The sequence below is a fragment of the Wolffia australiana genome, chromosome 7 (assembly GCF_029677425.1).
Source record: "Wolffia australiana isolate 7733 chromosome 7, ASM2967742v1".
In the NCBI taxonomy this organism is placed as follows: Eukaryota; Viridiplantae; Streptophyta; class Magnoliopsida; order Alismatales; family Araceae; genus Wolffia; species Wolffia australiana.
Window position 1 is genome coordinate 9221306 of NC_135841.1, and position 70209 is coordinate 9291514.

At 42.4% G+C, this 70209-nt stretch overlaps 6 protein-coding genes and 1 long non-coding RNA gene across 9 annotated transcripts; 3 read left to right on the forward strand and 4 right to left on the reverse strand.

The window, feature by feature from the left end:
* Positions 1-691: 691 nt before the first annotated feature.
* LOC144705129 (uncharacterized) lies at positions 692-3005 on the reverse strand. Its single transcript, XR_013581981.1, has 3 exons — positions 2873-3005; positions 794-846; positions 692-713 (listed from the first exon to the last, which is right to left on the reverse strand). It is a non-coding gene; the product is annotated as an uncharacterized LOC144705129 (long non-coding RNA).
* A 2649-nt stretch (positions 3006-5654) lies between these two features.
* Positions 5655-8028, forward strand: SDHAF2 (succinate dehydrogenase assembly factor). Its single transcript, XM_078578839.1, has 5 exons — positions 5655-5764; positions 5848-5943; positions 6020-6146; positions 7520-7588; positions 7676-8028. The coding sequence occupies exons 1-5, from the start codon at positions 5682-5684 to the stop codon at positions 7817-7819; spliced, it is 519 nt and encodes a 172-aa protein (XP_078434965.1). The 5' UTR covers positions 5655-5681; the 3' UTR covers positions 7820-8028.
* Positions 8029-20505: 12477 nt separating this feature from the next.
* On the reverse strand, positions 20506-25820 carry LOC144705263 (aminopeptidase (DUF3754)). The gene is made up of 16 exons (XM_078577852.1): positions 25412-25820; positions 24846-24940; positions 24638-24751; positions 23235-23339; positions 23087-23158; positions 22755-22867; positions 22547-22675; positions 22398-22466; positions 21930-22017; positions 21774-21845; positions 21603-21703; positions 21377-21494; positions 21113-21172; positions 20918-21028; positions 20719-20835; positions 20506-20615 (listed from the first exon to the last, which is right to left on the reverse strand). Exons 1-15 carry the CDS (start codon positions 25503-25505, stop codon positions 20725-20727), a joined length of 1452 nt encoding a protein of 483 aa, XP_078433978.1. The 5' UTR covers positions 25506-25820; the 3' UTR covers positions 20506-20615; positions 20719-20724.
* A 2170-nt stretch (positions 25821-27990) lies between these two features.
* LOC144705261 (uncharacterized) lies at positions 27991-32851 on the forward strand. 3 transcript variants are annotated; one of them, XM_078577850.1, is made up of 4 exons: positions 27991-28256; positions 29014-29232; positions 29648-30220; positions 30335-32851. In XM_078577850.1, exons 3-4 carry the CDS (start codon positions 29683-29685, stop codon positions 32587-32589), a joined length of 2793 nt encoding a protein of 930 aa, XP_078433976.1. In that variant the 5' UTR covers positions 27991-28256; positions 29014-29232; positions 29648-29682; the 3' UTR covers positions 32590-32851. The 3 variants fall into 3 exon arrangements, with proteins under 3 accessions (XP_078433976.1, XP_078433974.1, XP_078433975.1); XM_078577848.1 differs by having other exon boundaries at positions 29648-32851; XM_078577849.1 differs by having other exon boundaries at positions 27991-28150; positions 29648-32851.
* Positions 32852-34370: 1519 nt separating this feature from the next.
* Positions 34371-39247, reverse strand: LOC144705262 (Major facilitator superfamily protein). Its single transcript, XM_078577851.1, has 4 exons — positions 38502-39247; positions 38202-38419; positions 36558-37138; positions 34371-35465 (listed from the first exon to the last, which is right to left on the reverse strand). Exons 1-4 carry the CDS (start codon positions 38689-38691, stop codon positions 34631-34633), a joined length of 1824 nt encoding a protein of 607 aa, XP_078433977.1. The 5' UTR covers positions 38692-39247; the 3' UTR covers positions 34371-34630.
* A 6262-nt stretch (positions 39248-45509) lies between these two features.
* On the forward strand, positions 45510-48857 carry CRL (crumpled leaf). Its single transcript, XM_078577810.1, has 10 exons — positions 45510-45812; positions 46404-46579; positions 46663-46712; positions 47135-47195; positions 47275-47310; positions 47533-47583; positions 47746-47838; positions 48163-48267; positions 48397-48489; positions 48581-48857. The coding sequence occupies exons 2-10, from the start codon at positions 46412-46414 to the stop codon at positions 48728-48730; spliced, it is 807 nt and encodes a 268-aa protein (XP_078433936.1). The 5' UTR covers positions 45510-45812; positions 46404-46411; the 3' UTR covers positions 48731-48857.
* A 15183-nt stretch (positions 48858-64040) lies between these two features.
* Positions 64041-66934, reverse strand: LOC144705229 (Rubredoxin-like superfamily protein). Its single transcript, XM_078577811.1, has 4 exons — positions 66554-66934; positions 66416-66474; positions 64358-64475; positions 64041-64277 (listed from the first exon to the last, which is right to left on the reverse strand). Exons 1-4 carry the CDS (start codon positions 66772-66774, stop codon positions 64199-64201), a joined length of 477 nt encoding a protein of 158 aa, XP_078433937.1. The 5' UTR covers positions 66775-66934; the 3' UTR covers positions 64041-64198.
* Between the last annotated feature and the right edge of the window lie 3275 nt (positions 66935-70209).

The following is a 70209-nucleotide window of genomic DNA, read 5'->3' on the forward strand; positions in this document are numbered from 1 at the left end:
CAGGGATAAATGTAGACCCATCGGGCAGGGATAATTGTTCTATACAATGTGATTGTTCTGTCGATCTTCAAATGTATCTCCCTTTGGTTTTCCTTCTATGACCACAGTTTACTACTAGTTCATTTAATTTTATTAGAGAATTTAATTATTATATAATCAATGCCATTATTCCAATGCAACTCATTCCAAAAAGTCTAGAATTTTATGAAACTAGGATTGAAATTGTATTCTATGTATAACTCATATAAATAATCCTATAAATTACTAACCTTTTATGTTGAAGATTTTATTTAAGCAGGTATGCATGGTATATACAGGTATAAAATTATATTTCTTACTCGCACTTCTTAAATATGATCCCATGGACACGAAAAGATGGAATTCCCGCAAAAAATTGCTCCCTGACTGGATTTTTTGTGCCACATTTAATGCATTTATAATATTCTGAATGCCTAAAAAGTCTTCTATTTGGGATAAAGATGTTGCTAAATCCTAGAGATTGCTTTGATATGCCCTTCGGCCATTGAACATCAAGACATTGGTATTCGAATGATAGGGCGATCATGTTTTGAGTCTTGTGATGTTTGAAAGATTAACAGATAGCGCAATTTTGTATCTTGTGAAATTCTCTGTGTAGCTTGCATCATAAAACCACTGGGTAAAAATAAATCATAGTGATTGAAGCGTGTGTGTAGACCCCCAAAACATGGTATCTGTGTCAGAGTAAAGTTTTATTTAATCAATATGTGCTTGGGAATAGAAAAAAGCTGGTTTAACTTGAAGGAAAATGAACCTTTTGAAACTTTAACTCTAATGGCAGAAATTAGGAAATAATCACGATCATTCCTATAAGATTTGTGAAAAAAAAAGAACCATCAATGTGGTATCACATAACAACAAGTACGTTAACAGTGAACTGGAGAAAACAACAACCAATCAGGTTTTCTATCCACGGTATCTATTATGTGGATATCAGTATATATAACAAAAGTTAATTTTTCAGAATCTAGATGGACAGCATACAACAGTTTCAAAGAAAACCAGCATGACATAGAGTTACATGCTAAAACCATAGTGAAGAGAACTTCCTATGTGTTCTTGAAAAAGGCAGGTTTGGAAGGATTAGGAGATCAAGGCCTATATTCTAAATTTAATATGAAGGTGCTTTGAAAATCGTGGCAAGAGAGCCGAATATTTTAAGTCAATAAAATTACTAGGGAAATGACTACATTTGGAACCGGAGTAGAAATATATCATTGAATCAATTACACATTTTTATAAATTTTGAGCCACGGGAATTTGAAAAGAAGGGAAACAAGGTGAATTTAATGGATTTGTGTTTGGAATAAAAGGGAAGATAAAATGTTCAAATAAAAAACTTAGAAAAATAAATAGTTTTAACTATTTTTTTAATTTTTTTGCACATAACATAGAATTTTGTCAAATGGTAGCTAATAAAGCCCATTTATCTGATCACTATTATAGGTATTGGATGATGCATAAAAATGATATAAATTATTTAGCCATAATAAAATAATGCAGCAGCAATACCCTAAATAATGAACCCAAATATAAAGAAGGCTAGGGTAGAGAACTTGGTAGGAATTATAACACGGCTATGACATGTACAGGTTTTGGGAAGAAAGAGGACATCTAATTCAGTAATAAGAAAGTTAAATTGATTCATTAATGGTTAAGAGTAAATGATTGTGGACGATGTCAATAAAATTTATAAATTTAAAGTTGAATCGTAGTAGTCATGACATAAAAAATCTCTATGATAAAGAAATAACTATTTTGATACCCTTTTATTATTAAAATACTCTGAATAAAAAAATGGCTTTGGTTTTTGTAACCAATTTTTTTGTATTCTTTACCCGAATTTTATGTTTAAACATACCTAAATGTAAGGAAAGATATAATGTTGAAATTGCTAGGAATCATAATAGATCTATGACCTATAATATTTTTGGGAAGAAAGATGATATTAAATGGAGTAATAATAAAGTTAAATTTATGTGTATATGAGTAAAATAAATATCATCAGTGATATAAATAGCGTTTAGGCATTTAAAAAATATCATTGTGGACCGCCACCTACCCTCTCACCCCATCACTGATCCCCCCACACCCATTACCATTGCACCCACACCCATGAGCAATTCCCCAAAACCCATCACTGACCCTTACATCGTCCTCAATCCCCACTCCCTGAAAGTCAGTGATACCTCCACGCCCCATCTCACAATGTCATCAACATCCTCCCCCTCAAATGTCTCTCACACCCCTCTGCTTCATTGGACAGACTGCATCAATTCATAAATATTATTACAGTTTAAAAAACAAATACAGATATTAATTCATGGTTACATGTATTTACACAGAAATAATCACCCAAGTATTTACATGGTACCACATACTTAGTGCCAGAAAATATTTCCAGTACCACACATCTTTGGCTTCCTCAAAAGTATTAACGGTAAAATATGTTAAACCATACTTAAAAATATGTAGTTAGTGATGAGTACGGATCTGCTCCACATGTAACGATGATTAAGAAATTACTTTCTTAGACTAGTGGTGATCAACGAGAGGATCAACGGAAACAAGATTCAAGGACTGAGCTAGTGATTGTGATTAAACATACGTAAGTTATAAGTTAATATTAACTAAAATAAAAGAGTAAATGTGTGGGATGGATATGATGATGGACGATGGTATGAACGATGATAATGAGTGAATTTGGAGTGGTACGGTGGCGAGGATGAAGGACAAAAAAATAGAGTAAAATGAGAGTGCAAGTAAGATTATAAATCCTAATTATGTTAACTATAGTGACGGGAAAGAGACAACATAAGCCGAAGACACTTACCTTAGATCCTTACATTCCACCAGGATCACCATCATTTATGAGTGCCGGTAAGCTCCCCCCTACACACACTTAGGACACACACTTAGGACACCAAGAACACTCTTGATGGATCTCAAAACTCACTATCTTTCAATCAGCCCACAAAAGTAGGAAGCAAGTTCAAGATGAATTTTACAATGATCCAGGCCTCTATTTATAGATCAGAGGGTATGGATAGAAATAGGAGGGGGAGACGAAGCAACACTAAAAATTTCAGCTAAATCGGAGTTGTAGATCAAAAGTTATGGCCGTTCGAAGTTGGAGCAATCCTAGCCATTGATATTTTCTCTCTCCTCATCATCATCCTTGTTTTCCACGCCCGGTAAAAAGTCAAAACGCCTCATCTTCCGTGCTTTTTGGTCTTCCGCGCGCGTTTGTCTTTTTCCATGCACGTGCTCCTAGGAGGAAGAAAAGGACAAAGAAAGAGGAAAGAAAGAGGAAGAAAAGCATTTTTAAAAAAATTACTTTTTGAGGTTGACGTGGTGGCGCGTTAGCGCGCGCCACGTCATTCTCTCTTTCTCTCCTTTCTTCTTCTTTAGTTTTTTTATTATTATTATTTTGTATTAATCACGTGGATGCAATCGCGCCATGTCACCCTTGCACTAACTAAAATAAGAAAATCTTTTAATAATGACAGCAATCATCGCTTCACGAATCACAAAGTGATGATTGCCTCGCTAATGATTGGCTGCCACCAATCATTAACTAAACTAATGATTGGCCGGTGCCAATCATCATAAAACAACCTGATTAGCCGCCGTTCGACAAATTGAACGGCGACACGTGGCAAGGCGAAATAAAAAAAAACTAAAAACTTTAAAAATTCATATAAAATAAAATAAGCATCCAAAAAATACATATAAATATATATATTTCAACTCAAAAAAATCATATCTTTCCAGATTTAATGTCAAAAAATTCCATAAATTTTCATATTCTGTCTCAAAAATTCTATTCTTTTAGAATATATTGTTAGAAAAATCCCAAAAAATATAGAAAATTCAGAAATTTGTTCTAAAAATAGATTTAATCTTAAGCTAGATAACATGCAAATATGAGTAATTTAATGCATAAAAACATGTGAATAGAATCAGATAAGGCACTAGAAATGCATGTTATCACTTACCACCATCCAATGTCGGTGCTGAGATGTGCAAACCCTGCAAGATTGAGAAAAGGAGGGAAACAGAGAGACAGTGATAGATAGAGAGATAAATAGATAAAGAGAGAGAGAGAGAGAGAGAGAGAGAGAGAGATAGTAGGAGTGAGAAACAGAGAGGACTAGAGAGAGAGGGAGAGAGAAAGCCCATGAGGGAGAGAGAGAACACAAGAGAGAGAGAGAGAGACAAGTAAAGAAAGAAAGATAGATATTGTGACAGGTAGCGAGAGAGTGAAAGATAGAGAAAGAGAGAGATAGAGAGAAAAAAGAGAGTACAATAGATAGAGATAGAGATAGAAAGAAAGAGAGAAAAACAGAGATAGAGAGAAAAAAGAGAGTACAATAGATAGAGATAGAAAGAAAGAGAACAATAATTAGAGATAGAGAGAAAGAAAGAGAGTACAAGAGAGAGAGGGAGTACAGTAGATAGTGAGGGATAGAGAGAAAGATGATATATATAGAGAGAGAGAAATAAATAAAGAGAGTACAAGAGATAGAGGAAGAGTTTCGAACGAACAATTTGGTTCGTTTGTGTTCGATTGGCCATTTGTTCGAACTTGTTCGAACAAGTTCAAACAAATTCGAACAAATGGCCAGCGGCCGCCAGCGACTTTCTCTATGGCGGCCGCTGGCGGTCGCTGGTGCCGCTGGCATTCGCTGGCAGTCATTGCCCAGCAGCCGCTGGTGCTGCTGGCGGTCATTGGCCGGCGATCGCTGGTGTTGCTGGCAGTCATTGCTAAGCTGGCGGTCGCTGGCATCCGCTGGCCGCCGCTTGTGTCCGCTGGCACCGGTGGCAGTCGCTGGTTGGCTGCTGCTGGCGGTGGCTGGCCGCCGCTGGCGGCCGCTGGCTAACCCAGTATTGTAGGAGCTGAATCGAATGTTCGAATCCAGATTCGAACATTCGATTCGATCTGATTCGAACAACATGTTCAAATCGGATCAAATTCGAACATGCGATCCGAACAGCCATCTTGTTCGAACAATCCGATCCGAACACGATGCGCAGATTGTGTTCAGATCGGATCTGAACTGGACAGATTGGTGTTTGGATTCGATCGTTCGAATGCCTGATCTGATCGAACATTCGAACGATATCTGTCCGAATCCCCGATCCCAAAAAGACAGAGATTAAGAGAGTGACAAAGAAAGAAAGAGAGAAAGTTCTACAAAAAGAGAGATTTAGAGAGAGAGAGAGAGAGAAAGAAAGAGGGTACAAGAGACAGAGGGAGGGAGAAAGATATACAGAGAGAGAGATTAAGAGAGAGAGAGAGAGAAAGAAAGAAAGAGGGTACATGAAATAGAGGGAAAGAGAAAGATATACAGAGAGAGATTAAGAGAGTGAGAGAGAAAGAAAGAAAGAGTACGAGAGATAGAGAGAGAAAAATTAAGAGAGACTGAGAGAGAGACTAAGAAAAAATGTATTAAAAAAATATAGTGCCTTAATCAAAATCTTGGGACCCAAACCGATATATATTTCTTTCATGTGCCACCCATTGACAACTCGCCAGATGTTAACTCCACACAATGACACGACATCTGTACTACCTCTATAAATATATCCTAAATCAATCCATTAAACTTCTCTCTCTACCTCTCTCTCTTTCTCTCTCTATGGCGACCATGAGAGGAGCTCTGCAGAGGCTTCGCCAAAGCGGATTGATGGGGGCTCCCATGTTCTTGCGATCGCGACGAAGGTGAAGCACTGTCCTCGCATCCTTTGATTCATTCTAATTTGTTTACTTACTCTGATTCGTTCTTATCCCTCTATTTTCGCCAGTAATTTCAACCCGGGGGTCTCTTTCTTCTCTACCGAACCGGAATCCGACGTCGTCGACCTTTCCAATGAGGAGAGTAAACGTCGTGTTTTCAACAGGTGTGGTCTGGGATTTCATTTTTTTGCGATTTGCTCGCGAACGCGGCCTCCTAATTCGTGTGATTTGGTTTGGTAGGTTGCTGTATCGGAGCAGGCAACGTGGGTTTCTTGAGTTAGATCTTGTCTTGGGAAACTGGGTGGAGGAGAACATCCGTTCGATGGATGAACTTCGGATTAAAGCCCTCATAGAAGTCCTAAACCTGGTAACTTGCATTTTAATGTATCAATTTTTCATTTTGTTGTATCAAATTTTCATTTAGATTATGAAATGGTGGTTTCATCATTGTAAGTTGATCTTAAAGCTTGGAAATCAATTTGCTGATCTTTGATTCTATCAAGGAGTACTATTCCGTTTTAATTTGGATGAATTTTTGGTATCGTCATACTTACCCACGTTTAAAATTTTAGTTAATGCTGATAAAAACAAACCAGTTTCCCCTCTAGAATAGATACATCCATTTGAGAGATCCGTTATTTTCTGTTATCGTCATACACTCTAATTTAAAAAGCCACCGGGTGCCATGAAGGATACATCACTTTATTTTTCCTTGGGAACTCTGAACTGACTTCTATAGCTCGCTATACATATTTTAATGATCATTTTATCTTGAATTATTATTTTTGACTTATGACTAAAAGGTGATGGGCTGAGAATTGATAGGAATGAACATACTGAGAAGGGAAAGTACTGAGAATTTAGATAAACGCACAGAAAATATGAATATGTGATAACCATGTTAATTGGCTAATGGTTTCAGACGGAATGCCCTTGTCAGGCTAGGCTTTTGTTGGCCTTCCTCAAAATTCATTTTTTTTTAAATGTTACTCATGGCTCATATGCATAACAGATGCGTGTGATGATTAATATGAGCCAATTTTTTTGGGATTAGATATTTGAGACTTGGAATGGCTGTTATTATGTTGAAAATGTGAACGCAGGGCATTATAAGATGTTACGTGATGTATGGATTGTGTTGAGAACGATGAGATGGGTTATTATTCTGTTTTGGAGAGGATGAGTGTTAGCATTTTTGACCCCTGTCAAAGCTATTTTAGATTAGATTCCTTTTAAATACATGTAGCCCTTCGTAGGAATTGTGGACAGGGAGCCGTTGGGTTGGCTAGGAGATTCTTTCGGCAGTCACCAATCTGGTATCCATTTTTCATCTTTGTTTCTTTCTATCCATATGTATATCTACCCTCCAAGAGCATTCCCCAACGGAAACCTATACCAGGTCACTATCAGAAAGAAAGTAAGAGAGAAAAATTTTGAATACTCAAACGACAGTTTTTGTTCTCGTCATCTCGGTGAAGTAAATTATATGGCATCAAGGTCAAACTTATTTGGAATTCATCTCATCTATCTATTTAAATTTCAACCAGTGGATAACGTCGTTGACTTTTCCTGAAATTTCAGATTTGAGCAATTTCTCAAACTTTCTTCTAATTCTTGCAAAACTATGGAATTATTCAGTTTATTGTACCTCTGATTATTAACGCAGTAACTTTTATGGAATTTTCAGATGCCTGTGTTTGACACAATACCCTTGCAGTAATTCTGACTTTATGTTTTCAGGAAAATCCAGACCTGTGGAAGTGGCTCACTGGGCAGGAGCAGCCACCAGACTTGGTGAACACGAATCCTGTGCGTATCAAGTCATTGTGAAAACCCTAAGATTCATATTTTTTAGTTCAATGGCCATAACCTTTTCATCCCCCATTGTTTGCCCAGGTATTCCATGCGGTGCAAACCAAAGTAATGAAGAACTTGGACAGGCATGCGTCTGCCGCCACTCGAGCTGCTCCGGGCCAGCCGTGGGTGAGAGGATGGGACGACAAGAGGGGGCTGGACGGCCCAAAGTATGGAAATCAGTGATCAAACATCTGGTCAATGCATTCTTATAAAGAAAGGGTAACTATTTTTATAAGAGATCGATATGCTCTTTACTATTTCTGCTGAAATAAAATGCAGAAAGAAATAAGGTGAAATCACAATTCTTATGGCCATTATAAACATCTGGTTCATTGTGCAAACATTTATAAGGAGTTCTGGTGAAATCACAATTCTTATGGCCATTATAAACATCTGGTACATCGTGCAAACATTTATAAGGAGTTCTCCAACGGTTGATTCATTCTTTGATCCTCGATTAATCTGTTTCCATTGATTCCAAACTATACCCTTGTTCACCTTATATGTAGTTTTACAATGTGGCCCACTCTTATTGAGTGGTCCTTACTGGTCCTATTAACTGGAACCCTCTCATGATCTTTCACCAAAAAAGGGACACTTTCATTAGGCTAAGTACACATTTATAAGATACAAGGTGCAAGGCAGAGAAAACGAAGGACTAGAATTAGACTCTGGACCTTCTCCATTTATGTGGAAGTCTTATTTCCTGAATAATTCTCACCTCTACTCTTAGATGTTCTCTGGTTGTCTGCAAGGATCTTCCCCTGATTCCTGAATTCCTGTGGGGGTTAGTCAATGTTTCTAAATATTTTCTGCAATAAGTTGTAATCTTTGTTTTCTAAATATTATATATTATGTTTTCTAAATATAATTTGTGTATCAACAATCTTAAAAAATTATGTTTAATTTTTGTGGTTGATTCATTCAATTTCATATTACGCAATTAAGCTTTAACTGTAGCATATGTTTTATTAAGAAGACAAAAATGCTCGATGGTTTCTGGAAAATTGGTGAATAGAGGATGTTTATCTTCCTAGTATATTTTCTATTGCCTGCATTGAATACAATCTCTTGTCAGTTTTTTAATAATTATGAATGGCATATCTTTCTATTGGTAATAAATTTTCTATTGGCACTTTTAGGGAGTTGCATTTTGAAATTGTTCCTAAAGCAGCATCGGTCAATGGTCATACACCTTCAAATCAATTTTTAGTATTAATTTTAGATCGTTAAATGATAGATTCAGTTTTCTTTACAGGTTTATATTGGTTGGCACTCCATTAATAATTGACGGATACATTCATACATGGGAATTCTGATTGTGTGCGACTAATTGAATCAAGAAAAAATACATCGCAAAATATATTTTTTATTTATCAAACCTTGTTAATATTTTTTGCACACTTTATTAATTTGAGTAATGAATGTCTAATTCTCATTGAATTCAAATTCAAAGAAAATACAATGAATTTAGGTAACAAATTTAAGTTAAACTTTATAAGGTGTGACACATTGACCATGGTGTCAAAGATCAACGCTCTTCTCAAAAATGAAGTTCCAAAGTACTAACCTCATCCAATTTAATGATTTTCTTTACTTATTAAATAACAAGACATTATGGACTTATTCCGACGGTTTATTGTGAGTTTATCCATTCAAAATTTGGAACACTAAATTGTTGTGATATGAATTTATGTATGTTTTTATTAATTTTTACTTATTGTCAGTTGTAACAGATTTCTGCTCACAAATGAAATGGTCAATGATCTAATGAAATATTAGTCCATACTGATCGAGTTGTTTAAGAAATGAGATAATATTTATTAAAGAGTTATTTCTGGACATGATATCGAAGGTAGTCATCTCCCGTTCAGTATAATTATCTGATTGTGAAGTTTTTAAAATTAAGGTACATAAATCATGTGTATAAATTTATTTAACAAAAAATGCATCTCGAGCACTAAACACATTAGAATTTATTAAAGATATTGGTCATATAAATTTGAGTACAAATTTTAATAAAGGTCATTCATTCAATGATTAATATTCAATTCAAATAAAACAGGATCTGAATATAATGATCAGGAAGTTAGACCATTCTAATTTGTCACAGGTAAATATAAAAGGGACTGTATGAGAGAGATATATCTAATTTTTCCAAATACCCTCTTTCTAACTGGATTTGATGAGCTGGTATTGATAACACCCTAATTTCGGTCTTTATTTCATGTTATTAGCATGATTTATGCATTTAAAAGGCTTAAATTTGGGTTGTTATCATATATTTACACAAAAATAATGCTTCCAAGTAATTTCTGATTTTTCCCTAATTTTATGTTAATTATATGAATTTTTAAGGATTTATTGAAGCTCGAAATAATTATTTTTGGATGAAAATGGCACATTAAAAAGTTTATTTCGACATTTATCAACATGGGAATTAATCAGGGAATTTTCTAGAATTTTCTAGAATTTTTTACGAATTTTTAGGAATTTTCTGGGATTTATTTCAAGAAGAAATGCATTTATTCTACGAAAAAGGGCATATTTATAAGACACAAAAATGTATTTATGCAATTGCTAGACTTTTTGGGGCCTTTTTGCAACGCTTCGTTGCAAAAAGACCCTGAAAACAGCTCTCGTTCGCCACGGCAGGCGTAAAGATCCTATTTAAAATCATTCAGGGTTTTATTGCAATTTTTAATATATATTTTTAATGTTTTAGGAGAAATCGGAGGAGAGAGAGTGCGCCAGGGGCTTATACGCAATTACTTTTGGGCGGCGTCCAAAAGCAATTCCAGGCTTTTTAAGGACTTTTCTGCAAAAAGGAGGATTCAAAATGCGCCAGCCAATGAGAGAGTGACACGTCATTGCGTGTTTAAAAACGAAACTAATAAATAAATCAATTTTAAATCCAATGGATTAAATTGGTTTAAAATTGATTTATTAATAACTTTTGATCCTGAAGTCCGATTGAGATGATTTTTTTATGGATTTGTTCGTCTTGATCCCCTCTTTCTATCTGTATGGTTAGATCATTCAGATCTAGCCTACATTGATAGATAAATATTAAGTACTAAACGGGGGTAAAATCGTGATTTTTACCCTATAACCTAAGTATAAAAGCTAAATTTCGAGAGGGGGAGCTCATTCTGGATGGTGCTCTATCACAGCTGCAAGACAGGGAGGAGCTCTAGCTTGGATCAAGTTATCTGGTACTTTTTTTCCTTTATTGTATTTGAACTTTTATGCATTTTGAATGAATTAGGTTAAGTTGTTTGTTTCTTCATCTCTATTCTGATCTGAACTTCTAAATCGCTTGGCTTGAGCGGCATGTACAAGCCCTGATTAGGATTGAGAGGAGAAATTGAGGGATTTACCTTGGCATTCAATTGCATTCCAAAAGAAAACTCTAAAAAATTTAGTTTTAATTCTTAGGAGATTAAGATTTCCCTTTTTATTTCTGATTTAGCAAATTCTCAAAACCAACCAAAACTTAAATCAAAATTTTCTTCCAACCTCTCTAATTGAATTCTTTGATCCATCCAATTGGATCAATTAATTCAATCTAGAGCCCACATTTCTTCTTTTCATCTCATCTCTTCTACCCCCCTCTCTAAATTCTCACCTAATTAGGGTGACTTGATCCTCATTGAAGATCAAATTCACTCTAATTAGGATCTAAAACACCAAAAATAAAATCAAATTGAAATTCCTACTTGCCTCCCTTGGACGACACTCATACTTATCACTATACATATTAAGTAGAGTTTTATAAATTTTATTGCATAAGCTAAAAATTCACAACGACAAGGGCTAAAAAATTTGCGTAATTTTCACCCCTATTTTTGGCTTATCAGGTATCTTATGGTATAATGTAATATATCGAAATTTTGGATTCATCTGTTTTAAACACAATACGATATTTTGTTAAAACAGCTGAGTGAGTTATACGTCCCTTGTTACCATTTTTTGTCTTGATATAGAAAGGAGTGGGCTACTCCTTGAATGAGACCCACTAATGAGATCACTAAAGTTAACTTATAAACTCTTCTTATTTTCTATATAAAAGAAATATTTATTTTTAAAATTTTGATGACTTTAGATAAATTTATTTGCATACAGCCCAAACTTTAGGTGACGTGTCATTATATGAATATAAAAGAGAGCAATAAAGAGAAAGAGAACTAGAGAGCTAAATTTCGAACTAGAAGTATAACAAGTAATTTCGAGATTATTTACCTTTCAATGAATTGTATGATTTATATATAAAGTTGTCTGTTACCTTCCAGCTCATGATAGATAATAATAAACTATAGAAATTATTTAAGAATTCAGAGATAAATAAGCATCTTTAAGTATTCCTTTCGTATTTACTTTAGTTGGTTATATTTTCATATTAGGTTTATGCTATATTTTAATTAGATATATTTTAAAATATAATTACATAGTCGAGTAAATAAAGCTAGATAAGATACATAAACAGTAATGAATTGAATTGAGAATATTGAACTTTAAATTTTTATCTAGATAACTGTATAAATTTTAGGGCAAATATTCCCATATATCCCGGGTTTTTAAAAAGGTCCGCGATCTATCCTGGGTTTTTAAAAAGTTCCGCCATCTATCCCAGGTTTATTTTATTCCGCGATCTATCCCAGGTTTTCTAAAAGTTCCGCGATCTATCCCAGGTTTTCCTGACGATGACGCGGCGTCCGACGCGGACGCCCAAGTGGGCAATTGGGCTGACCGTAATAGACGTGACATCCAAGTCGGGCGCCACGTCATTGTCGGGAAAAAACCCCACTCTCTCTCTCTCCCGCCGCGATATCTCTCTCTCTCTTCCACGATCTCTCTCTCTCTCTTCCGCGATCACCTTCTCACTCTCTCTCCCGCGATCTCTCTCTAATTCTCTCCGGGTCTCCCTCTCTCTCTCTCTCTCTCCTCCCCCCTCTCTCTCTGCGATCAATCTCTCTCTCCCCTTCTCTCTCTCCCTCCCTCTCTCTCTCTCCGCGATCAGTCTCTCTCTCTCTCTTCCGCGATCTCTCTTCCCCTCTTTCTCTCTCTTCCGTGATCTCTCTCTCTCCCCTTCTCTCTCTCTGTGGTCTCTCTCTCTCCCCTTCTCTCTCTCCCTCCCTCTCTCTCTCTCCGCGATCAGTCTCTCTCTCTCTCTTCCGCGATCTCTCTTCCCCTCTTTCTCTCTCTTCTGTGATCTCTCTCTCTCTCCACTTCTCTCTCTCTCTGCGGTCTCTCTCTCTCCCTCCCTCTCTCTCCGCGATCAGTCTCTCTCTCTCTCTCGGCGGTCTCTCTTCCCCTGTTTCTCTCTCTCTTTCCGCGAGACTTGGAGAGAGAATGAGAGAAAAATGAGGAGAGAGAAACTGCGTGTCTGAAAATTTCCTCCAGGAACCTAGAGAAAGAGAGGCACCAAAAAACCCATATGCGGAAGAAGAGGAAAATCGCAGAAGACAAATACCGGTTTTGCAGAGACGCTTCTTCGGGATCGATCCTTTCGCCCTTGAATGGATCGCTCGTCGAAATCGCCAGAGAGATGAAAAGGGTTTTTTCCCCGACGATTTCCGATCGAAGATGATGACTTATTGGGTTTTTTCAGACGCTGACTTGGCGTCTGACTTGGATGCCACATCTATTACGGTCAGCCCAGCTGCCCACTTCGCCCTCCACGTCTGACGCCACATCAGCGTCAGAAAAAACCTGGGATCAATCACGGAACTTTTAAAAAATTGGGGATAGATTGCGGAACTTTTGAAAAACTGGGGATAGATCGTGTGAAAAAAAAAACCTTGGATAGATCGCGGACAATTTAAAAAACCTGGGATATATGGGACTATTTGCCCTAAATTTTAGGATCATACTAAGATTAAGGGTCTGGGGGAGTTATATCTCCCACTAGTAGTATAGGGGAGACCTTAAACTTGTATAAACACATGTATAGTTTTTCTTATTCTTTATCTCGTTAGATGATATTATCATATGAAATATTCAATTATTATTACTTTTTTATAACCTAAAGTTTTACAGAATTTTTATTTGCCCCTCTTTGTATGGTATTTATCAAGTATTAAAAAGACTTCAAAAAACGCATGATGTATACCGATGGGGATTGTTCAACTTAGTTGGACATCCACTTTATTTTAATAGTTATTTCTGCCAAGTCAGTCCCCATAGAAATTGAACTTGTATTTTTATGAAGATAAAACTTAAATTCATGTTTAAAGTTTATCAAAATACCCAAATAAACCTTAAAAGATGCTAAATTTTGACTTAAAATAAGTTTATATTTTACCTTGGTCTTTATCCCCAACTTTTTGGAAACAAATATGAATGTGTCAAATGATTTTATAAATATGAATTTTAAAATGAATGGAAAATATGAAAAATCCATCACGAAATGGAAAAAAATGGGGAAAAAGAGTAACAGAAGGTTTCACTCAAAATTATGGACAAAGGCTGGTCAAGGAATGCATTAGGTCAGTGTCATGTGGATATTAAGTATCTGAAATTTAAGAGAGATTAAACATTAAGATCTACAAGCTTGGGCAGTGGATATCCACTCTTCAGTAATAACCTCCAATTTCTGCTAGCATATAAACTTTTGGCATCAGAACAAGCATTGAAGAGAGGCTTCCACTGGTAATGTTGGTATAAGAGGACAAGTTTGGGAGATATAGAAAAAAATGTTGGAGCAAAAATACAAAGGAGATGACGTCAAGATAATGGAGTTATAACCAATCGAGGGGGCAGTGGTGGTGGAAAGTTTCCCTAGTAAGATAAATGTAGATTCAGTTTATACTTAAAAGGATTAGAAAACCGCCCCCCTGTATTTTTCAGAGTTCTCATGCAGTTCCACTTCCTCCTGGTTTTTTTCAGAGTTCTCATGCAGTTCCACTTCCTCTTGCACCGACTCTAGCACAATTTTAAACTCCAGGTTTAGGTACTGGAGGTGGTAACTGGAAGGAAAGATAAAAACAAAAAATGGTAAAAGTTTGAGATGTGATTCACAGAATTATTTTGCAGCCTTATTTTCTTGTGTTGGATATGGCTGTCTTTATAAATGTCTCAACCTAGTAAACAAAAACAATTTTCTATCTTGCTAGGAACATGTGATGAGTTACTATTGGTCTGATGTACTGTTTTGTGGATATCAATTGATGATATAGTGCATTGGCACTTCGTTATTACACATATTTGAGGCATAATAATATATATTTGAGGTAGATGATGATTTAAATATCTCTGAACATATCCTTTGAATATCATGTCCGTTTGATGCACCCATGTGGCGAGCTAGATCAATCATTACGTAATAGTTGCTAAAAAATACCATAAATATCCCTATTTATCTTTTTTGACTCATGTCTTTGTCTTTTTTTTTAGGTTATCATCACCGATAGTCAAGGTTTTCACCATAATGTATGCTACCACCAACTCAGTTGCTTGTTGATGCGTATCTGCCTCTATCTCTGTCACCACTGATGATGGAAAAAATCACATCACTCATCCCATTACACTGGTTTCCGATGCACATTCATCTACGCTTCAATCCATGATAGTCAAACTCATCCACCCACTCCATTTACATGGCTACCATCAAACCATCACCCTGCATTGTGGAAATGTTGGGTAAACTCATCCATTCACTCCATGATAGTCAAAATCAGTTGTTGACTGGAAAATCCAAAGAAAATAAGATTTCAAAATCTTAATCGAGGTAGCAATGATGTTGACTAAGGAGAGATAAATAAATTACCTACATTATACAAATTTCAAACCTTAATATCTGACGATAAAAAATGCTGATTGAGCTGAAATTTTTTAGGCAGCTTTGTCTTTGTCCCTTCCATCCATCTACCCATGCCCTTGGATCTATAGCTAAAAAATATAATAATTTTCTTTGAACTTGATTCCAAAATTTATAGGCTAGGGGAAAGAGAGTGAGTTGGAGATCCATCAAGGCATTCATATTATTCTTAGATGATTGAAGAGCAGAAAAGAAACCAAACTCAACTCTATCTCCAATTCACCATGGTCCTGACAAAGCATAACAACCTTAGGTTTTACCCTTGCCTAAATTTATTTCCTTTTTCATCACCACCTATCTAGCTTAGATCCATTCATTTCTACTAACGGAACTATATCCAAAATAGTTTACACACCGTCAGCCTCTCCTTATAACCTCTGCCTATCATCCTACCAATCCCAAACCCACACACCTATTTATATATATATATATGCATATTCATAAACTATTTATCCCCCTTATCCTTTCTTCACCATTCTTACACCATCTTCACATCTTTCTTTATCCTTCTCTCTGGGGCCATTATTGACATAAAACTAAGACCATTAATGCAGAGAAAGAAGTATTAAACAATCCATATAGACTTTAAACCCCAATGATCTCACCTTAACACATATCAGATTTGTGATTACTCGGTTGCCCAACCAAGGGGTGGTGGGCCGCTCAAGTGTGCAGCTTCTAAACATGTTAACCTGATAAGATCTACATGAATTAAAGATTTCTTTAATCACCTTCTTTCTAATGATGATCCCTGTCTTAAATTCACCATTCTCATTATGTCATTTCGATCTCATTGGGAAGGGAGGGGAGTGGTAATCTCAAATTTAGGTTTTTAATTCGTTGTCAGTAATTGAGATTATTCGATGAAAAATATATTTAAAGGTACTTAGGAATAATTTGCTATTGATGAGTATGGATCGTCTTTGTAGGGAACGATGATTAAGGATTTAATTTTCTTGCTATTTTGATTAACAATACAAAAAAGATAAAGATAAGAATATAATAAGCGAAATAGTGAAATCGGGAAAAAGGTTGTAATAGTTATAATTCAAACTTAAAATTAGCAAAGAAAGATGAAGTAAAAGTAGAATTACGAGGCGTGTTATGAGAATAAGTTAGAGGATGTGACGAATATGATGGTGACCAAATGCGCGAGCAATGTGATGGAAGAGAGAGGTACAAGAAAATGGGTACGTAAGGGAGTGAAATGATAATGAAAAGATAATAATAAACCCTAATTAAGCTAAAAACAATGTCAAGAAAGGAGCAACATAAGGCAAAGATGCTAACCTTATACCCTTATGTTCCGCCAGGATCACGGAAATTTACGAGTGTCGGTAAGCTCTCCTTCTTCTCCAATGCTTCTTCCCCCACACCCAGGACACCAAGAACACACTTGATGATTCTCAAAACTCACTATCTTTCAATCAGCCCACACAAGTAGGAAGCAAGTTAAAGATGAATTTCACAGCGCTCCGTTGATTGAATTTTAGCTCAATCGGAGCTGTACAGCGTCAGATATGTTTGAAGTTGGAGCAATCCTAGCCTTGATTTATTTCTCTCTCCTCGTCAATGTCACTGACACTTCCTCTTTTTCTATTTCCGTTCAACCATCATGTCGTTGAAATTCCCCCCACATTGTCTTCTGCGCTCGCATCTTTTAGAGTCGCGATGTATACCTGCAGTTGGAAAAAGACAAAAGAGAGTGATTAAGACTATTATTATTATTATATATAATAAAGTACTAGCCCGCCGTTGACGTGGCGTCGTTAATGCATGCCACATCAACTTTTTTCTATTTTAATCCAATCAGCAGCTGTGACGCAAGAGCCACATGTACAAGGGGGGCCCAGGTGTACACATGATGTCGTGTCGTGAGGCCACGTCGCCCACCGTTATTTCAAAGTGAAAAGGAAAAAAGTTAGATTTTGTTATTTTCTGCTCATCCCACATGCGCATTTATAATAAAAAACCTTCTTTTTTATTGGTCCTTGTCGCCCTTCGCCAAAAAAATTCAAAAATCGATTCATTAATCATAAATGCAATCATGGCTTTGCTAATCACAATGCCGTGACTACTAGGCTAAACGATTGGCTGTCGCCAATCATTACCGCTACCTGGGATTCATCGCCGTTTGTCAAATCAAATGGTGACATTTGGTGATGCTAAATTTTATATTCAAAATGAGTTCGAATATCCATATTTAACAAAATAAAGGTCCAAAAAATAAATATAAATGTTTATTTTGACTTAGAAAAATCATATCTTTCCAAATTTAATGTCAAAAAATTCTGAAAAATTGTATTCTGACTTAGAAAAGTAAATTCTTTCAGAATCTATCGTCATAAAAATCCTCAAAAATACATAAAAAATAAAGAAAATTCATAACATCATTCTAAAAATAGATTTACCATTTTAAGCTTGATAATATACATTTATAATAAATTTTATGCAAATAAACATGTAAATATGGTTCTGTTAAGGTGCTAAAAGTGCATGTTATCAGGGAGCCAAGGAGAGAAGGGAGAAGGAGGTCCACTTGAAGAATTATGTTTTGGGTGAATTTCTTTCAAGGTCTTATCCTATTTATATTTTTTATCTTTCGAAGTCCAAAAGAAAATTTATGTATGACCCTCTAGGCCTATGCATTAGTCTTGTTAGAAAGTGTAGTGGCCCAATAATCTTTATCACCAAACCTAATTAATTATATATATCATCATATAGATTATTTAGTTAAGGATCAATTTAATCCAATTGATAGATTTATCTTCTAGCTTGTAGAGTGTCATGTCACACATCGTACTGTAGAATAAATTTCTCCTAGAACCTTAATATCATCATTTATAGTGTATAGGTAGTTGCTCATCCCTTGTACCTTCTAAACCATGATCGATTAAGGTTTATCTGCTGACAGTCGTCAGCTATAACATCCTAATCTACCATTCGAGTTAGTAATAATGAGTTGAGAAATAATCATATGTTATTCTATAGTATTATATTGCCTTGGTCATCTCTTCCTTAAGTTGTCTTCTTTATTCCTAGGGTGGACGATTCCATCTTAACCACTCAATCATCTTCATGAACTTCTCGATGCACTCTAGCAAAGACGTAATAAATTCCATGAATACGGATTCGTAGGTCGTAATCAAAGAATAACTATATGTCCATAAGATGGCTTAAGAGTCTCAAGTTTATTGTTTGATAGTTAGGTATAATACCATTTAATTATTCATATGGATTAATTCAATGAACTCTTTCCTCTAAAGAGCACCTACTATTTGTCCTTAGTTCATACACAATAATAGCTACATGATTAGTCTTACTCATCATATGAGTGTGGACTAGATAGTGATACTATATCTAGATATGTTAATGTCCTTCACAAGCATTTATTAAAAGGAATATAGAACACATGTTCAAAGACTTGTGAATATATATATATATATATATATATATATATATATATATATATATATATATATATATATATATATATATATATATATATATATATATATTATTGTGATCTCATCAGAATTCACTTGGTCAGATTTTGTGTGTCCATGGACTTCATTACAAGCATCTCATGCGCATTATAATAAATAGATATATAAATGAACATTGAACACAATATAAAATGTGTGATTAAATCCCTAGCCACATATATTACAATCATATTAACCATCTTTCATCCTACCTATTCAATATTGTTTTTTATTTACAAAAAATATGATGGTGGGTACAACTGATTTGATAGTCGTTCTTGTAGACCCTCTGAGCCTTACCCTGGATGCCACCCACGAAGATATTTTTCATTTATTTTGATCAAAAATGGAGGAAATACTATTTAATAAGAGAGACTTCAGGAGCTTATACTATTTTTTGTTCCTGGGTATAGAATTTACCTCAAAAATTTTTGACTATGTATTTAATGCATTAACCAACACATACATATAGGCTATCTCACTACACATAAATTGGTCTTAGACAAGGTGTTATGATAACTCAAGTTTACACTTTAGATTCAAAGTGTTTTAAGCAAGAGTGATAATACAAATAATCAAACCATAAATTATCTCACATTTTTTTACTGGATTATATTAGTTTTTTTTATTTATTAGTTGTCCCCTCCATCTTTCCTACTCCAATCATTTCAATAAGATGTTTAGAATAGATTAGCGTACAAGCCTCATTGGACCCATCTTATGTATACACGATCCACATGTGAGCTTTCCCTTCTGTTTGGGTTTTGTTCCCTAATTTTCTTGTTTCTTACTCTCCACCAAATGATGTACTAAGCGTAGTAAGTAAGAGATATTGTGTACAGTGAGGAGGAGAGTGATCTTAGTATTATTAAAAGTATAAGGATTAGGTGAAAACTTGGATTGAAATAAGATCCTCATTTTAAATAACCTAATGCAATAACCCCTCTCAGATTTGGTCATCATATCCAGAAAGTTACTTCTGTTCAACGATGATCGTATGATTTCCAGTTTGAAAAAATGTCTGCAATTGAGATGGAAGATTTTACACATTTCACTGGAGGAACTAAAATGACAAGAATTCTCTCTCTCTCTCTCTCTCTCTCTCTCTCTCTCTCTCTCTCTCTCTCTCTGTCTCTCTCTCCGTCTCTCTCTCTCTGTCTCGCTCTGTCTCTCTGTCTCTCTCTCTGTCTCTGTCTCTCTCTCACTCTGTCTCTCTCTCTCACTCTGTCTCTCTCTCTCTCTCTCTCTCTCTCTCTCTCTGTCTCTCTCTCACTCTGTCTCTCTCTCTCTGTTTGTCTGTCTGTCTGTCTGTCTCTCTCTCTTATATATATATATATATATATATATCCATCTCCCTCGAATTATCTCTCTCACTCGATCTATCTCTATCTATCTATCTATCTGTCTGTCTTTCCCTCTCAATCTATCTATCTATCTTGTTCTCTCTTAATCTATCCATCTGTCTCTCTCTATTTATCTCTCTCTCTCTCTCCATATGTCTCTCTCTATCTGTCAATCTATCTACCTATCTCTCTCTCCTCCTCTCTACCAGAAACCTGACCATATTAGACTCAATGCAGACAAATCATAACATATCTTCAGAAAAATTCACACACCAAATTCGTTTTTTGCAAGGATAATTACAAGCAAATACTACCAACCTCCAGGAAATCACCTGCCCAAGAAAATAACCAGTAGTTGGCCTTCATTCCAGTTCTAGTAGCTTGATTAATAATGACAATTAAGCAAATGTATCAAGGATAGAAAGCTAATCTTGCCTTTGATCAAGAATGGGTAATATCTTGTTTTGCTTTCAGAACCAGCTCCTCGGTAGTCGTTCCAATGATTTCATTAGCTCTCTTCAAACCCACACAGTATATTCTTCCAATAGAATCCTGAGCCCAAGAGAGAGAGAAAAGGTACAAATGTTACTCAGAAAAAGTACGAGGACGAAGAAATTAAACCGTGTTTTCTTACCCGGCTAACTATCCCGAGTTTCTCCAGCTTTTGAACAGCGTCTACGACGTCGAAATCACACTCCTCTTGGAATTCTTCTCGGATGAGCTCCTCGCAACGATGATCAAGGTCCTGCGTGCTCGCCATACAACAAATGAGGAAATTTTTTTAAATGAAGGGTGAATTAAAATTATAATTTAGTTATAAGTAGCATGCCTGTATGGTAGCTTTTCCCTGCTCCATCAGAATGAAAAAGGAAAGTATAACTTCTTTGACCTGCAAAGTAGAGAGTTCACTGTCATTAGTTTCGCCGCAAGAAACACACTTTTGGTCTGAATATTTCTTTCCCTCTTTCTCCACGGAAACACAATTAACTAGATAATTCTCTAACCTTATATAGGGATATGAATTATAAGAAGAAATTAAAAGAAAAGCACGACGTTTAAGAGGAATGACATCATAATTTTTTTCGGTGCCTACTTCCTGCTGAATGACGTCATCACATAAATGCAACAGAGTGCCCCTGCCGCTGTCTAATTGCTTATCATACATCGACTGTGTGATGAGATTCTGATAAGTGGCCATGTTCTGCTGAAATCTGTCAAAAAATTTCAGATGAAACCAGAGTAGGAATTATTCAACCAATGAATAAAACTGCAAGAAGAAGATTAAATAAATACATAAATTAGGCGAGAGTGACGCTTACGTAAAATAGATTTTTGCGCAGTAGCCTATTAGACCAGTGAGAATTGCAATGACAACCCATACATCAGCTTTAGGCATCTCAAGTGAGCTGATTAGTGTGACCTAGAGAGAGATGATAAATCAGAGTTGGAATATTAAGCGAATAAAAACACTGTTTATCAAGAACACATACCATGCCGAGGACGACAGATACAAGAAATTTGACCCAGTCCATTGGAGTCAAACTAGGGTTCTTCTTCTCAGGCTGTAAGACATCATAAATGAATGAGTTAAAAATTAAAAACCTGGATGAAAAATATAGCATAAGATGATATGCGTAGACGCGAACCAGAACTAGTTCCATATCAGCCATAGGAATATTTTTGAAGTGCTTTATGTGGATTCCTCTCTCAACCTTGTTTTTTGTGCTGGCTCTCCTGCGATTCAGTTTTCAGAGTTAGAACGAAGATCTCTACAGCAAAGGCCTCTCATCATATCGATAATAATGTAAGAGACCTCTGATCAGGAGCAATCAACCCTTCACAAATTAAACCCTGAACCATAACCCATAGGCCCAAAACCTTAACCCCGAACCTTTCCCCTTAACACCTTACCTTAAACCATAAATCAATAACACCAAAATTTAATCCTAAACCCTAAACCTTAATGACCTAGACCCGAAAACATAGATACCTTAACCCTAAACTCTAAACCCAATTCTTAAACACTAAAGAATACACCCTAAAACATAAACCTGACATCGTGGACCATAAACCCTAAAGAAATGAGTGGGAGGCATAGGAGATTTCTCGCTGACCTATAAACCACAATCATCCGATCAAATGTAGGTTCTTGGATTGTAATCTTCGCTAACAAATTTTTCATGCTGCATGCACAGAAAAAAATAATGATATTAGCATCCCACATTCTATGGATCACTTTAATCCAATAAAGTACACCTGGAACCTCAGCTCATTCTCAAGCCGTTTCCGCTCTATGACCATGTCAGCATTATCAGCATCAGGCGTTATTCCATCGTTCTTCTTTGGATTTGTAGATACTCGACTTATTTTTCTGACAATAAATTTCTGTATCCTGCGTTCATGTTACAAAAAGATAAATTGAAGAATTTAAAACAAAGGATAAGAGTTTGTGGCAAGCATTCAACTGTTACCTGGTAACCCTAAGAAGATATGACCAAAGACGAGATATGATTATATCTAACTTTTCCATGATGAAGAAGTCTGTCGTTTCATCAATTCCAATGCCCCGACGAAATATAATATACTACCAGATTTCATGCAAAATAACATCATATGTCAGATGCCGGACAAATAAAATATTCTTAAAGCGCAGGATCTAGACTATAAAACAAGCACAACGTGAGGACACAAGAGATATAAAAACATATGAAATGTAATCGATTTCAAATAGGAATTTGATCATACTTTTATGTAAGCCTTCATCATATTTCGTCTCTATCTACACCAAAGTTTAGATGATTACCTTATCAGCGAATTCTGGAAGATTTTCATGACGATGCTTTGAGAAATAGCTTTGTAACAGCCTTCGGTCAAGCTGCATGAATCACTCATATTTACATACGAATTACTAAGAATAAATCAATAAACAATTAATTAGGTTGATTGAAAACCTTTGACTCGTCAACTTTGATTGGGAGGTTCAAAAGATACTGCCCTGACTGGGCGATATCAATCTCCTCATCCGTGACTATCTTGAAGTTACTTTTTTCCATCACCTGAAAATAGAAAAATAGAAATGTGAGTCCTATTGGCAGAAATACTCGTAACTGTCCTCAAGTAGATGGAATTGTCTTCATCCTTTTGGATACTTTTTTCTCAGAGCTCTTTCCAGACCATAAACGATATCAAATTATATGTTTAAAAATAAATTAAAAGAGGCAACGATGATATCAAAACCAAAGAGGACTAATTTGTTAATTTGTAGCAGTAGTGAATCATTTTCCTTTGCATCAACAATCTTCCCACCAAGCAAAGCAACAACAGGTAACAGATGACAGAAAATGATTAAAAGTTGTTGAAAAACACATCCTACTTTAAAATGAAAAGTAGAACCCTTGATATCAGCTATAGCTTTTCACACAGTTAGCAAGCGCTTGACTTCAACATGGTATCAGAGCCAGGTTGCAGGTTCAAATCCTAGAAGCAACAAACTGCACACTTGGGCCATAAATATGCCAGCGGCAGGTGTTGTGGGGGAGTGTTGAAGTACAACATTTTGATTAAAGACGAAAAGTAGAGCCCTTGCTATCAGCTATAGCTTTCAGCACAGCTGGTAAGAGCTTGAATCTAACAAAAATAAAAGCCAAAAATCCCTTCCATCAAAATCAAAATATTTTGAATGATATTTCAAGTGCTTATGACAGATGACAAAAATAATTCGAATGATGTTACAAGCACTTGAAATATTTTTGTTATAAGCCCATCTGTGACGAAATATCTGTAATAATCAAATGATCCAATTTAGGATTTTCTTTCTCTAGCATAAAACATTTTCCAAACAAGAAAAATAAAGGAAATAAATGATGCGAAGTGTTTTAAATTTCCATCAACAGATCACCAAACTGCAATGCAAAAGTGCATCATGCCAACTGCAAAACATATGAGGTAAATATTCTCAAGAAAATAACCTCCAGAAACCAAGTCAGACAAATGAAAATTAAAGTTACGATTGCCAACCAGTCAAATTGAGGGATGCGGCTAGAAGCAAGAATGATAAATCATATGGAACGTTAAAACCATATACCGTCTTTGGTAATCTAACACACCATTTTTTTATATCTCTCGTTCATAAATTTATAATTCAAAATATTGAATTATCGTCTGATTTTTTTATACTATTTAAACCAGGGATAAACACGTAAAGATTTCTCCGTGAATTGGAAAACAGTTGCTACAAATTTCTCCGTGAATTGGAAAACAGTTGCTACGATCTCTCTTCACAAGTGAGAGGACTAAAACAGATGAATCTATCAAAAAAACTTGTATTAAAGAGGAAAGATGAAACCTTACTGACCTGAAACAAGTAAGACAGAAAATTCTGTTCCAGGACGTCAACATCTTCTGGAGGTAGGTTCTGCTTATTTAGTTTCTTATCACCGTGAACAGGATCAAAGAGAGAGTATAATTGCTGCAATATTGTGCGAGTGTTACCTTCAAAAAATATCTGACATTGATCCAAGAAACAAACGTATGACAAGAACGAGGGAAGAAATCTGCCTTACCATCAGATCCTCGAATTGTAGAAGATACCAAGCACGGATCGTGTATTCAACTCTCTTGCAGAGTTTAAGGAACTCGTCTCTGTCAGCCCGGTGTTCTGTAGTCGATGTTCAAATAGTCAGTATTTAGTAAAATTTTTTCAGCAAAAAGTTCAATCTCATGGTCCTCAAACCACCATCATAATTTGACGAGCAAATGTATTACAACCCGAATTTTTAACCAGTGAAGCAATATTTTTTTCAAAACGAGTAAAAGAAAAATATGTTTTACGGAAGCAATAGAAAATATAACAGACGTGCGGAGGAATCGCAGTTCGGCAAGCAATTCGACGTAGAGTCCCGATTAAACAGCCGAATGACATTTAATATAACATAAACATTGTAATAATGATGAAAAGAACATGGAAATGAATGAAGCGAATCTCGAAGCCGACGCGAGAAGCTCCGCCCCAAAATCATCTGAAAAAATTTCGGGACTCCGAGGGAACAAGTTCACGAAAAACAAGAAATTTTGCGACACAGAGGATAAACGACAGCCAGAAAAAGAGAAAAATCCTGAACTGGCTTACCAATGAGTTCGGCCAGATGCATGATTAACTTAGGCTTCAAGATCGGCACCACGGACTCCCTCTCCATCCTAATCACGTCCTTCTCCTTCTCCATATTCGCCTCTCAATACAGAAAATGATCACCTGTTCCCCGTCGCCGAAATCCCCCACAATAGCGATTCGCGCGCAACCACCACACCTGATCTTGAGATTGAGATTGAGATTTGAGATTAAGATATGAGATTGAGATTGAGAGTGAGATTTGAGATTTGAAATTGATATTTGAGGTTGAGATTTGAGATTGAGATTTGAGATTTGAGATTTGAGATTGAGATTTGAGACGGAGATTCGAGTTTGAGATTGAGATTGAGATTGAGACTGGGATTGGGATTGAGACTGAGAGGCCTGAACGGTGGGATAAATTTCAAATAATCTAATCTCCGATTTCGGATCTTATAACGGCTCCTTCTCTTCGACAGTTGAGTTCGGGTTGTCGGGTCGGGCCTGGACAGTGTGTCCGACCCGTTGGGAGACCAGTCTGACGGCTGGGATTATCCGGTGGGCCCACAGTAAGATATCCGGTGGGCCCGTATCCATCCAGCCTGTCATAGCCCAAGCTCATGTGGCAACTTTTGACCCTCCAACCTCTTTGTAGGATTGGAGTAGGGAACGGCAGCCGTCATCCGTCACGTCGCGGTGACGGCAATGTGACGGATGATGTGACGGTGACGGTGACGATAGTAGGGGCCCGTGACGGTGGCGGCGACGGTGACGGATGACTAGCTGGGCGTGACGGTGACGCAACGGTGACAGGGGGCTCGGACTAGTGACGTGACGGGACGACCGTCACGGATGACGGCCGTGACGAATTTTTGGAAACAACCAAAAAAGCTTTAAAATCGTTAGATTTAAGCTTTTTGATGGCTGAGATTTCGCCACGTGGTGTTGCTAACTCGATTTCTTGGCATTTTGCAGAAAAGTCAGTACATTAATTCACTCGCGCAAAAGGAAGCATGGTTTTTTCCCGTCACAAGTGACGGTGACGCCGTCTGGTGACGGGTACGTGACGGGGACACCGCAAACCATGACGGTGACGCTACCGTGACGGATTTTTCCAAAAACTTTGGACGTGTGATGGGATGGTGACGTGAAGAAACTTTCGTCACGTCACCGTCCATCACAGATCGTCATCCGTCCCGTCACGTCCCGGACGTGCCGTTCCCTATATTGGAGGACAGATGATGTATCCTTGTCAGTCTCATTCCATCGTTAGTCATCAGTCATTCATCGTCTTGCGATTGATAGATCTGGACAACAGGGGAGAGAGAGGTGGTCACGCGATCTGTTGGATACATGTGACTGTCGCTGCAGGACTGAACGTACTGATGGCATAAGGATGGATGGATCAGTATGAAACATGGACCAATGAACTGATGAGTGAATTGATGACTGTAGAGTCGCCGCCTGACCGTGTAATTGTCGTTCGTCATTCACTGCTGACTCATCTGAGCCTTTTTTTTTATTGAAAGATAAACAGAAACCGTGGTGGATAATTCTACTTAGTCGAATTGACCAATTTACCCCGGAAGTTATTCCCCAAGTGGAAAAGCGAATACGGGACGGAACCCATTGTCACTCGGGTATACTTGGGTTGGGTGCACGACTGCCTCAGCGGACTGATGATGGAATGGAAACGATGACGAATGATGGATGGAAGGCGATGTGGATGAAACCTGGACCAATGAACTAATGCGTGAATTGATGGCCGTTGAGTCCCGTCCCGACCGTCCGTAACTGTCATTCGTCATCCACTGCTGACTAATCAGGGCAATAAAAAGCAAATTTTTAGACCCTACTTTTAGAAAAAAATTAAGCAGAAACCATAGTGGGTCCAAACTGCTTTCTACTTAGTGGAATTTACCATTTTACCCATGAAGTTATTCCCCACGTGGGAAGGCAAGTAGGGGACAGAGTCTATCATCACGTCGGTAAACTCGCGCTCGGTCTATGCCCCCCCCCCCCTGTGGAAAGCCAAACAGATTGGGGGCCTCCCACCACGGGAGCCAGGATCCAGCACATAGTTTCTCTTGGGAATTGACTTATGTACCCTTTGTAATTTACTTAATTGACTAATTTACCCTTTTGTAATTTAATTATTCGACTATTTCACCATCTGTAATTTATTTAATTGACTATTTTACCCTCTGCAAATTATTTAATTGACTACTAACCTTATGTAAATTACTTAATTGACTAATTTTTCCCTTTTTGTAATTTACTTAATTGACTATTTCACCGTCTGTATTTTATTTAATTGACCATTTTACCCTCTGGAAATTATTTAATTGACTACTAACCTTATGTAACTTACTTAATTGACTAATTTACCCTTTTGTGATTTACTTAATTGACTAATTTACCCTATGTAATTTACTTAATTGACCAATTTACCCTCTGTAATTTACATAATTGACTAATTTACCCTCTCTAATTAACTTAATAGTCTAATGTACCCTTGGTAATTTTATTAATTGACTAATTTACCCTTTAGAATATTCTTTATTTTTCAGGTGGGGAGGGGTGGAGGGGCCGTCCGCGAAAGCAGAGAAATTTCTGCTTTCGGCGGTATCAGCCGGACACGTCGCGATCTGGGCTCCTCGCCAACTCGACGATCTTCCTTTAGAAGGAAACATCTTCAGATTTGCCACCATCTTCGGTTCTTCGTCCTCAAATCTACGTTTTTTCGAGGGAGAAATCACGGTGATCCGTCGTGACTTTGTTTACTTTTGATCGTCACGTTCTGTTTGGAAAGAGAACGAGTTGGTCTTCCTCTGATCTTCGTCAGTAGTATTCCATCGTTCGAAAGGTCTCTTTTTTCTTGACTACATCGTTGTTCATCTTTTTTTGATCCAGAGGCAGTTCGTTACTGTGTGATAACTTGTTGTAGTTTTAGGTTCTCTTTTCGGAAGTTTCTGGTTACTCGATCGCGTGTTTTGTAGTTCATTGGAACGTGCGTCAGTTTGAGACCATGAACTCGTACATATCATCGTTACAATCGGAGATGTAATTTTCGAATTGCGAATGATTTGTAGCAATCAGAGATGTACATGTCATTGTTTCTAGTGTTCATCTCTCCGTCAGGATTTTCTTGATTTTTAGTTCGAAAGTTCTTGTGTTCGTTTTGTTTCCCGTTTTCCCGACTGCACTGTAGATCGTTCTCATTTGATTCATAAACTGAACTTCTTCGTGCGAAGTAAGCTGAGTAGCAGTAGACGCATTTGGATACTGATTTCTTCGTTTTATTCATCTCATCTACTTCGGATGGGAAAGGTTGTCGATCGCTCATGTGATTTTCGTCGATGAGCAATATTTCAAGTTCGTCCGATGATTCTGATGAGGATATTTGCTAGAGTCATGAATATGAACTAGTTCTATCTAGTTCCCCGATCGCCACCAAACTTGGGGACGTGTAGACGTGGGTCGTTGGTTTTGTAGTATTTTCTTCATTCAATCATGTTTTTATTTATCAAAAGACCCGTTTATGAGAAAAAATCATCTATTATCATATTTATCTTAGCCTAGTTATGTTGAAATTTCTCTCAATTCCAATTTTCATTTTGCAGAAGTGGGTAAGGGTGACGTTTTCACCACAAAAAGAATCAACTGCCTCTGGCTCTTCGACCCAGCTTTGTCCTGCGGATAAATCTTGGTTCAAAATTTTAAGAAAAAAGTATTCATATACACAGCATTTTGCATAGTTTCTGTTCCATTCCTGGAGTTTGACACTGTCCGCTGCATAATTGAATCCCATCGAAAAGCCGTCCCCACTTATGAGTAAGAAGGTATTGAAAACTGATAGTAACGTCTATTTATAGTTTCCACATCATTTCTGTGTATATTTATAATTTTCAAATTTATTCAGAGGTAAGAATAGGTTATCATCTATTCATGTTTATATAATAAAAATATCAGCTAATAAAGAGAAACTCTGGAACCCGACCATCTTCCCATTTATTTTTCATGTTTTATTGTGGGTGGGATTACTAAACTTTGACATCCTGGCTGTTCGATTTCTCCGTTTCTTCAGCTGTAATGAAGATAAACTTTCTTTGTCACATTTCGCCTGAACCTATCGTTTAGAACTTAAATTTCTGTAAGATATCCGAGGAGAAGATTTTTATTTATTTCAGGCATTCAATTTTCTCTATATGGACTTTATTTTTCTCAACACTGACTCATTCAAATTTTTTTGGGTAGATCTAAAAGTTAAAGATCGTTCAAGAAAAAGAATTATGGCTGTCGGGTCAAAGGAAGTCAGAACTTATATTTGGAAGTTCCTGGTGGTTTCACTGGTAAACATCAGCAGATCAGTGTATGAACACCCGTTTTATGTGGGGTTGTCCTTCTTCGTTATTTTCCTGAACAGATTTCTACCCTTTCTACTGCAATTATTGGTATCTACCACGCCCGTTTTCATCTGCTGTGGTCTTCTTCTTGGAATTCTTCTGTGTTATGGCCAACCAAGTACGCCCAGAATGGAGCATAAGACTGTACACCGTTCCCCTTCAGCATTAAACGATACTGCTGATAACATAATATTGATGGAAAAAGGTGCCAAAAATACAACAGGAAAAGAACAAGAATCTTCTATTAACGTTCATCATGCTTCCAGACGACCATTTCTGTTAGAACCTGATGAAGCAGGAGAAAGACACCAGCCAGATCTCATCAGTTTGGTCTCACTCTCTGAGGCAGATATGAGAGAGCCCTTGATAAACATTGGAGGATCCATCAAAAGGTCACTAGTAGAAGAAATGTCAAAATCAACAGGTATCATTCATCAAGGTTTAGAAATTCCGGGATCCTCATCTGTTCCTTCTGTTGATTTGTCCTGGAGACTCGTCGATAATCATGATGCATCCGATTCTGACTCTGATTGTGCAGAGAACTCATCTCCAGATGCTTCAGTGACTGATGTCATTCCAATGCTGGACGAACTCCACCCGCTTTTAGATTCTGAAAGTATTCATCTTGCAAATACCTCTGTGAATATTGTCCACTCTAACTGTGCGAGTGATTTAGAAGATGAAGGCAGTGGAGATGAAAGGGTCGAAAATGCAGAGGATAGCGCTGATGAGGAAGAAAAGGAGGAGGGGGGTGATGGAGCTGAGCTGGCAGTGAAATGGACAGAGGATGATGAGAAGAATGTAATGGTTCTTGGAACTTCTGAACTGGAAAGGAATCAGAGGCTGGAGAAACTAATTGCCAAGAGAAGAGCCTGGAGAAATAAAATTGAAGCAGAAAGAAATTTGATAGACCTTGACGGTGGGGAAATCGCCTCGACCTCTGGTGGGCTTTCCCACTTTCAAGCCCAAATTCCGTCAATTTCAATCGCAAGGCAGAATCCATTTGATCTTCCTTATGACTCCAAAGAAGCTTTTGGCTTGCATTCAGTTCCGGGGTCAGCACCGTCTGTTCTTCTGCCTCGACAGAATCCTTTTGACTCACCTCCACATCCAGCTGATGAAGGGAACATGTTTTCTGGTTTCTCTCTCAATCAGCAATCTGGTATTCATCAAAGAGAGCAGCTTTTCCGGAGGCATGAAAGTTTTGCACATGTAACCCCCTTTTCTGCAGACATTAAGTTCAGACCATATTTCGTTAGTGAGAGGATGACTCCAGACGACACAAGTTTTGCTCACCTGCAGAGGCTGACGAGCGACAAGACTGATTCTGAAGTGAGCTCCAGTGAAGAGGAATCTGACTCAAAATCTTCCGTCTCTGATCAGGATTTCGAGGATGAAAACCAGGAAACTAAACTTCAATTTGTCTCAGAAACCAAAACCTCTGGAGCAGATCAAATTTCATCTGACAGAGCAGATTTAGTCAGTTCTGTCTCCGATCAGGATTCCGAGAATAAACACCAGGAGACTAAACTTCAATTTGTCTCAGAAACCAAAACCTCTGGAGCAGATCAAATTTCATCTGACAGAGCAGATTCAGTCGGTTCTGTCTCCGACAAGGATTCAGAGAATGAACACCAGGAAACTAAACTTCAGTTTGCCTCAGAGACCAAAACCTCTGATGGAGGAGATCGAATTTCATCTGACAGAACAGATTCAGTCGGTTCTGTCTCCGATCAGGATTCCGAGAAGGAACACCAGGAAACTGAACTTCAGTTTGTCTCAGAGACCAAAACCATTGATGGAAGAGATCAAATTTCATCTGACGGAGCGGATTCAGCCAGTTCTGTCTCCGATCAGGATTCCGAGAAGGAACACCAGGAAACTGAAGTTCAGTTTGTCTCAGAGACCAAAACCTTTGATGGAAGAGATCAAATTTCATCTGACGGAGCGGATTCAGCCAGTTCTTCCCAGAGAGAAATGGATTTATCTGAACGTTTGGATCTTCATGCTTCTGCCAATGACTTTATTGGACTTGAAGATCAAATCCAAGAAGACAAAGATTCTTGCTCAAAGGTCTCAGAGGGGCCTACCACAAATGATCTTATTCTTCAAACAGAAATCGACTCCTCCCGGAATTCAACTTTTTCTTTTAGATCGGTGATCGCGGATGCTGATGTTGTAGCTGAATCTCTTTCTGTTGAGCCTGTTTATGACCTGAGTCCATCAGCAGTAGAAAAATCTCTGGCGCAGGTCGAAGAGGGATTTACAAAAGTGAACATCCTACTGACTTCATTAAGTTCAACTGAAGACGTTCCATCTGATAAAAAAATCATGGGAGAACTGATCAAAGAGGGTGTATCTCACATCTCTTCTGTAGAGGAAAATGAATCAAAATCAACGCAGGATGGTATCACTCATTTTGTGTTTTCAGAAATAATTAAGGATGAGTCCAGACTCTCAGAATCTCAAAAAACAGAAGAAGCAGTTCCAGAATCTCAGAAAATACAAGTGAGTCAATCGACTGGGAGTTCAACAGTTCAAGCAACATTTCATGAGAGTCCTCCAGAATCTTTTCTCAAGAGTTTATCCTCTACAGCGAGCGACCATCCTGAAAATTATGCGCAAGAACACGAGTTTAAAAGTATATCAAGCACAGTCATGAGTAATGTGTCTGCCCATCATGCCCTTTTGGAGCAGTCAGCAGTTATTCGCAAGGATACTCCCAGAAAGCACAGTCCTGATCGCTCAGATCTTGAATCAGATTCAAGCTCTAGCTCCAGTGATTCAAACTGAAAAAAATTAAAAAGGAAACCAAAGTTAGAAAAAGAAATTGTGCATAGTTTGTCATGGCGTGGTATTATTTTTAAACCCTCGTCTGGTATTCGGCCGTTCCTTGCAGTCAGAAGCGAAGTCTTCTGCTCTTTGCTCGAGAGCCACTGGGTACATTTTTTTTATTTCATTTATCTGTTATTCTTTTCTTTGTTTGATTTGGAAAATATGAATTATTTTGGACGATGCTTGAACAGAGATTATTCTCAGTTATCATTTAATTGTATCAATGGTTTGATGTAGTTTACCTCCCATTTCTCTATTCCAATGACAGGCATGTCTGGTAAAGACAAAAAGTAATATGAGGAGGACTTTCTCTTCAAACTTTATTTGATGCTTGGAGATTTATATGGTTACATATCTGGCCTTAATTGTCATCGTTATAATACCCCATTACGAGGATTTCCCTTATCTAGCCTTATAAGGATATGTAAAAGAACAAGATATAACGAAACAACGGCTAAATATTTTTCCAAAAATTAACTTTTCCTGAAAGTTTGCCTTAGTTTTCTTTCATGATTTTCTTCTATCTTAACTTATTTTGACTTCAAGCAGCCTGCAAGTTACTCTGGAATCTGTAATAACCAAAATATCAAACCAACAAATCAATCAAAAACTCCAGAAAAAATATGAATTTTTAAAGGCTTTAAATGTTCGTCGTGATCCTGCGCCAAAATATAAACAACTAGGTTCTTAAAATCATAATGATGTCAGCTTCCTCCCCCATCCCCCCCTCTCTACCATGAGTCCTATAAACCTCTTGATAATCATCATGATCAATTATATGCAAGGATATTGCAATTGCAGCTTTATGGAATGGAGAGAGAAAATCCAAGAATATGATAATCTGCTAGGGAAAGTATTGGCTGAAATCCCTCATGTATTGAGAGGTTTTGAACTGATTTTGGGGTGACACATCACGTTGAGAATCAACAGTCGTGAGCCTTTAGCCATCTGATGAGGTGTTGGGAAGACTCTAGCTCATATGAATGACATCCTCTCTTGTTCTAAGGTATAAATATCTCGTGTTGTCACCTGTAGATATATATCTGATTAATCTAATATTTAAATCAGATACATATCTACAGGTAACAGCACGTGATATGCCAAAGACAAGTGTTACCAAAGCCCATTGATTAATACTCTCATTTATTTTAGTGGCCCATAGGCACGTGGTAAAAAGTGATTGAAGGAATCAGTCATCCAGTACCCTGGGTACAGATCTCAAGGACTTCCCAATGCATGATTGCACTTATTTCTACACTCATACCTGAGATTGTGGCCTTCGGTAGCCAATCATCGTTTCCAATACAAATGATAAGAGTTAATCGACGGCCCAAAATCACCCAATTTCCGGACACAGTAAAGGACTTCATGGGCTTATCAGTCCCATACCCCTATACCCATTCATTAATTATACCTTACAAAGAGATTTTCCAGATATATTGAACATCATTCTAGAACTTCTCCTATAATTATAGGCAGAGTGAAAGAAGTAATTTCAAAATCCATCAATTTCTTCATGTTCTTCTTAGTCAATCAAAAGCTGGAATTTTTTTTGTGAGCAAGGATAATCATCAGGTTAACATCTTGGGGCTATATGTTTATATGCATTAGAATATTTAAATATGCGTGTTATCAAGCTTAAAATATGTGTGCCCCAAGTGGGATGGTTCGTGGACGAAGTGATTCAGTGCAGGGCAGAAACTGGATAAGAAAGAAAAGTATAAAATATGCTAATGATAGGACAAAATCATAAAGGCCAGTTGATGACTCAATTATGTGGAACATATGAACGAGTCAAAAAACATGCTCGTTCTTCAGTAATAGAGGGACTTAAGGATACAGAATTATACCACAATACAGAAGAATAATTACGGCCACTTAAGCGCCTGTTTCTTGTGTCAAGTCAATAAATAGTCGATCGCTTGAGAAGGAAGAAATAATGAGTAAACGATTGAAGTATGACTAACTATAGGTCTGAGGTCTTGGTTGTGCTGGAGAGCTACGTCTGCAAACCTCCCCTGACTCTGTACCTGTATCTCTTTGCACAGTAGATGAAACAACACAAGTTGAGGAAACTCAACACAGACAACAGCCAATAGTAGTACTCAAAACGGCCAAGATTCACATTCTGGGCAAGCCATGAAGGCCGCCCATTCCCTTCATCTCCTGTGGCAGCCTTCACTATCTTGTTCAAGAGTGTAGCCCCAAAACAGCCCAACCCTCCAGCCACAGCAGCATAAGAAGAAGCCACACTCTTCATGGCATCAGGAGCCTCCTCGTAGAGGAACTCAAGCAGCCCAACCACAGTGAAAACCTCAGCAATTCCAATAAGGCAGTATGGGATGAGCAGCCAGAAGACACTAAGTCCAGGCATGGCAGTGAGGAAGATGAATTCGAACCCGTGTTCGATGGCGTACGTCCTGCGGTACCTCTCGAAGACGCCGGCGAAGGTGACGGAGAGGACCGACATGGCGAGGCCGAGGCCGATGCGCTGCAGCTGAGACGCGCCGTGCGGGTGGCCGGTGAGGCGGCGCGCCAGCGGCGCAAAGGTGGAGTAGTAGACTGAGAGGAGGAGCAGGATACTGAGTGCAGGGAACACTGGAATGCTGGTGATCGGGATCTTGAATTTCCCAATGTGGGTGTTCAAGGTGTAGACTTGCTGGATAGATAAGGTTAGAAATCCAGTGATCATCAAGCTGAGCAGCACTGTACAGCCAGTGATGGGGAGAAGCTTAACCAGTATCTTCACTTCCTCGACTTGGGTCACGGTACTTAGTCGCCACGGGCTCGGCTCTGGGCCATCGTTTACTATAAGAGCCGCCTTGTCCAGCCACCTGAGAAAACCAACCGTTTCATCAAATTCGACGAATTCTGGATGATAATCGGTTGATGGGGTGAGAGTTTTACGCATGATTGCAAGAACCCAAAAAAAGATAGAATCTTGGAAGGTAGGGATCGGGGATTCGGACAGATCGTTCGAATGTTCGATCGGATCGGACAAAAAACCCAAAAAAAGATAGAATCTTGGATCTTGGAAGGGGGGAGTGATTGCAAAAACCCAAGAAAGATAGAATCTTGGAAGGGGGGAGAGATTGCAAAAACCCAAAAAAGGATAGAATCTTGTAGGGGGAGAAAATCTTGAAGGGGTTGTAATTGCAAAAACCCAAAAAAGAAAGAATCTTGGAAGGAGGGAGAGATTGCAAACCCAAAAGAAAATAGAATCTTGGAAGGGTGGAGAGATTGCAAAAAACCCAAAAAGACATAATCTTGGAAGAGGGGGTTGCGATTGCAAAAACCCAAGAAAGATAGAATCTTGAAGGGGTTGTGGTTGCAAAAACCCAAAAAAGAAAGAATCTTGGAAGGAGGGAGAGATTGCAAAAAACCCAAAAAAAGATAGAATCTTGGAAGGGGGGAGAGATTGCAAAAAACCCAAAAAAAGATAGAATCTTGGTAAGGGGGGAGAGATTGCAAAAACCCAAGAAAGATGGAATCTTGGAAGGGGGAAGAGATTGCAAAAACCCAAAAAAAATAGAATCTTGGTAAGGGGGGAGTGATTGCAAAAACCCATAAAAATATAGAATCTTGGAAGGGGGGAGAGATTGCAAAAAACCCAAAAAAAGATAGAATCTTGGAAGAGGGGGTTGTTTGCAAAAAACCCAAAAAAAAGATAGAACCTTGGAAGAGGGGGTTGTGATTGCAAAAACCCAAAAAAAGATAGAATCTTGGAAGGGAGGAGTGATTGCAAAAAACCCAAAAAAACATAGAATCTTGGAAGGGGGAGTGATTGCAAAAAACCCAAAAAAACATAGAATCTTGGAAGGGGGGAGTGATCGCAAAAACCCAAAAAAAGATTAAATCTTGGAAGGGGGAAGAGATTGCAAAAACCCAAAACAAGATAGAATCTTGGAAGGGGGGAGGGGGCGCACCTGAGTTCGTCAGAATGGGGGATCTTGGCGCTGCCTCTAATGGCGGAGCGCTCGCCGGGGACTTCATAAAGACCGGAGCTTTTGCCGTCGAGCAGGGGAAACGAACGCTTGCGATAAGCGGCAACCAAGACTTGGGCAACTCTGGTTAAAGGGCTGCCCCCGGGGAGACGATGGCGATAGAGAGGAGTCCCAGCGAAGAACAAGGCGTTGGAAGCGGCCATGGCCAGCGCCATTAGCCCGAAAGCGTAGGCCCAACCGCGCTCCATTTGCACGTAGACGACCAAAGTAAAGGCGGCGACGGCGCCGACCGTGACGGAGAGATAGAAGAAGTTGAAGAACCGATCGAGAGTCGATTGATAGCTCTCTTCGCGCTCGTCGAACTGGTCTGCGCCGAAGGAAGACACGCACGGTCGGATTCCGGCCGACCCGAACGAGGTCATGTACAGGACGAGGTAGAGGAAGCCCATCTGCCATGGCTTCGCCTGCTCGCACGAGCCCAGCAGGAGAGAGAGCTGGTCGCAGGTGCTCTGCTCGGGGAGGAAGACGCCCACCGATGCGATGACTGTAATCCCGATCAGCCCCTACCGATCACCACAAGAAATCGTCAAAATGTGCCTTCTTTCAACGCTGTTTGATCACTGGGGTAGACAGGTAGGTTGGTAGATAGATGGATAGATAATCGATAGATCGATAGATAGATAGATATATAAATAGATAGAGAGACACAGAGATAGATGGATGTATAGACAGACAGAGAGACAAAGAGGCAGTGAGACTAAGAGAGGCAAAAAGATAGATACATACATAGAGAGGCAGAGAGACAGAGAGATAGATAGATAGAGAGGCAGAGAGATAGACAGATACATAGAGAGGCAGATAGACAGAGAGATGGATAGATAGAGACATAGAGAGGCCGAGAGACAGAGAGATGGATAGATAGATACATAGAGAGGCCGAGAGACAGAGAGATGGATATATAGATACATAGAGAGGCCGAGAGACAGAGAGGTATAGATAGATACATAGAGAGGCAGAGAGACAGAGAGATAGAAATCTAGATGGAGAGACAGAAAGACAGAAATCTAAATAGAGAGACAGAGAGATAGGTAGATAAATAGATAGAGAGGCAGAGCGACAGAGAGATAGAAATCTAGATGGACAGACAAAGAGATAGATAGAAATCTAGATAGAGAGACAGAGAGATAGACATATAGAGATACAGATAGATAGATAGATAGATATATATAGATAGATAGATCGATAGATAGATGGGCAGAGACAGAGAGTTAGATAGATAGATTATATAGACAGAGAGGAAGAGAGACAGAGAGATGGATAGATACAGAGATAGATAGATTATATAGACTGAGAGGCAAAGAGACAGATAGATAGATACAGAGATAGATAGATATATAGACAAGGAGGCAGAGAGGCAGAGACACAGAGAGATAGATAGATACAAAGATAAATATATATAGACAGAGAAGTAGAGAGGCAGAGAGGCAGAGAAACAGAGAGAAAGAGTGACAGATAGACAGAGATATAGACAGATAGGGAGAGAGAGAGATGGAGAGATAGAAAGACAGATAGATAGAGAGATGGAGAGATAGATAGAGAGAAAGAGAGGGAGAGAGAGGTATTTACGAAGAGATAGAGGGTGGCGAAAATAGCGATAGTCCAGTATCGGCCGAGATAAGCGTCGGCGAGGAAGCCGCCGATGACCGAGGACGCCTGGGAGACACCGAGGAAGTTGTTCACGGCGTTGGCTGCGCTATTGAAAGGCCGGTGCACGACGTAGAACAGAAACGCCACCATATTCACCGACAGCCCGAAGTAGGCCATTCTCTCTGCCACTTCATTTCCTGCAACCCCTCAAAACAATCAAAAAAGAGGAAACCAGAAACAATCTACGGAAAAAACACGAAAAAAATCATCTACAAGTACCGAAAATGAAGAAAGCGGCAACCCAGCCCCCCGTCTTGGATAAATTCTTGATGGGTCTTCCGCGAATATCCACCGGCGTGTTGCCCAGATGAGAGCAGGAGAGATCTCGAGCACCGCTAGTCTCTCCTCTCTCGGCTAACTTGCTGGAAGACACAGGAGAGGCGATCTCCTTCATTCTGGACATATTCATGAAAACCCAGAAGGAACAATTATCGAACAAGGAACGATACGATAATCTATAAGGAGCCCAGAAGAAGAGACTATCAGGAAGAAGATCTAAGTGCCATGGAGAAGAAGGCGGCGACGTCGTAGCCCAGATACGATACAGGCAAGGGGGAATTGAATGGGGTTGATGGAGGCGGCTGAAGGAGCCTTTAATGTGGGGGCTGAGTGGGGCCTTGGCGCCGTGGAAAATGGAGGAGACGTCGAGAGGTATCGTCGCCAGGGCAGTGTGAGAAAACAACACTCTTTCGCTGACAGGGTGTGAAGGTCAGATCTTTTCTGCCAGTCTCTCGAAGACCATCTCTGCTCCTTTTCGCTACTTGCTTTGATGACCCGAGTCGGCAGCCTCAGTGACCCACAGTGTTAAATATTGGCGGAGAAGATCGGGATAGAAAGAGCAATAGATCGAGACTGGAGATAGGGAGATGGATACTCGGGACTGAGAGAAATAGATAGAGACTGGAGAGGGAGACAGAGTGAGAGAGGGAAATAGAGATAGCGAGGGAGAGATAGAGAAAAAAATGTAGGGAGTTAAAGAGAGAGGGGGAGAGAGAGAGAGGCAGATAGAAATGGAGATAGAGAGAGGAAGATATATAGATAGATTGATAGATAAAGAGGGAGATAGCTAAGAAGTTAGAGAGAGAGAGATAGAGATGGATAGAAATGGAGATAAAGAGAGAAAGGCATAGGGAGTGATAGAAAGATAGATTGATACAGAGAGGAATAGAGAGATATAAATGGAGATAAAGATAGATAAGAGAGGAGATAGATAGAGAGAGATAAATGGATATAAAGATAGATAGGAGAGGAGATAGATAGAGAGAGATAAATGGATATAAAGGTAGATAGGAGAGGAGATATATAGAGAGAGATAAATGGCTATAAAGATAGATAGGAGAGGAGATAGATAGAGAGATAAATGGATATAAAGAGAGATATGAGAGGGAGATAGATAGAGAGAGAGAAAGAGGGAGATAGATAGAGAGAGAGGAGGGAGATAGATAGAGAGAGAGAGAGAGAGGGAGATGGATAGAGAGAGAGGAGGGAGATAGATAGGGAGACAGAGATGGATTGAGAGAGAGAAAGAGGGAGATAGATAGGGAGACAGAGATGGATTGAGAGAGAGAAAGAGGGAGATAGATAGGGAGACAGAGATGGATTGAGAGAGAGAAAGAGGGAGATAGATAGGGAGACAGATGGATAGAGAGAGAGAAAGAGGGAGATAGATAGGGAGAGAGAGATAGAGAGAGAGAAAGAGGGAGACAGATAGGGAGAGAAAGAGAAAGAGGGAGATAGATAGGGAGAGAGAGATGGATAGAGAGAGAGAAAGAGGGAGATAGATAGGGAGAGAGAGATGGAAAGAGAAAGAAAGAGGGAGATAGATAGGGAGAGAGAGATGGAAAGAGAAAGAAAGAGGGAGATAGATAGGGAGAGAGAGATGGAAAGAGAAAGAAAGAGGGAGATAGATAGGGAGAGAGAGAAAGAGGGATATAGATAGAGAGAGAGATGGAAAGAGAAAGAAAGAGGGAGAAGGAGATAGGAAGAGGACAGGGAAGGGAATGGTGTGGAAGGAGACCTGGAAGAGAGTGGTGAGAGAGGAAAGACAGATGAGGAGAATTGTCGGCGCATACAGAAATGACACAATTTCCCTCTTCTCGGTGGACGGTCAAAACAGAACAAAAGATAAGACAAACATCGTAAAAATCTATCATAGAAAAGACCAGTCTCGACGTCTTCCAGCTTTGTTCGCCGAAGACAAACCAAATAATAGAAAAGACCCCAATATCAAGAGAAACGATAGATATAGATATTTTTTAACTTCCATTTCGGGTGATATGATGTAAAACTTTACTGACGTAAAGAGTTCTAGTCACTGATCCGCGCTAACTATTGGTTGAAGCTTTATCACTCAGTTTTGAAATCTGCATAGTAACATGCAACTTTTAAATGCTTCATACGCTCATCAAAATGGGATTTGAGGTCATTTTGTCTCGCAGGTTGACGCCAGTAAAGGGAATTGTAAGCCCTCGATTGTTGATCCTCAAATATTTCAGTAAACGGTTGTATATTTCCTAGATTTATGAGATATCAAGAGATCTCCTAAGGCTTATGAGAATCAACTCAAATTTGCTAGAGAAGAAAAAATCTTCCATGGGCAGACTTGATGTGTAAGATCGTCTTAATATCCACCTAGCTAGTAAATTTAATTTTTGGTCATTACTATATAAATATCTATCTCCCAAGAACAATCCTTGAAAAGACAAAGTTAATGTGTATCAATATAAAAATGAAGATTATCTTAATATTCACCCAGCTTGTAAATGTGTTTTTTGTCATTACAATATAAATTTCTATCTCCCAAGTAAACAAGCATACTGTTGAAGGCATTCGATGGGTTCACTTGATCCACTGACATCCACCGTTACGATCTGTAAGTATGACATTGATTTTGCAATCAAATAGTCTACATCATTAGTGAGGTGTACCCAATAGTTCTTTTAATGATTTGGTAATCCCAAATCCTAAATATTTAAGCGACCTGATGTTCTTGATGCCAAACTTAGAGTTCAATTAGGCAATAATTGATCATAATACTGATGTCATCCAGAAAGACAAGAGGAAAGTGAAAATGTATACCGCTTTTTCAGAATAGAATGACTTGGAGAGTAATTCATTTTGGCATACCATTGTTGACACGCTTGACTTTACCTGATGTTGTTTTATGAAGTTTATATATTTACCTCCCCTGAGTCATGAAAACCCAAGAATTGTGCATCATTGTGAGATCACATTATAAACTTATTCATCTTGACGACCATTAAAGCATAATTGACGTCCAGCTTGAACTAATTCCAACGGTTCTGAACAGAAATTGCAAGAACGAGCTCGTAATTCCCCCCCTTGCCTCAGGGAAAAGGCATTAACTGTGCATTGCATCTTTCAATAAGCTAATATTTGAAATTCGTTCTTCAACTAATGGATGTTTTACCTCATGGAAAAGGAAAATGCATCAAAGTAATATTTATTTATTATACATTCACTTCCTTTCACATAATTTAGTGTAATGTTTCGTGGGAAATCACACCTTACAACATATCCCTTTCTCTTGTGACTGGAACCCAATAAATATTGTCATAAATGTCTTTATTTCAAACTTCGATTGATGTCTTCATAAAGTACATGCATTCGTCAAATATATGGACAAATTTTAAATGAGAGTTTCAAGATGAATTTTTCAAAGATCAATGAATGTGATCGTGAGCTTGATCAAAAGGGAATGGGGGAGTCGTGCAAAATAACTACGCCTAGGAAATGAAGCTGTAATTAGGATCTAAAAAGTTTCGCTATAATCCCATAAGTTATCAATGTGTATCACTCGATGGTGTGGGAAGACTCATTTCATCTCTAAATCCAAATGTTTTTCGCTTTAACAACACAACCAAAATCTCAAACCAAACCCACATAATTTTCCAACCCGATCAATTGTCATCCTGACAAGCGAACATCAGGATTATTTTAGAGGGATTGATATTTTTACTAATAGGGATCTCAGAAGAAGTCATTCACTGGAAGGATTATCCCTTTCCTACTGAGGATTTGACTTTAAGAGAAAAGCAGTATGATAAAAGATGAACAAATACCAACACAGATGGAGTCCCAGCCTGAAAACTGGATACCATATTTGAGATGATCAATTAACTAAAAGGAAAAAAATTCAGATGGGATCGAATACATAAGTTGCAATATGAAATTCACGATACAATGTGTTAGTGCTGGTATGGTTTTACTATCTCTCAATCTAGTTTATCACTGACTCTGTGAGTACAGATCTCAAGAAACAAAACCCTAGCACACTAGATCTGATACCATAAAATATTCTGAAGTAGAAATGTGTGAGACAAGCCCATATAAGCTAAGATATATGGGCAGATTGAGAAACGTCAAAAAGGCCAATGGTTAGTATCATTAACAGAGAGAGAAGGGAGAGGATTGGGCAAAAGATAATCCGAGCCGTAGGATAAGAGAGTGAAATATGCGAGAAAGGGATGAGAGTGATGAGAGAGAAATGGAGGGTAAGAGATAATAGCTGAGAGAAAGCAGATAAAAATGATACGTGATAAGATGAAAGATGAAAGAAAAGGAGGGCAAGAGCTTCGAGAGGAGAGTCTGAACTTTAGAAAAATAAGAGAAAAATAAGAGAAAGATGGAAGTCAAATAGTCGCTGAGACTTTACAGAAACAAAGAGAAAACGAAAGAGAGAGAAAGAGGGGTTGTCTGATTGATTTGATGGGATTTCACATGTGAATGTTGAGATACAATTAAATGTCACCTGCCAATAATTATTAACATATCAGATGCAGAACAAGGGGGAGAGGTATCCCCATATTAATTAATGACGAACCTGGAAGAGAAGACATTTATTCGTTTCTTGGCATTAATCAGGCGGCGTGTAATGCAGCCAAGGTTACATAATCCATTCAATATACCACCTAGTTTCTATATCAGCCAGATTTCATATTTTATGATGAATATTTTTCATAAAATCAAGATAACAATGCCCATCATGGACTTATCGATCACAATTCCATTGATCATATTGGATCTTTACTAGATCTCAATTAGGATTGCTCGTCCGATCCGATCTGATCCGATCCGATCCGAATCAGATCAGATCACTAGATTGCTGGGGGGGACAGGATGTTAGGGTGGTCTGGGACAGTTTTCGTCCAGAGCCTCCCCAAAGGATTTGTCACTCTAGCCATGTCAATTCAGTTAGCCAAACTCTTAAGATAATATCATGTACTTTATAATATTACTACAGTCAATTTGAGAAGAAAGTTAATGGGAATTTTCAACCATTAAAATAAAATATGTAAGGGTGACCCTTGCCAGTTCTTTCTGGGCTGTAAGGGTGGCCAAACGTACTCAGCAACCTGCCAGGGTATGACTATTGTATGCTTTTCCTCTTTGACGTGGGCATGGATGAGTGGGATCTGTATGTAAATCAGGATAGGTGTGCTACTCACCTAAAAACTATCATAAACACTAAACCTTAAAAAATGTAAAACCACAAGCACGAACCTCGGGCCAAGTATACCGTCTCATCACGGTCTCAGGCTAGTTCAGTCTCATTAACAAATGTATCGTCTTATTGTATGCATTTTTTTTCTGCCTTGAGCATGTATGAGTGGGGTCCATGTGTAAGTTAGGATACTTATATGACACAAACCTTAACAAATGAAAACTCTTGTAAACACTAAACCTTAAAAAATGTAAAACCACAAGCACGAACCTCGGGCCAATCGTACCGTCTCATCACGGTCTCAGGCTAGTTCAGTCTCATTAACAAATGTATCGTCTTATTGTATGCATTTTTTTTCTGCCTTGAGCATGTATGAGTGGGGTCCATGTGTAAGTTAGGATACTTATATGACACAAACCTTAACAAATGAAAACTCTTGTAAACACTAAACCTTAAAAAATGTAAAACCACAAGCACGAACCTCGGGCCAATCGTACCGTCTCATCACGGTCTCAGGCTAGTTCAGTCTCATTAACAAATGTATCGTCTTATTGTATGCATTTTTTTTCTGCCTTGAGCATGTATGAGTGGGTCCATGTGTAAGTTAGGATACTTATGTTACACAAACCTTAACAAATGAAAACTCTTGTAAACACTAAACCTTAACAAATGAAAAACCACATGCGTGAACCTCAGGCCAATCGTACCATCTCATCACAGTCTCAGGCTAGTTCTGTCTCATTAACAAATGTACCGTCTTATTGTTTTATGCCTTTTCTTTCTGCCTTGAGCATGTATGAGTGTTGTCCATGTGTAAATTAGGGTATTTATGTTACACAAACACAAACTCTTGTAAACACTAAACCTTAACAAATGTTAAAACCTAAGCGTGAACCTCGGGCCGATCGTACTGTCTCGTCACGGTCTTAGGCTGGTCCTACCTCATTACCAAATGTACCATCTTATTATGCGCCTTTTGTCTCTGTCACATGCATGGATGAACGGGGTCCGTGTGTAAATTAGGATATTTTTGTTACGCCTTTTGTCTCTGTCACGAGCATGGATGAGGGGGTTTATGTGTAAATTAGGATATTTTTGTTACACAAACACAAACTCTTGTAAACGCTAAACCAAAACAAATGTAAAACCCCTTAGTGCAAACCTAGACTTGTTCAGATAAGCCAACTGGGCTTGTGGTCTCGTCGATTTTCCTATTGTCGGACGAAAAACCGTCCCGTGCGGAGGTCTTGGACGATGGACGGTAAGGGGTGGACGAAAATCCGTTGGATTCGCTTCCGACAGTTGAGATCTTGCCACATGGCATGGCTTAGTCAATTCCTTGACATTTTGCATCAAAGCCCCTGCTTTTTTTCACGCGCTCAAACTGACGCCGCCCAAAAGTAATTGAACATATGTCTCTCTGCTCCCTCTGTCCTCCATATTTCCCTAAAAAACTTAGAAAAGTATATTAAAAATTGAAAACATGATTTTTTCCGTCCAGGACGAGGGACGGGATGAAACTGGCGAAGTTGGAACGCGGGCAATTTTTTTCTTCAATGGACGAATCCCTGGACGGGACGGTCTGGACGAAGTTGAAATATCCAGACGTAAGACGGGACGATATTCGTTCCGTTCCGACCATCGTCCACGTCCCGGACGACCCGGAACTATAATTGGGCCAGTTTTAATGGGCCTGGTTGACCTGATATTATCTGCAAAACTTACCTCGCAGAATAAATAACTTTATTTGTCATATAGTTTAATAGTAAGCGTCGATTACGGTCTTAGGCTGGCGAGGGAGGGCCAGAGCGACGAGCAGCGTCCGTTGGAGTTGCGGGAAAATGGACAGCGAGCGTACGTACAAGGCAGCGATCGATCCACAGCTTTCTATTGCTTCGTAGCTTCGTCGTCTTTCTCCTCGAAGATAGGCGTGTCAGCGGCAGATCGTTTGGCGGGGGAAATCAGAGACCTTTGCCGTCTCATTATCGCCTTTCTTTCGCGTCTCTTGTTCTTTATTGCTTCAATGGATGGAGGGGCAATGGGTGAAGATGCGTGAATTTCGGAAGGTAATTTGGTGGCGGATTAGGGGTTGTTTTGCTTTAATTTGGTTGTGGATTATGGGTTTGTTTTACTGAAATTTCGGAGTGTTTTATGAGTTCTAGTTTCCTATGACTTGGGATTGGATTGAGTTCATCTTTTTTTTTGGGTCGAGGAAGTGGATCGATCATGAGTCTGTTTCGTTACAATTTTGAAGTGGATTAAGTTCTCCATATTTTTAGGACGAATTCGTTACAATTTTGGACGGTATTAAGCTCTTCATATTTCTAGGGTGAGTAACATAATCGATGATGGGTTTGTTTCTTTACAATATGGGTGTTGATTTTGTTTTGTCGTATTTTTAGGTAGAGTTATTGGAGATGTTAAGAGTTTGTTCCACTTTAATTTATGTGTGGATCAAGTTTATCGTAGTTCTAAGTAGAGGAATGAGATCGATTAGGGGTTTGTTATGCTTTAATTTGGGAGTGGATTAAGTTCATCGTAGTTCATGGTAGAGGAATATGATCGATTATGGTTTTCTTTTGCTTTGGTTGGGAGTGGAATATGGGTTTGTTCTGCTTCAATTGGTATTCCTTTAATTGTGTTAATCATATATTTAGGTAAAGGAATGGGATCGAATTTGGATGGCTCTGGCGAAGGCGCAGGCCGCGTGCGAGGTTTGGTTTTGAAAGCCCTTGTACTATTGGGTGGGGCAATACTGCTTAAAAGGCTGACCAAGGCCACCACTAGATGGGATCACGCGCGCATTGTTGCAGAATCTCTCTCTGGCGAGAAGGTGACAGAAAGAAAATGGCTCTTCCGTTTTGATATTTAGCAAGAAGTCCTGCTTCAATTCATTCCTATTTTTTATTCTTGAAGTGTTCTCGCGACCAGGCAACTCGAGACCCAGAGAATTACTTCAACCTAAGGTTTGATATTTTCAATTACCTTGTATCCTTTTATTGTTGATGCCATGCCTTCCTCGATTATCAGACTTCACCATATGTTACATAAGATTGTCATTTTGGACCCAAAATTGAGAAGCACGAGTAATTAATAAATTTATTCAGAGTATTTTCGTACTTTTTTTTTTGATGTTAGGATGCTGTCCTTACTTTATCCACGGTTACTAATATCGATCTGTTGACAGTCCAACTTAATATTCGATTCAGTATGTCTGACAGACTCATGACTTTGTAGTGTGGTTGTTAAGCGATCTTGGTGGATCAGATACCATTATTCCCATCGAAGTAGTATAAAATACATCTTTGTTTTTCTCTTGTAACCATGTGATTATTATCAGGAAATACTGCGTTTAGCTTTTTTTTTAGGCTTGCTGTTATCTTTTCAGAATGCTCACATGTCCGGTGACAGACATGGTAGACGGTTCGAGAGTATTGTATAATGAACAGGTTGGATCAACTTGATGACTTGCCCATATTTCCCATGCGCATTTTATTTTGTGTTGATTATTCTCTGCTTTTGATATAGGCGTTCTGGAGAACCCCCCAGAAACCTTTTCGACAAGTATGATGGTTTCCTCACCTTCCATTTGCTTTTCCTCCTGAAAAATTCTAATTTTTAATGCGCGTGACAAGAGAAGTCTGCATTACAAACAAAGTATACTCACCATGAATCCTGAATTGATGGAAATCATTGCGAGTGACATATTTACTTGATCTTTGGCACACAACAGATAAATCATTCTTCTTGTTTCCAGAGGATTCTTTACATTTTTACTGTTTGCAGAGGTTTTACATGGTTAAGCCCTGTCCAAAGGAAATGAAGTGCGACGTTGAGGTAAATTTTATGCTACATTTTTGTATAACAATGGTTACTAAATAATTATTCAATATACACTGGTATGCTGGTCTTCGTTCATTAATCACCACTTATTATCTCCATTTTGATCGTTGATTTTTCGTGTTGCCCATAAAAATATAATTTTTGCCATGTTTCCAGCTGAATACCTATGCCATAAGGGACGCAGAGGAGTACAAAAATTTCTGTGACCGCTCAAAGGATCAGCGTCCCCAAGAGGACGAAGTTATTGCGGTAAGTTCATAATTATCTTCAAATTTCCATTGAAACAATCTTTCGGCCCAATCTTAGTTGGAGAATCTGGGCTAGGCTTCGGCGATAAGTAATCTGGACGAATACAGATGGATTTGATCGTCTTCCAGAAATTTTAAAAATATCATTGAATCAAACCATCGAAATGGGAATCTCATAAATTTAATTATGCGTTTGATCCTCTCAGCTTAACTTTTGCCACGTCATTTTTTATTTATCATTGTTTAAATCAATGTAAACGGTGGATCAATCGAATACGATGCTTCAGTCCGATTTGATCAATCTTGAGGATACATCTTCGACCAGGATATTGCTGAACACTTGACGACTGTTTATCTCTCGCGTTGCGAACGGGGGAAGCGGTGCTTATATGAAGGTTCTACGCCCCCAGGCGGTTTCCCCAATTCATGGGTAACTATTGATTAGAGACATTGCTGTGTGTCCTTATTTAATGTTATTTTGCTTTTGATTGATTTTTCCTTTTATTTAATTATAAATCCTTTTTCTAGTGAGAGTTTTTAATCTGATCTTGTCTGACAGAGTGGTGCATCCTACTGCACCTCGGAGCTATCTGTTCTTAAAAATGGAGAGATTCATACCTGGGACAGGGGCTTCGATGAGGATGGAAATCAGGTAAATAATCTTTCAGCCTCGGTATTGTATCAGACAGCCAAGATCATCTGATATCAAGATAAATAATATTTTCTGAATTTTCTTGATTCAGATTTGGGGAGTGAAAGAAGGGCCGTATGAGTTCAAGCCTGCACCCCGGCCTGCTACCTCGTCCGGATTCATTGACATGTTCTCGTCATTGAACCGTGAACCAGCTGCACGATTGGACAAGGGGATGGAGGAGTCGTTTGTGTTGGAGTAGATGGCGGTAATTCTTTTGTTGCTCGAGGTGTCTTTTGAATTTGTTGTCACAGTTCTGAAAAATGTTTATTCCACGATTCAATAATCTCAAGAAAGTGTTCTAAAAATCCTGGCAAGGGATGAGCAAATCACGGTGTTTATATGAGAGAAGGAATGAATAGTGGGTGAATATGATGGTTGCTTTTGAAAACGTTTGTTATAGTGATGAAAATGATTGTTCCATTTCTAATTTTAAGAAATATTGATCATATTCTGTTCAGGGACGAACAGATTGCGTCCTTCATTTGAGAGATAAGAAGAAGAAAACGTTACAGTACTGAAAATGTTTAATAACTTTAAGAAAGCTCAGTTATATTCCGTCTAGGTATGAGAAATTGCTTTGTTTTTTCTGAGAGAAGGAATAAATAGTCGGTGGTGATGATTATTCCATTCCTAATTTCAAGAAACATCCTTACACGAAATATTTCAAGCAGATCGCCAGCAGTCTTCCAGGTTTTGCCTCTCCACTAACTCTACTGAGTAGAAATACAGATCGGAAAGGAAGACCTCATCGTCGGCACCGGAGCTTGACGATCTCCGCCGTCGGGCACGATCTCCGCCGTTGGCCCCGACGGTGGCCCACTCGTCGTCGGCACTTGCCTCGTCGCCGACGCCGACGGCCCCCCCTCCGCCGTCTGCTGCAAAAACTCTCGCCTCCTCCAGCCTCTCCGTCGGCTCCCGACCCAGCTTCCACATCCAGGGTGATGAAGATTTCTGCCATGGAAGGGAGCTCGAGCGAGAACCGGAAACCCTAGCGCCTGAGGAAGAAGAAAGAAAGGACTGGGGGCGACGCTGCCGGTCGGTTCAGGGCGGCCGTTTTTTTTCCTGAAGCGGGGTTCCACCCCTCTTGCCGACGTGAAGGATCTGCTGAGGGTTTCCTTTGGCGCGATTGTGCAAAATACATGGCACGGATATACGTTGGAAACCTGGACGCCAGTTTTACTAAAAGGGAGCTTGAAGACAAGTTTCGGGCCTACGGCGCTTTGAGAAGTGTATGGGTGGCCCGTAAACCTCCAGGTTATGCTTTTGTTGAATTTGCTGACAGAAGGGATGCTCTTGATGCTATCCGTGACCTTGATGGCAAAAATGGATGGAGGGTTGAGATGTCTCATGGGGGAGGTAGCCATACTCGGGAGCGACATGTGGGGTCGGCTATGAAGTGTTATGAGTGTGGCGAGCCGGGGCATCTTGCCAGAGTGTGCCGACTTAGCATCGGCTCCAGAGGGATGGGAAGTGGAAGACGCCCGAGTCCTAGCCCCAGGCGACGAAGAAGCCAAAGCTATGGCCGTAGGGCCTGGCGGGCCTCCCCGCGCCACGGACCGAATGAACGGGCGGGCAAACGGCGAAGTCCAGGCCGTGCGGGGTCGGAGACCGACGCTGGCAAACAGAGTACTTTTGTAGACATACTCCGAGAAGCTCCGCGTGGGGCTGGCTCTGGTGCGCACCCTTTGACAGCCCGATTTGCCCAGCGAGAAGAGCATTCCACACAACAGAAGCGACGGCTTGAACGAATCAACGAGAACTGTTGCTTCCGTTGCCTGGGATGCGGACATGTCGCAAAAGACTGCAGAGATCCAGTAATCTGCCGCCGATGCCGACGCACAGGTCACCGCCGATCCGAGTGCCCAATGAACCTAAAGCTGGGAGGCCATGCTGACTCGAGAAGTTTCGCGGAGTTCAGAGTCACCTCTCTCATCGGGGAGGTTCAAGGAGGCGCTCCGACATTGGAGGCAGTTCAAGCAGGTTTGGCGGAACACTATGCCCCGCTTTTTCAGGCGGAACTCCAAATGGTGGATGAGAAACAATTCCTACTTAGAAGATTGCCTCGGGCAGCAAGAGAAAACATCTGTGGATGGCACCAGCAGATGCCGGCGCAAGGAACAGTCAAATGGCGGAGAGTCAAAAAGACAGACGGGGGATGCAAGATAAAGAACGGTACGATCTTGGTGGAGGCTCATGGCATTCCGTTCGGATATCGCTCAGTGGAACACGCAGCCCATATGGTGCGAAAATTTGCTCGCCTTCGCCGGATTATATCCATCGGGCTGGAGAGCGGAGACCCTCTAATCACAGTGCTTGAAGTGGAACCCCACAACGTCGGCATGCTCCCTCGATCAGTTTTATGCGAGGCGGCCCCAAGGGCCCCGGTTGTCCAGCTCTTGGTGGTCCCACCGCCTCCTCCTCTTCCTCGATCGGCCAACTTTGTGATGGTCGGGAACCCCCCCACAGGCATTGAAGGGGACGGACGATCCACCAGGGGAACCTCAGGGCCTCAGGCAGGCTGAACAGAGTGGAGGCAAAAGTCTGCGGCGCTTTCCACGATTGACTCCTAGAGCGTTTCTTCGCTCATTCAAAATTTGGGGCGCAATCCTCCGACAACGCGCGATGCAACTCCTGAGCAAGCAGCCAAGAATGACTCATCGGAGGGGAGAGAAGCATGGACTCAAGCAACAAGGGAAGGTGTTATGGCAGGCAGAAGGCCACCTCCCCAGCTGCCCCTATCGCGGCTGAGCCCAGCTCCCAGGGGACAGCGCCAGAACGTGTTGAACATCCCAAGACGAGAATGATTGCGGAGGCAGCAGGAGCTATGATGGCTTCTGTGAAACCCCAAAGGAGAGGGGTTACTCGGGTCCAAAGTGGAAGACAGCTGAGGAGGGGACGACGAGGGAGGAATCACGTCCGTAGGGGAATGACTGGCTGGGGACGCAGCAGGAGGAAAGGGATCTAACAAAGGGGATGAGGAAACCTCGCCAAGCGGAAGGCCGGAAGAGGAGGCGGCGAAGAAAGGTTGAAACTCAGCGAAGGTGACGTTGGCAGACACGAAGAAACGACGAGTGGGAGGGTGATAGCATTTTTACCCCTTTTGGAGAGAGGAGTAACCGACGAAGACGCACTTGAGGGCACGGGCGTCAAGCTTCGTCAAAGTGGGCGCCGTGTCGTGGACGTATGCCGTGCACCCGAAGACACGAGGAAGGAGGCCCGTTCGTAATGTCACAACTGGAAAGGCGGTCGACATACGATCGAGCGGACTACAGAACTGAAGAGTCTGCGACGGTAGCCGGTTGACGAGGTGGGTGGTCGTCAAGACAGCTTCGCCCCAGTATGTCCAAGGGACGGAGTAGTTCACGAGCAGAGTGCGGGCGGTAGATGTCACGTAACCAATCCGACGTTCTGCCATGCCATTCTGCTCCGGGGTGGCAACGCAGGACGTCTCATGGAGAACACCACATGTAGCAAAGTACGAGGTCAGCTCCTGGTTGACGTAGTCGCGAGCGTTGTCCGAGCGGAAACGTTGAATTGGGTGGCCAAATTGAGTCTGAACCATTGTGCAGAACTGCTGAACGGTGGCGGCGACAGCGGACTTGGTAGGCAGCAAGTAAGTCCACGTGTAGCGGGTGGCTTCATCAACAAAGAGGAGAAACCAGCGGTGCCCCTTCAGACTAGGCGCGGGCGGGCCCCACACATCACTGTGAACACGATACAGCGGCACCGTCGTATGGGAAGTAGATGGAGAAAATGACGAACGTCGATGTTTGGCTAACTGACATGCCTCGCAGACAGCGGTCTGAAGGTCCAAGCCCATACATAAGGACGGAAGCAAACGCTGTAAAGTAGAAAACGGCGGGTGGCCGAGGCGCTGATGAGTGAGCTGAAGGCGGTCGCGGCGAGAGTCAGCCGTGGTGTGAAGGCTGCGCTGCACCATGAAACACGATCGGCCCCCATCCTCGAACAGCAGCAATCCCCGATCCCGTCTAATCGGTGTAATCTTCCGCACCTTGTTAGACAAGAAGATCCCATCAGGTTGGATGTGGAAGGAACACTGAACCGCATCAACAAGGCGTTGCGGTGATAGAAGCAAAGCTCGAAGAGACGGAACATGGAGAACGTTGGGGATGAAACCAAGACCATCCACGTGGATAGTCCCGATACCAGCCACTCGAAGACGTCCGCCCCCGGCAGTGAGGACAGCCCGGTTCCCACCATGCCTCTCATAAGATACGAACCGGTGATTGAACGGGGTCATGTGTTCCGTGGCCCCCGTATCAAGCACCCAAGTGGTATCCGACAGGAGAGGAGCGGTGAGAGCCGTATGTCCGCAATACCACGAATCAGAAGTAGAGGCAAGAGGCGCACCGAACGTCCCGAAGGAAGCCATAGGCTGAGTCTGGAGGGCGGTCATCTGCGCAGACAACCGAGCAAGATCCGCCTGTAACTGCTCCATGGTGACGGTGGCACTGCCAGTCGAGGAGAGAGCCGGGGCAGGGACAGCCGCAACATGAGCTTTGGCATCTTTGGCAGCTTGGAGATCAAACTGCTTCTTCCTGCACCGCTTCGCCGTGTGGCGGCGCTTGCCTCAGTAAGTATAAACCAGTTTGTCTCGCGGGTCGGCAACCGAGTCCGGGGGAGCAGAGTGGGAAGGCACCGGTGGACGCGGCAGTAACCCAGGCGAGTCCTCAGAGCGGGAGACTAATGCAGTGGAGTCGGCCGGGTTCGCCATGTCGGGACGATCACGACGAAGACTGCTCTCCAGCTCAATCAGGTCCTTGACCACGGCATCAAACTCCGGGAGAGTGCCCCGGGTGTGCAAGGTGCGGCGACGCACCTCGGCATACTCCGGGTTGAGGCGATCGAGGAAGGACAAGAAGCGGAGACGAAGAGCATGACGCCGGTCCACTCCGTGCGGGTCACCAACCGGCATGTAGTAGTCAACCTCCCGCCACAGGGCATTGTGAGCCAAGCTGTAGTCCATGATGGACAGCGTCCCTTGGCGGAGAGCATTCGCACGCTCTGGCGAGAAGATGCGCCAGTGGTCGCATCATGGCCACAGATTGTGGGCATAATCCCAAATCTCCTTCGAGGTAGTCAAGTGGAGGAACTTATCGAGACCAAGTAGACAGCGTGTGATTCAGCAGCCAGGAGTGGATGAAATTTTGCTCAGCATCAAAGGCACCATAGTGCGGGTCGGTCGGGCAAGCGGCGGGCATATCAAATGTTTGTGGAGAAGCCGGCCTTGAGTGTCGACTCCACGAACTTGATCCAGGCCAACAATTGAGGAGCGCTCAGCGACAGCACTCTGGAGCAGGAGGAAGAGGAGACCGATCTTGAAGAAGGGAGGTCTCTCCTGAATCGGCCGCGGTGAAGACGGAGCTCGCACCGGGTTCTCGCCGACGAGGACCCTGAGTTGAAGGTAGACATGAGGGGCAGGCTGGCGGCTGCTGCTGCGGAGAGCGGCGACGGCGGGGCGGCGGCCGAGGGCTGCGCCGGCGCTGCTGCTGCGGAGAGCGGGCGCGGCTACGCGCGGCCTAGGGCTGCGGCTGGTGGCTGCCGTCGTGGAGGGCGGGCGGCCGCAGCGCGGCGGCGGCGCGGCAGGCGGCTGCGGCCGACGGCTGGTGCTGCGGAGAGCGGCGGCGGCCGCGGGCGGCCTAGGGCTGTGGCTGACGGCCGCTGCTGCGGAGAGCGGCGCGGCGGCGCGGGCGGCTAGGGATGCGGCCGACGGCTGCTGCGCGGAGAGCGGGCGGCGGCTGCGGCGGCGCTCAGGCTGCGGCTGGCGCGCCGCTGCGAGGGCGGCGGCGGCTGCGGGCGGCGCGCCTAGGGCTGCGGCTGCGCGGCTGCTGCGGAGGGCGGGCAGCGGCCGCGGGCGGCGGCTGCGGCGCGCCTAGGGCTGCGCCGGGCGGCCGCTGCATGTGGAGAGCGGTCGGCGTCAGGCGGCGGCCTAGGGGCTGCGGCTGCGAGACGGATCGCGAAAGGGGAAAGAAGGGAGAAGCAAGGCTGGTGAGTCTGCAAGGCAGACAGTGACAGCCGAAGCAAGGAGGAAGGTCTGGATCAAGAGCTTTGCTCTGATACTGTTAGGTCATGGAGGATACTTAGTAGGGTTTAAGCTAACTAATGGGCCCGAGGCCTTGTACTCTGTAATAGCCTAACCCTAGGAGATATTAATAAAAATAACTACTTCAGGCCCAACATTGGCCGCCTAACTTCCACTAAGGGCCCATTAAGGCCCATTAGTGTAGGCCCAGAGGGGCCCATATATTAGCCCAAAGAGGGCCTAATATATGCTGGGCCTGACCACATCAGGCCCAACTCTCCAACGGCTGAAACTCAGTTGTTGAGAGTCCAGCTGCTTTAAAAGCAGCTGGACCTCTGTTTCAAACAGTCATATATTCAAAATATATGATCAAGAAACAGGAATATTCCTTAGGAATATTCCTTTATAACAAGTGAAGTTTTTCTTCTATAAAAGGGGGCCCAGTTCAGCAATAAAAATTATTCCTTCTGCCCCAAATTCTTCTCTCTTCTTTTTCTCTTCCATTAATCACATGGTATCAGAGCAAGGTTTGATCTGAACCTAGTGCAGCCCTGATTGAAGCCCTATGAAGCCCTGATTGAAGTCTCCATTAGAGCTCTGTCAAGCATTCCTGGCAATCGCTTGAAGCCCTGTTCGAGGCATTTCTGAAGCACTGTTTGAAGCCCACCAGAAGAACCAGAGCCACAGCCAAAGCAGAAAAGGAGGCTGAGGAGCTGGCTTCCCAAGCTGCCTCCACTCCCGCTGCCCCAAAGAGCCTGCCGCCATGCAGTTCACCACACCAGTCCAGGAAGGCCTGTCCTACCCGACCTGGACATGAAGTACAATGGCCTAAATGGCCAAAAATGGATCACTATGGTACAGAGGGCTCTCAAGGCAGCCTACCTTGGGAGACACTGATCAAGAAGCTCCGTAAGACGGCCGGTTGGGAAGTATGGGAGTCGGAAGAGGCTCTCATTATGAATTGGATGTTGAAGAATATGGAAGACGACAGAAGGATGACTACCTTCTGATCGACGCGGCGTCAAGGACCTCTGGTTAGAAGTCAACAAGTCATGTGCAGAAATGCACAGCGATTTTCGGTCTATGATCTCCGCGAGCAAGAGCGACGCTAAAGCAGGGAAATCTGACGATCTCCACCTATTCGCCAGTGAAGGCGATTTGGCGAATTAGATCTCCGTGGCCCACAGTGATAAAAATTCCCCTCATACCTCCGTGAAGTAAAATTCAGAACTCTGCAGTTCGATGGGCCTCAATTCCGAGCACGAGACCCTCAAGTCAGCTGCTACACCGGGAAAGATTTCCCACGCTAGCAGAGGCAATTTCAGAGCTCCAAGGAGCAGAAAGCAGGAAGAAATTGGGTAGCAAGGAGGGGAAACCTCCAAACCTACCGTTGCTGCTCACTTAGCAAAAAGGAGTCTCAACCTGGGCACCACCACACTGTGGCACCATCTTCTCAGAAGCCAAAGCCCTCCAAAGGAAGGTAACACCTCGTAACTGATCTGTGGGTACTGCAGAAGCCAGGGCACATCAAGCGGGACTGCCAAGGCTGGCGTGGAAGGAGGAGCAGATCAAGAAAGGGACCTGGAACCCAGGTCAGAAGAAGGCCTACGTGGCCAGCGAAGGCGACCAACCACCTCCACCGAGAAGGAGGAATCAGGAGCGACATTGAAGCTTATTCAAGCGAAATAAGCAAAATCCTGCAGAAGATGAGCTCAACATCCTCGTGCGATGGTAAGTGTTTCGCATTTACCACTTTTACAAATACTAAATCAATTTCAGTATCATGGGTGTTGGATTCAGGCGACAGATCACATGTCACCCCACAGGTCCTTATTTCAGACTTATGAGTCCGAGAAGGGAATCTTAAAGTTTTTACCGCCAATGGTGGAGTCCTACGGGTAGAAGGAAGAGGAACAATCCTCATTAAAGGAAAAATCTTGCAGGGTGTTCTTCACGTTCCTGAATTAAAGGCAAATCTTTTGTCTCTAATTCAGCTAGTGGAGAATACCGGTGGCGGTTCTCCTTGGATTCGACTGCTGTTTTTATGTGTAAAGGACACCGGACAGAAGATTTCATCTGTTAACCGGAGAGGTGGTCTTCTCATGATAGATGAATCACGGGAAGGAGAAGGGCGTCGATGGTCTATACTGCCCAACGAGGAGCGGGTCATCCTTCTTCATAGGAGACTAGGACACCCTCATTTCATATCTTAAAACAGTTGCATCCTCATATGTTTAAAGGAATTCCTTTTGAAAATTTAATTTGTGAGAGTTGCCAATTCGCGAAACTCAAACGATCCCCATCGTCAAGACTGAACCACAGAGCCTCCTCGGCCTTCGAGTGTGTTCATAGTGATGTATGGGGCCTGCTCCATATCTGGTTTATCCCACCAGAAATGGTTTGTTCTCTTCAGATGATTTCACAAGGTATACATGGGTATATCTAATGAAATCCAAGGCAGAAGTACCATCTATTATTCTGTTATTTTGCGAAATGATTCAAAATCAGTTTGGGAAAAGGATTAAATGTTTGAGATCAGACAACGCCAAGGAATACTTCTGGAGAAGTAAATAACTACATGGAAATGAAGGGAATTGTTCATCAATCTTCATGTGTGAATACTCCTCAGCAAAATGGGCTTGCTGAAAGGAAAATTGGCCATATTATGACATCGCCAGGGCACTCCTATTTCAGGAAATTGCCCTAAACATCTCTGGACTGAGGCGTAGCTACAGCCACACACCTCATAAATAGGACAGCGTCAAAGACATTGGGACTCAAGGCCCCAATCGACCTATTATCCGCTGAATTTCCTAACATAACATTAAAGACTAACCTGCCGCCAAAGTATTTGGCTGTGTTGAGTATTTTTATGTCCACAATGCAGGTAAATTGGATCATCGGGCAGTAAAGTGCGTATTTTGGGCTACTCTACCATGCTGAAAGGGTATAAGTGCTACCATCCGAGTCAAGGAAAGTGTACATCTCTGCAGATGTAAGATTCGACGAGGTCAGGATGTTTTATGAGACAACAGACAGATCCGGGACTACTTGGAATCAGAGGAAGGAGATGCCGAAGGTATGGAGTTTAGTTGTTTTTCCCATAGGGATAGTGCAGAGGAACTTGAAGAGGGCACTGTGCGGATTTGACGGAAAATGAGGACCACGCCCGATAGCCGACGCCATAAGTGAAGAACAAATACCAGCAGAAGAACCAAACCAAGCAACTATGGATGGCCGATTGCGGTTAGTAAAGGAACCCGGAAGTGTACGAAGACCAAAATCTATCCGTAAGCAACTATGTCTCCTACAGATCGTTTTCCCCAGAATACACTCAGGTTGTGCAGGCTATGATAGCTATGTCTCTCCCAAAGAACGCCGAGAAGCTCGACATCCTTAGAATGGAGAGAGGCAATGGACGAGGAGATGGAAGCACTTAAGAAGAACGGCACTGGAAGTAGGCCCTCTCCCTATGGGAAAAAGGTAGTAGGTTGTAGATGGGTCTTTACGGTTAAGTACCATTCAGATGGGTCAATTGCAAGACACAAAGCCAGATTGGTGGCCCAGGTATACGCAATCATATGGGATTGACTACAATGAGACGCTTGCCCAGTCAAAAACTAAACACGGTCAGAATCCTGATTGCACTAGCAGCAATCTACAAATGGAAACTACACCAGATCGACGTGAAGAATGCTTTCCTACATGGAGAACTTGAAGAGGAGGTATATATGGCACAACCTCCTGGATATCAGGTAGCGACAAACCCAGCGGCGTCACGCCTCAGAAAGTCCCTATACGGACTTAAGCAGTCCCCAGAGCATGGTTCGGTAAGTTCTCTCGGGCCATGTTGACAGCAGGATACTTCCAGAGCGAAGGAGACCATACACTTTTCATAAAGCACGGTAAGGAAGGTAAGGTAGCAATATTAATTGTTTATGTGGATGACATAATCATAACAGGAACGATGACGAAGAAATTCAGAACCTTGAAAGGTACCTGTCTTCATCATTTGATATTAAATCGCTTGGACTTCTAACGTATTTTTAGGAATTGAAGTGGCATACTCGGGGACTGGGATTGTACTGTCTCAGCACAAGTACATTCTAGATTTGTTGAAAGAAACCGGTAAGCTGGACTGTCGTCCAACCGCCACACGATCGACATTAATGTCAAACTGAAGGCACAACAGCATGAGAAGGATGCTCGGTGGACAGGACCTCGTTTCAGAGGCTCATTGGTAAACTCCTATACCTCAATCATACGAGACCTGATATTGCGTTGCAGTTAACTCCCCGAGTCAGTTCATGAACGATCCACGGAGTCTCATCAAGGCGCAGCAGACAGAATTTTAGCCTACCTGAAGGGAACTATTGGACAGGACTGTACTTCGGACAGGAGGTGAGCCTAGTGTTACTTTATACACTGACTCTGATTATGCAGGGTCCTTTGAAGACAGCCGCTCTACCTCCGGCATCAGTAGCTTCCTCGGTGGCAACCTTGTTACATGGCGCAGCAAGAAGCAAAAGGAAGTTTCCTCTCAAGTGCGAAGCGAGCTTCGAGCCTTGAAGAAGGAGTCTGCGAGGGCATGTGGCTCCAAGGCATCCTGAAGGACCTACGCTTATATGACGGTAAAGGTATGATTTTGCAGTCAGACAGCAAATCAGCCATTGCGATGGCGAAGAACCCCGCCCAACATGAGCGCATGAAACACGCACGAGTGGCCAGGCATTACATCAAGCAGAACATTGACGAAGGACACATAGTCCCGCAATATGTTCCTACGTTGGAACAGACCGCGGACATCTTCACGAAGGGCATCCCCGGCCCACAATTCCGGGTGTTGGTGTCCAAGTTGGGCATGATCAACATCTATACCCAACTTGCGGGGGGGTGTTAGGTCATGGAGGATACTTAGTAGGGTTTAAGCTAACTAATGGGCCCGAGGCCTTGTACTCTGTAATAGCCTAACCTAGGAGATATTAATAAAATAACTACTTCAGGCCCAACATGGGCCGCCTAACTTCCGCTAAGGGCCCATTAAGGCCCATTAGTGTAGGCCCGATGGGGCCCATATATTAGGCCCAGTAGGGCCTAATATATGTTGGGCCTGACCACGTCAGGCCCAACTCTCCAACGGCTGAAACCCAGCCGTTGGAGAGTCCAGCTGCTTTAAAAGCAGCTGGACCTCTCTGTTTCAAACAGTCATATATTCAAAATATATGACCGTTGGAAACAAGGAATATTCCTTAGGAATATTCCCTTTATAACAAGTGAAGTTTTTCTTCTATAAAAGGGGGCCCAGTTCAGCAATAAAAATTATTCCTTCTTGCCCCAAATTCTTCTCTCTTCTTTTTTCTCTTTCCATTAATCACAGATACCATGTGAAACCCTAACCTAGGTTAGGAGGAAGAAGATGAGATTGAGAGAAGAAGAATAATCCCATAATAGTGAAGGTACATGAGTTGGGTATATATACCCTAGGAGAGAGAAACGAGAATAAGAGGGTAATGGGCTAAACATAGAGGCCCATTACCCATACAAGATATATCTCACTAACAGCTTCGACAGTAGAGGACGCCACGGTAGCCTCCCCATGAATTGCCTCTCATGGAACGTGCGAGGCCTCCGTGACGAGCGAAGGCGAGGAGTAGTGGGAAGATATATCAATGAATGGGGGGCAAACGTGGTGTGCATCCAAGAGACTATGTTAGAGCAGGATCTACCCCAAGTGTGGGGCGCCCTCGGCCGGGGGGGTGATGGAGCACACGTAACCGGTGATGCAATTGGCCGATCAGGGGGTATTGTAGTGGCTTGGAGGGCGGAGGACTTTGATAAGCTGGAGGAGTGGAAAGGGCGGCATGTGGTTGCGGCCCGTTTGTCCAACCGTGAGGACGGGCCGACATGGGTGGTGGCCTCGGCCTACGGACCACTGGCCTCGCGAAGAGGGGAACTGTGGGAAGATATTTACGCCTTTGCCCACAAATTCCAAGAGCTCCCGATTCTCATTGGTGGTGATTTCAATGTGACTGTGGCGGCCGAGGACAGGCCGAATGGCTTGGGGGGGATGGACCCAGGTTCGGCGGAGTTCAGGAACCTACTGGCCAACTGTGGATTTCAAGAAATGGGGCCCTCGGACCGACGATTCACCTGGCGAAACGCAGCAGGCCCTCTGACACGCTCTCGGCTCGATCGATTCCTATGCTCCATCGCGCTGCTGGAGATGTTTCCGCTCGCAGAGGTCATGTCCTGACCCCGCCCTATTTCTGATCATACTCCTATTTCCTGGCAGGCACAAACAGGAACTGCAAAGCCCCCCTATTTCAAGCTAGATCGTTCCTGGTTACGAGAGGAGGGCTTCAAGAGGCGAGTTGCCGAGTGGTGGGGTACCGTTCCTGCTATCGGATCAGCGTCGGCACGGCTGGCTACTAAGCTGACAGGGCTCCGCCGACACCTCATCGACTTCCGCCGGAAGATTCGCGAGGACCGGAACCAAACCAGGGACGCTGCTCTTGCGGAGATACAACGATGGGACACAGAGGAGGATAGCCGGCCTTTATCAGCGGAGGAGTTGGCGACGCGTCAAGCCCATCGGGACGTAGTGGCTGAGGAGGATTTAAAGACTGAAATGGACTGGCAACAGCGATCGCGGCAGCTTTGGCTGGCGGCAGGGGATGCAAATACCCGCTTCTTCCATCAAGCAGCAAGTGGGAGACGAAGAATGAACAAGATCAACCATTTACGGGTGGAGGGGACAGTGGTCAGCGGCCAGACGGAGGTTGGACGTGCCCTAGCTAACCACTTTCGGGCTTTCTACCTTCGGGGACCGCGTAACAAATGGAAGTGGTCTGGAGCCGACGCACCCAGGATCTCGGAAGAGCAACGAACTAAGCTAATCGAGCCTTTCTCAACTGAAGAGGCTCAGCTGGCCATTCATGGGTTGAATGCTGAAGGGGCTCCGGGACCGGACGGCATGCCAATTTTCTTCTACAAGGAGTGCTGGGATATGGTGGGTCCGGAGGTCATGGCGACTTTGGAGGAATTCTGGAATGGTACCTGCGAGATGGACTGGCTGAACAAAGCTTGTATCGTGCTTATCCCAAAATGTCCGGGAGCTGAACAAGTGGGAGAGTTCAGGCCCATCGCTCTCTCCAATTCTATATACCTGATCATCGCCAAGGTACTTGCCAACAGACTCCGCGAGGTAATCGGCTACTTAGTGAGCCCTCTTCAATCTGCTTTTGTCCCGGGTAGACACATGGTGGAGAGTGTGGTTGTGGCAGAGAAAATTCTTGCGGCCTGGAGGCGAACAGCCACCTCCGGATTTATGTGGAAGGTGGACTTTGCCAAGGCATATGATACGCTTGACTGGCGATATCTCTGGAATGTGTTGCGCAAGCGTGGTTTCCCGGAGGTTTGGGTGCGATGGATGAAGCTCTGTGTAGCGACCAGTACTTTTGCAGTCCTAGTCAATGGCCGACCTCAAGGGGGCTGGATCCACCCCCAAAGGGGTATCCGGCAAGGATGTCCACTGGCCCCGCTTTTATTTATATTGGCGGCGGATACCTTGACGCGGTGCTCGGAACGGTTGTGTGCAAGGGGGCTGCTCAGAGGATTTCACACCCCTGGCTGGCCTAGCTGGATCCCACTCCTTCAGTATGCAGACGACACTACTTTTTTCATCGAGGGATCGGTGGAGGAGGCTGAGAACCTCTCGATCTTGCTGGACATCTTCTCCGATTTCTCTGGACTCAAACTGAATAGGGCCAAGTCTATACTCGTCGGTATCGGGCTATCTCCAAAAGATTTGTGTCAGTGCTCCCAACTTCTATATACGCCGATTGGCTCCCTGCCCATTCGGTATTTGGGCCTGCCTCTCACTGATGGCCGAGTTGGAGCACGGGAATGGCAACCGGTGGTGGAGAGGGTTGAACAGCGGCTGGGAGGCTGGCGAGGTCGTCTCTTGTCTCGAGGAGGGCGACTGGTCTTGGTGAAGGCTGTGCTAGCCGCGATTCCTCTACACTTCATGTCAGTCTTCAGGATGCCGGTGAGCGTTCGTAGAAGGCTTGAAAGCTGCATGCGGCAATTTTTTTGGAGCGGGCCCAGTCAAGGGAATCGAGGGCGTGGCCCTCGTCAGCTGGGACACTGTATGTCTCCCACGTCACAGGAGGCCTCGGTGTCAGGCACATTCAGCACACCAACATGGCTCTGCTGATCAAATGGGTACGTCGACTGATGCAGCCTCCATCAGATCAGGTCACGGCGGTCCTGCACGACAGCTCTGAAGGGAATGGACTGGGAGCAATGGGCTACACCCCTCCGAGGACTCCGCTTTCATCAGGGGCTGAGGGGGTCTTCGCCAAGGCTCAGCCTCTCTTCGGCCGGCTAGGGATGGAACCAGCCTTCGGTTCTGGTTGGACGATTGGACCGGTCTTGGGCCCTGCGACCTATTCCCAGATTATATGGTCTCTCGCCCGCCCCAGTGCCCGGTTCGGGGGATGTGGGACAATGCGTGGTGCCCAACATTACCTGCCCATCTTTCCGAGCAATGAATGGAAGACTTCCTCCAGTTACAGCGATTGATTGCCTCTTTGCAGCCGCAAGAAGGGGCGCGGGACACCTGGGAGTGGCGAGGAGCCAGTTTTTCGGCCAAAACTGCATACCGCATTCTGCGGGGACAGGGGAGTCCAGCAGACCGCTCCCTCATACCCCGAAGTCGAATACTGTGGAGGCGGCGAATCCCACTGAAGGTGAAAATCTTCGGCTGGCTTCTCTTGCGGCGTAGACTGGTGACGCGACAGTTCCGTCAACGCTGGTACCCGGGGAATACTGCCGAATGTGTCCTATGCTCCGGGGCGGTGGAAGACTGTGGCCACCTGTTCTTACGATGCCCGACGGCCCAGGCTGTGTGGCAGGCGGCCGGGGTGGGTAGCGTTGACCCCGCTACTGAAGAGGACTTTTGGAACTCCATCAGTGGTGGGCTGTTCCGCCGGGAGCCGGAGTGGCAACGGATCTTCGCCCACCTTTGGGCGATACGGCTACACCGAAATGAAGTCATCTTCAAGGGGAGGCCTCCCTCCGTCGATGCTATTCTGCACGACGCTAGGGGATTGGCAAATTTTTGGAAGAGAGGTGGCTGTGGCCCCCTGATTTCGTCCCCCTTGTAATGCATGACTTGATTTTCTATGTCATTATATCAATGGCAACGGGGGGTCCCTATTCTGGGGGACTCTCTCTATTTTCCTCAAAAAAAATATGATAAATTGCTATCATTACTCGTAAAGGTAAGGAGATAGCTATAAATTTTTTGTTTTAGTGCTGGAAATGATCATTCAATTCGTATTTATAAGAAATGCTTGTGATTAACCTGTTGCATTGTTCATCACATGGATGGAAGAAGAAATAAATTGCTGGTGAAGATGATAGATGCCGTCAACATCTGTCGTCATAATGCCCACCATCACAATTTCAAGAAAGATTTGTGGTATTCTGAGAAAGCACGAACAAATTGCAATGTTTATACGAGAGAAAAAGGAATAAATAGTCTGTGAAGATGATAAATACATAGCTCTGGAGAAATTGTACTGGCTGAAGAAGCTTTGGAGAAAACGCCCTTAACTGAGCTTAGAAGGAGTTGTTGAGGAAGAAGTAGAGGCCCACGAGAGCAACGGCGCCAACCGCAATGCCGATGGGAAGCGCCTTCCTGCGAAATTCGAAAGAGTGCTTTTAAAATTCCTTTCATGCAAATCTCAAATCTTGAATTTCAATTTGTTTCCTGCATACCCGATGCTTTCGTCTTGCTTCAACTGCTCCTTTCTAGCTTTGCGGACGTCCAGGCGATTCGCATCCTTGCTGACCGGAGTCTCGTATGCCCTGAATCTCCTCTTCGGCGCCCCGCAAACTGTAAATCCAAGCCAGCAACCATAATAAGCGCTCCTATGAACTGAAACTGTGCTATCATTGGTGCGAGATGCTGGAAAGGAGGTCACCCATCCTGGTACTGCTCTCGGCCAAGCACGCTTAACTTCGGAGTTGTAATCCGATCCGGTATACTACTGTGTTGATACCACAATAAGCGTTCCTATGAACTGAAACTGTGCTATCATTGGTGCTTCATACCATTCATAGTGACAACCGGAATGGATGAGAAATGATACCCTTCCTCTACCCAGCTGTTGCCACTAGGGAAGGTCGTGCGGTGCAGTCCGAAAATTTGCACACCTGTGCAAATTTTTCTGTCCCACCAAATCCCTTGAACGATGTCGGGTGCAAATTTGAGCGAAAATTTGCATTGCACATCACACAAATTTGCACAAATAAGTGAGAGGGAGACGAGAGTGAGAGAGAGAAATGCGATTAAAAAAGAGAAAAAGGGAGAGAGGAGAGACGGAGAGAAGAGAGAGCAAGAGAGAGAGAAGAGTGAGGGAGAGGAGTAATAGAGAGAAGAGCAATAGAGAGAGACAGTGGAGTGACTGCAAGAGATGGAAAGATTGCTATTGGGAGAAGATAGAGAGGAGAGAGAGAGAGGGATTAAACAATGGGGGGAGTAGAGAGAGAGAGAGATACGGAGCAAGAGAAAACTAGAGGGAGAGGAGAGAGTGAGATAGGGAATGAGGCAGAGAAGAGCTAGAGAGAGATAAAAACGATCAATTTGGAGAGAGGGAGAGAAGCGATAAACAGTGAGTGAGCGAGAGAAGAATCATCGAGAGAGAGAGAGGGAGAGAAGAGCGCGGGAATATATATTTTTTAAAAGATTAGGTTAGAATTACACATTCGCACCACACAGGCCTCTGCGCAGTGTCCAGTGCTAATTTTCCGTCTAGTGCCTGATGTGCGGTTCGGAATTCGAACCGGACAGCACATCGCACCAAAATCGCACCGGTCACACGAAAAAACCTTCCCTAGTTGTCGCTGTGGCCAGTGCTGGGGTTCCACCCCTCATTACTTTACTGCCTCACTTTCTCCCCATCTCTGATTCTTTAACTCTCTCTCTCTCTCTGCCGTCTCAGACTAATGACTATGTCCAGTCACACAGTCACACGTCTATGTCCAGTCACAAGTCTAATTCTATAGCTCACACTCTCAATTACTCTTGAGTCATCTCAAACTGATGACTGATGACTAATGATGGAAATGACTTGGTCCAGTCATTTGTCCACATGTTTGACAGATGACGGGTTGTGATGAAACTGGACGGGACGGATGACGATCACCCTCTCAATTTCTCTTGAGTCATTCCAAACCAATGACTGATGACTAATGATGGAAATGACTTGGTCCGGTCATTTGTCCACATGTTTGACAGATGGCAGATTGTGATGAAACGGGACGGGACGAATGACGATCACCCTCTCAATTACTCTTGAGTCATCCCAAACTGATGACTGATGACTAATGATGGAAATGACTTGGTCCAGTCATTCGTCCACATGTTTGACAGATGACGGATTGTGATTAAACGGGACGGGACAAATGACGATGTCATTTGTCCCGTCCCGTTTATTATCCATTTATTTGGACAACCAACCGTCCCGGTCTCGTTCACTGTATAGAGGTTAGGGACGGATGACGCAACGGATTGCAAGACGGTGAACGTTACGTCCAGTTACCGGACGACGGCCAGTAATCCGTCTTCCAATTTTCGTCTCGTCCCGTTTATTGTCCATTTTTGGACAATAAACCGTCCCGGCCTCGTTCATATAGATGTCAGGGACGGATGACGGAACGGATTGCGACCCGGATGACGTCACATATCCCGCTCGTTCGTCATCCACGAGCCAGATCGAGTTCAGAGAGAGGGGGGGGGGGGAAATTGGCAAAATGGGGAAGAAGAGGACGAACCGGGGCAGAAGAACTTGTCGGGAAGCTTCTCGAAGGGGGTCTTGTCGTTGTAGATGTAACTGGACGGGAAATTCGGAGAAGAATTACGAAGAAATCGAACGGAAAAAATCAAAGGGGAAGATCGATCGAGATCCTCACCCGCAGTCGCGGCAAATGTAGGCCTGCCGGGAGGCGACGCGCATGGAGAATTTGGGGGCGGCGACGGCAGCCGACGGCCGGGATTTCGCGCGCAGAAGACGGATCGACGGCGCGAAGAAGCCCGATCGGAGGTGTTGAGGGCCGATCGACGGCCGGGATTTGCCCTCTTTGGAGGCGCCGGCGACGGTGAAGAGCCCTGCGGTAGTTGCTTGGAGGCTCATCTTCGAAGCTCGCCGCAGTCTGCTTCTTCCCAGAGTGTGGATTGCACAAGGCTGGTAGGAGGGGAAGATAAGAGGCCTCCAGCCAATGGCATTGCGCCACGTGTCAAAAGCGCCCTTCCCTTCTCGTGGAGGAATGCAGCCCACAATTCCCTTAGTTGCTTGGACCTAATTGTGGCTCTCTCTCTCTCTCTCTCTCTCTCTCTCTCTCTCTCTATATATATATATATATTTATGTATATATATATCTCTTTTTGCGCTGTCTGTATAGGTTTAAAGATTTATTGGGTGATGCTGCCTGATAATTGGGGTTAGGCATGTCCCGGACGAAAGGAAGAGATGTGATGGGACGGATGATGAAAGATGGCGGGAGTGTGAGGGGTAGTTTATCACGTCTCCCATCTTGTCATATGTATGGAACTTTTAGGGAAACTCATCATATTTATATTTCTTAAGTCACATGCCATCACATCCCGGCATATTCACATCAGCCAGACGGTGTCATTGACTGTCACAAAGGCTTAATCATATAAAGCACAGTCATATTTTTGTTGTATTTTGGGTGGTTTTCTACAATTTGTGGTTTTTATACTTTTACAGTCAACTTAATTGATGCCCATTTATCTTTCTTCTCGTTTAATTTAGGTCTTACTTCCGTGTCTCTCTCGAGTGAGACGATGAGTCGGAAACTACCAGTCTACAAAGTTGATGCTCCACAACCGAGCTAGATGGTGCGGCCTACTTGTAGGGCCATCCATTCCTATCACTAAATTTGTAAGGGCCAAATTCACAGTTTAAGTGCACACTAGCGTCGATCTTGGACACCAAGTCAAGTAACCTTCACTAGCGCAGCGGAAGTCTTTGATTATATCAGGATTAGAAGTAGTAGGGTTGGCCCCAAAGAGAGAACACTATGTAGTTTATTGCCAAGATAATTTATTGAGTCGACCGTGCCTAGCTGCATGCCAACGCAGCCTAGATAAATGGCACTTGGTCTTACATCAGCTTTGGCACGAAGGCACCATGCCAGGTTCCACCAGGTTGTCTTTCTTGACCTGTGGCTGGAGTGTTGCCTCTGCCGTTATCTGCTCGCAGCGCTTGTGCACCCGCTGTCCATCCTGTTGAGCCGCGTCCACCGCATGACCGCCAGACCTCAGCCTAGGGTGCAGGCCCAAGACTTATGGGACAAGTCAATTTCGCTTTGGTCAAGGAAGCACCACAACTCCCTTTGCCAAGGCCACCATTCTCAGCCTTGCAACTCAAATGTCAGTCCCGTCACTCCTTTCTCGTACCGTGCACTCGCTAGCAATTGATCCTAGTAGGTACAATGAGTCTTTGTGGGTCTTCAAAAAAGTATGCTCTCTAATGCTTCCTTTGGTCGTAAAACCCTATGTGCAGCATCTGGAGGCTATTGTATCAAGCACGAGTTATCCCTACCCTGCATTTGCACTACCCCTAGTCAGCTTGCAGGTGCCCCCAGTTCTATACAGCCACTACATTGCAGGTGTAGCGTTAGGCGCACTGCCACCATAACCAGAAAACCCAAACAGATTGGGGACTTCATAGCATCATTCCCCACATTGATGCACCCCCGCTGGAGTGATCGTTTTCCCTCTCTCTCTCTCTCTCTCTCTCTCTCTCTCTTTCACTCTCTCTCTCGGTCTCACCCTCTCTCTAGTGCTCCGCTGCTAGATCCACCCTTCCTGTTGCAGCTATGATAAACTCTAAATGTAATATGAAATTATGCACATTTTAATGCCATTTTTAAGATCATATTATCTATATTATCCTCGTCTTTATAGAAATTTTAATCTCATGCATTAGATGAAGCAATTGGTAAAAGTAACACCTTTTAATATAATGTGTAGTAAAATTTACCAACTTGATAATTCTTATTGAAAATATGCTTAAAATATTTAATGATTTATCCTCCTTTATCTAGTATGATAGCTTATATTTTTCAGGGAAATAGATAAAAAATAGTTTTTATGCAGAGGCAGGCAAGTGCAGCCATAGGCAGGCCACAACAGCGTTCAAGCCAGCCACAAGCAAACGAGTGCAAAGGTACTCAAGCCGGCCTAAAAATGGTGAGTGCCACTATGCCTAAGAGCTGCAACATCGCCAACATAGAGGCCCACACATGGCCCGCAAGGGGACCCAAATGAGGCCCACACAGAGGCCTGTGCATGCGCAATTAGAGGGAAGGTTTATTCAATTCATACCATAACATCTGATGGAGTTTTTATAGTGTTACATGTTTTAGAATACTTCGATGTGGGATTAATGACTGCCTTTTAACTTTCAGAAAGGCACATGCCAGGCGTAGATAGATCGCGGCCCAATAGGCCGCGATATGAATAAAATCTAGAAAAAAAGCATAACTGGGCTTCGAGCCAACCCGCCTTGAAGCCTGTGTCATCTCAGGCTGTTTTAAGTAGACAGATATGGTCTCCGCAGTCCAATCTCTACGAAAGATTGGACGGTGAGATCTGTTTCATAATATTTAATCTTTTTCTTTCTTTTTCCAAGGATTTGATTGACTGCGGAGGCTAACAAGGACAACATGACCCATCTACGAGCGAATCACGCCTGTAAACGGCGACGTGGCAAACTGAGAAGGATGTTGACATGGAAAAGTGGGTTCACTATATTAATAAGGATCCACGGCTGCAATTTAATCATAGCCATTTGACAAATCACCATGGAGATCCGATGGCCAGTGGCAGATCCTTCGACTTCTGCCCTAGGCTGTCGACATTGGCGGACAAACAGTAGATTCCGATAAGAAGGGGGGGGGGGACTAGAGGACCCCCCTTGGCCAGAAAACTCATCCACAACCAGTAGAGGCCCTCTGAAATCCTTTAAATAGGGATCACAAGCCCTAATTTAGGATCTGCCGATTTGTTGCTCCATCGACTATGGGAGACCCTTCTAGCAATGATACCAACTAGGGGAGAGGAGAGACACCTCTCCCACTACTTGGAATGCCTAGGACGGTTCCATAGGATTGTTAGAACTCCTGTATTCGGGCCAGCATGGAGAAGAGCGATGAGGACGCACACCAAAGTCAGGGGGCGTTGAACAGCATCCTCATCTTCTACCACTCAAATCAGGTGATTCAGGTGACTTATCTGAACTTCCTAGGTAGATTTCTATCATTTTACCCTCTGTGGATGCAGGAATCAAATCAAAAGTGAGAACTGGTTTTGAATCTTGCTTCTTAGTTTGGGCTTGTCGACAGATTTCGACGAACACCTATGAGCATCAGGTATTTCACACAAATTTTATCGATTTTACCTTATTAAAGAAAATACATAGTGAACGCATTCCTATATTTTGGCCTCTTTGGGGTATTATGTCGAACACCTGCAGGGTGTCGACATAATTACCCTCATTTCTTTTGCTTTTTGACCGTAAAAACACTACAATGATATAAGT

Bases quoted from the DNA above. Each gene is read 5' to 3' on its own strand.
- SDHAF2 (XM_078578839.1), top strand. From the start codon at position 5,682: ATGGCGACCATGAGAGGAGCTCTGCAGAGGCTTCGCCAAAGCGGATTG. The intron at 6,147-7,519 runs GTAACTTGCATT...TTATGTTTTCAG, and splicing joins TCATAGAAGTCCTAAACCTG to GAAAATCCAGACCTGTGGAA. The intron at 7,589-7,675 runs GTGCGTATCAAG...TTGTTTGCCCAG, and splicing joins ACTTGGTGAACACGAATCCT to GTATTCCATGCGGTGCAAAC.
- LOC144705263 (XM_078577852.1), bottom strand. From the start codon at position 25,505: ATGGAGAAGGAGAAGGACGTGATTAGGATGGAGAGGGAGTCCGTGGTG. The intron at 22,868-23,086 runs GTAATCATCTAA...GAAATCTGGTAG, and splicing joins TTCCAGAATTCGCTGATAAG to TATATTATATTTCGTCGGGG. The intron at 21,846-21,929 runs GTTCGCGTCTAC...GATGTCTTACAG, and splicing joins CTGATATGGAACTAGTTCTG to CCTGAGAAGAAGAACCCTAG.
- LOC144705262 (XM_078577851.1), bottom strand. From the start codon at position 38,691: ATGAATATGTCCAGAATGAAGGAGATCGCCTCTCCTGTGTCTTCCAGC. The intron at 38,420-38,501 runs GTACTTGTAGAT...GAGGGGTTGCAG, and splicing joins TGCCGCTTTCTTCATTTTCG to GAAATGAAGTGGCAGAGAGA. The intron at 35,466-36,557 runs GTGCGCCCCCTC...TGGTTTTCTCAG, and splicing joins CCCCATTCTGACGAACTCAG to GTGGCTGGACAAGGCGGCTC.
- CRL (XM_078577810.1), top strand. From the start codon at position 46,412: ATGGGATCGAATTTGGATGGCTCTGGCGAAGGCGCAGGCCGCGTGCGA. The intron at 48,268-48,396 runs GTAACTATTGAT...CTTGTCTGACAG, and splicing joins GCGGTTTCCCCAATTCATGG to AGTGGTGCATCCTACTGCAC. The intron at 48,490-48,580 runs GTAAATAATCTT...TTCTTGATTCAG, and splicing joins TCGATGAGGATGGAAATCAG to ATTTGGGGAGTGAAAGAAGG.
- LOC144705261 (XM_078577848.1), top strand. From the start codon at position 29,683: ATGGCTGTCGGGTCAAAGGAAGTCAGAACTTATATTTGGAAGTTCCTG.
- LOC144705229 (XM_078577811.1), bottom strand. From the start codon at position 66,774: ATGAGCCTCCAAGCAACTACCGCAGGGCTCTTCACCGTCGCCGGCGCC. The intron at 64,476-66,415 runs GTTCGTCCTCTT...TTGGATTTACAG, and splicing joins CGACAAGTTCTTCTGCCCCG to TTTGCGGGGCGCCGAAGAGG. The intron at 64,278-64,357 runs GTATGCAGGAAA...CGAATTTCGCAG, and splicing joins AAGCAAGACGAAAGCATCGG to GAAGGCGCTTCCCATCGGCA.